Raw genomic sequence first — 72,089 nt, 5'->3', positions numbered from 1 at the left:
TTACACAACGGTGCATTTAAGATAACTCACAGATGCCAAATCTTTTTGGCTCTCTAGCATGCAAATATAATCCGTTGTTATAATCGTTTACCCCAATATAGAAGCAAACATAAGTACAAGTACTGCACACATAATTTGTTTAATAATTGTGTAAATGAGGTAATGGTATCTAATTTTGTATGACCAAGTACAAATTTAGCAAGCTAAAACACACAAATTGGAGCGGCATATATTAAATGCAATTATTTTGCGGGTTTATTATCACGGCACATTCAAGATGATTTGCAGCTGCCTAAGACTTACGGCTATCCGGTTTGCAATTATAACCCGGTGGTATTACTCTTAACCCCACACTGTGAGCAAACATAAGTGCAAGCGTTACACACACATTCTTGTTGGCAATTGTGCAACTGTGGTAACCGCATCCAATCTTTCTTGATAAAGCTTAAATTTAACAATTTAAAACACTGAATCTCAAGCGGCGGATACTACCAACAAAGATTTATTATATAACTTCAGCTATCCTAATGGGTCAAATTTACTGACCGTTGTTATTTTATACACAAGTGCTGGTATTACCGCGATAAGGCAGTTAGCCAATGGCAGCCGTGCTTGTAGTGTTACAGTAATTAGCTACAATAGCCATTTAAACATTGAGCAAATACAACTATAAATCACACGTATTATAAAACATCACAAGGTGTTTCATGCTATACTGGGACTTACAATCCAGTTTATTCATGTGACTTCTTATATACAAACTAACATCTATGGTGTAGTTATCGATTTGCTTATTTATATTGTCGCATATTGCGATACTAGCAATAGCATTAACACTCAGTCCTACTTAAATTGAGGTGAACATACAGGGAGTGCATAATTATTAGGCAAATGAGTATTTTGACCACATCATCCTCTTTATGCATGTTGTCTTACTCCAAGCTGTATAGGCTCGAAAGCCTGCTACCAATTAAGCATATTAGGTGATGTGCATCTCTGTAATGAGAAGGGGTGTGGTCTAATGACATCAACACCCTATATCAGGTGTGCATAATTATTAGGCAACTTCCTTTCCTTTGGCAAAATGGGTCAAAAGAAGGACTTAACAGGCTCAGAAAAGTAAAAAATAGTGAGATATCTTGCAGAGGGATGCAGCACTCTTAAAATTGCAAAGCTTCTGAAGCGTGATCATCGAACAATCAAGCGTTTCATTCAAAATAGTCAACAGGGTCGCAAGAAGCGTGTGGAAAAACCAAGGTGCAAAATAACTGCCCATGAACTGAGAAAAGTCAAGCGTGCAGCTGCCAAGATGCCACTTGCCACCAGTTTGGCCATATTTCAGAGCTGCAACATCACTGGAGTGCCCAAAAGCACAAGGTGTGCAATACTCAGAGACATGGCCAAGGTAAGAAAGGCTGAAAGACGACCACCACTGAACAAGACACACAAGCTGAAACGTCAAGACTGGGCCAAGAAATATCTCAAGACTGATTTTTCTAAGGTTTTATGGACTGATGAAATGAGAGTGAGTCTTGATGGGCCAGATGGATGGGCCCGTGGCGTGATTGGTAAAGGGCAGAGAGCTCCAGTCCGACTCAGACGCCAGCAAGGTGGAGGTGGAGTACTGGTTTGGGCTGGTATCATCAAAGATGAGCTTGTGGGGCCTTTTTGGGTTGAGGATGGAGTCAAGCTCAACTCCCAGTCCTACTGCCAGTTTCTGGAAGACACCTTCTTCAAGCAGTGGTACAGGAAGAAGTCTACATCCTTCAAGAAAAACATGATTTTCATGCAGGACAATGCTCCATCACACGCGTCCAAGTACTCCACAGCGTGGCTGGCAAGAAAGGGTATAAAAGAAGAAAATCTAATGACATGGCCTCCTTGTTCACCTGATCTGAACCCCATTGAGAACCTGTGGTCCATCATCAAATGTGAGATTTACAAGGAGGGAAAACAGTACACCTCTCTGAACAGTGTCTGGGAGGCTGTGGTTGCTGCTGCACGCAATGTTGATGGTGAACAGATCAAAACACTGACAGAATCCATGGATGGCAGGCTTTTGAGTGTCCTTGCAAAGAAAGGTGGCTATATTGGTCACTGATTTGTTTTTGTTTTGTTTTTGAATGTCAGAAATGTATATTTGTGAATGTTGAGATGTTATATTGGTTTCACTGGTAAAAATAAATAATTGAAATGGGTATATATTTGTTTTTGTTAAGTTGCCTAATAATTATGCACAGTAATAGTCACCTGCACACACGGATATCCCCCTAAAATAGCTATAACTAAAAACAAACTAAAAACTACTTCCAAAACTATTCAGCTTTGATATTAATGAGTTTTTTGGGTTAATTGAGAACATGGTTGTTGTTCAATAATAAAATTAATCCTCAAAAATACAACTTGCCTAATAATTCTGCACTCCCTGTATGCTCAATAGATTGCAGCTATTTACATTTATATAACCACATTGATACATTGTTACCATTACTGCAGCATCTTATGTATCAAATCGTTACCCACAAACACATTCCAAACTAGGCACTTAACATTAATGTGCAATCCACAACTTATATATTTGGAATGAGGGCTTTATAAACCTGCTACTCAAGTTGAGATAAGATAATATATGGAGGTCCTACGAATTCTATAGCGATTATCCAGTACATAATCTAAGCATTCAAAATGCAATCTACTTATGTCTAACACAAGTATAACGGATATATTCTTTATCCTCACTGTTGTTGAACTCAATAAAAGTAAATGAATATTTAAAACATTCTTCACAACTGGGGCTGAAGCAAATAACTGTGAGGATATAAGAGTAGGCACATAAGTACGCTAATTAGGTTGCCATACAGGTTATGTTAATCAGTAACCCTGACTTTAAGCACATATTTATTTTGCAAATTTATTGGCAACTCTACAAGCAACCCAATTTATGTCATCTCATCGTATATACTACTAATCATCACAACGGCTGTTGAACTAAATAAAAGTAAATGAATAGACCAACAATCTTCATAACAGTTGTTGAAAATAACTGTGTGGACATGATAGTACTAGGTGAATTACAATCTAACCTGGGTTTATATTACTTTTATTAATCCAGGTAGATACATTGATTCTTTGGATTCAATACCAGACATCATTGAATGTACTGGTACCTGGGCAATCCATTTACCTAATACAAGTTGACACTATTGATCAAATAGACCTAAGTATAATTATATAGATACCTGGTCAATCTATTTACCCACACAAGTGGACACTATTCACTTGATATACTCAGTTGCATTGTTTCTAAGTCCTGAGTGGTCTTGCATCAGTTACTAGTTACCTGAGACATAGGTTGTTATAGACCTGCACTGACCCTGTATTCAGCAATCTGACACACACGCTTTATTCTCTGAGTCAGTTGAAGAAGCAGGCTATCCATTTGACAGATAATCAACCTTAGACCTTCACTAGGAAGCATCTCTGCACATACTATATTGCCACATTGATTTATTTTGACTATAGTCGGAGCAATTTTTAATTGTATTTTTCCTATTTTTATTTGCAAACCCCAATAAAAGTTATATTTTAATTTTAGTTTAGTTTTTGCCTCCCCATATTCCATCACTGGATCACCTGATCTAAGTGAATATAATCTTACTATTCCAAAGCGACCTGGGAGTGCTAATTAAGTGTATTCTTTTTTCTTCCAGTACCAGTAATCAAGGATTTACACATAGCACCCATACTCAGCCTAAATATTTGGCTATTATAATACAAGGCCATATCAGCCAGTTAGATATCAAACGTGACAGGTCTCTCACACACTAGTAGTGCCATTGGTAATCCCCCTTTTTTTGTAAATCATGCATGATGTGCCACAGTCTAGGACATAAGGTCGCTGAGAAAAGCTTCACACCCTGGGTCTATTCATGTTCCTGGTTGGGGGGTCCCTCTGTGTCTCAATGATCGCTCAGTCAGCCAAAGCGTATTGGGTGGTTTAAGCACGGTGTGGTCCAGTTCCTTTTATCCTTATACCCCTCCCTACTCACCCTATCTTTACCCCTCTCTCTCCCCCTCTTTCATTACTCTCTACTATTTCTCTAAATTTACAGGATAAGAATTGTTATATCTTTATCAGATTGAGAAACCTTACCTGTAAAGTAGATATCTACAAAGGGATAGAACTGGTCAGGTCTTTATAGGTGATGTACTAATGATGTAAGTTGATGACTCAAAACACTGATACTGGTTATATCTGTTTATTTTTCTTTTTTGTAAAACTGTTGAAAAATGAATAAAAAACACTTTAACATAAAATGGTTTAGATACATTTCTGGTTAGAAACAGGATTCAGGGATATGATTGCTGGTGTTAAATGGGTCACTGTTTTAATGGGATTAAAGGGACACTAAACCAAATTTTGTTCTTTCAGGATTCAGATAGAGCATGCAATTTTAAGCAACTTTATAATTTACTCCAATTATCAATTTTTCTTCGTTCTATTGCTATCTTTATTTGAAAAAGAAGGCATCTAATCTAAGGACCCAGACAATTTTTGGTTCAGAACCGTGGACAGCACTTGTTTATTGGTGCTGTCCAATCAGCAAGGACAACCCAGGTTGTTCACCAAAAATGGTCCGGCATCTAAATTTACATTATTGCATTTCAAATAAATATACCAAAAGAATGAAGAAAATTCATAAAAGAAATAAATTGGGTTCAGTGTTCCTTTAATTTAAGATCAACTGAAGTTTTTATTGCAGATAAATTAATATTTGTATAGGTTTAACTTGATGGACTGCTGTCTTTTTTCAACCTTTATTTACTATGTTACTATGTTTCAGCTTCTCTAGGCTTCATCAATGGCCTGATGTTGCAGCTCTCTAGGGCATGTGAGCAAGGATTCTACATCTGCTTTCCCCTTCTGGATCTTAGAGAGACCAAAGTATAATTTGCATACAAAAAAAGAAAAGAGAGAGATGCACTCAACTAAGAATGAACATGGACTAAATAAACCTGCTTGCTTGTTTATTAGGCCAGTGTCAACTGCTTGCTCACATTCCCTAAAGATATACAACTGCACCTCACTGACGAGTCCCAAAAAGGCCAAAGTGTATGTCTGAGTTTGTTGCTTTCCTTGTTAAGAGGAGCTGGACTGTCTTTTTAGCAGGATCAGACTAATATGCTACAGGATATTTCTCCTCTGTGCAAGACATAGTGAGCTATTATTATTATCGGTTATTTGTACAGCGCCAACAGATTCTGCAGCACTTAAAGAGACTACACCCTGAGCGCCGCTGGAAGTTTTTTTTCCAGCTTTTTCACATTCTCAATCAAATGCAATTATCTTTTCTTTTTTTTCTTTCTTTTTTTTGTTAATAAAGAATATTTGATCAGTTGAACAATTTTTATAGAAGAATTTAAACCTATTGTAGCGTGGAGAGAGAAAGGGTGTATATAACAAATATATAAATTCACAAATGTAACTTTTTTTCATAGTAGAAAATAATAAACCCAATAGAAACCACATTTTTTAATAAAAAAGAATGTTAAACTACAGACAGTGGAAATCAAAGACACCAAAAACCACTGTGAAGTTTCCCTTAGGCAGCTGCCTGACATATGAATTGAAACTAATCACTACCATAATCATGCAGCAGTTATGTTTAGAGATGAACTCTATGTAAACAGAACTTCAACCCAAGTTTCCATCTCATCCCACTGCAGGGGGCATTCAGACGCATAGGTGTGATTTTTGCAAGAGAGGGAGGGATGGAATTCTCATATGTTGTAAGAACAAAGGGGTCATTTAAGTATCACTGGGCAGTTGCAGCCAAACAGATCAAGGCTTTAATAGAAAGCCAAAAATATGTATGTTTTTTTAATCTATGTTTTGCAGCTGAGAGTCATTTAATGTTGGGACAGTAAACAACAGCGACTAATAAACCTTTAAAGTTCACAGTCTTGCAATATTATTTTCTCTGATATAAAATTCACAAAGAAAGTTAATAAAAGCATAAAAACATTATTTTTAAGATTTGGTCAGTTTATACAAAGAAGATAAAAAAATATTTATTTAATTGAGTAGGACAGTCTAGCCAAAATAAACTTTTATGACTCCTAGTTAGGCTCATATGCTAATCTCTAAGTCCTTGAATGACGCCTCTTATCTCAGTACATTTTGACAGTTTTTTACTGCAAGACAGCACTAGCTCATGTGTGCCATATAGATAACATTGTGCTCACTCCCGTGGAGTTACCTATGAGTCAGCACTGATTGGCTAAAATGCAAGTCTGTCAAAAGAACTAAAATAAGGTAATCACAGAGGTAACAAGTATATAAATATAACTGTGTTGCTTATGCAAAACTTGTGAATGGGTAATAAAGGGATTATCTATCTTTTTAAACAATAAAAAATCTGTAGTAGACTGTCCCTTAAAGTGCCATAAAACATGTTGAGATCTGTGCATATCCTAAAAGGCTTTTATTTTAGTAAAAATAGTTTGCATAAAAAGTAGTTTAAAAATTGCTGGCAAGTATTTTAAAATAATTTTCAAAAATAAGAAAAATTACATACATAGCCATGCTGTCTGGAGTAGTTTGATCCACTCCCCTTATTAGTGTTTAGCATCAGAAACACATACAATGGGGCCCATTTAACAAGCTCCGTAGGGAAGACTCGCCAGAAACACAAGTTATGGAGCTGCGGTCTAAAGACCGCTGCCCCATAACCCTGTCCGCCTGCTCTGAGCAGGCGGACAGGAATTGCCAGAGATCAACCCGATCGAGTACGATCGGGTTGATTGACACCCCCTGCTGGCGGCTGATTGGCCGTGAGTATGCAGGGGGCGGAGTTGCACCAGCAGCTCTTGTAAGCTGCTGGTGCAATGCTGAATATGGAGAGCGTATTGCTCTCCGCATTCAGCGAGGTCTTGCGGACCTGATCCGCAGTGTCGGATCAGGTCCGCAAGACCTTTCTTAAATAGGGGCCATTGTATTTCAACTGAGTTCACAGCAGCTTATTTGCTTCTAGACATGCTCCAGCAGATAATGAGTGTTAAAGTCTTGCATTCTACCAAATCAAAGGTGGATATAGATACAGAGGCCTATCTATCAAGCCGTTAACTTTCTTGCATTCAACGGCACCAATACAATCGCCTAACATCGCCTAACATTGTGGCCGCGGACCTGAATACGATCTACATATTTATAAAAAAAGCCAACAAAAAGCCGCGCACCAAGTACGGGGCGATGAGCAGCGGACAGTTGTTAACTAGCAGTCATCGATCTTGCTGCTATTCGGCTTTTTACCAACTTTATTTATACCCTGTCACTAAACACCCGCACTATACTAAAATGTTTAACCCCTATCCCGCTGATCCCGGACCCCACCGCAACTAAATAAAATGTATTAACCCCTAAACCCCTGGCCTCCCACATCAGTACCACTAACTAAACCTATTAACCCCTAAACCGCCAGCCCCCCACATCGACATAAACTAAATTAAGCTATTAACCCCTTAACCTAACAACCCGCTAACTTTACATTAAAATTACAACATCCCTATATTATAATAAATTTAAACTTACCTTTAGAATTAAAATAAACTATATTAAACTATTAATTAACCTACCCAAACTATTATCCTACAATTAAATTAAACTATATTAAACTATTAATTAACCTACCCTAACTATTATACTAAAAATACATTAAACTACCAATTAAATTAACTATATTACATATTTAAAAACCTAACCCTACTCAAATTATTTAAATCTACAGTTAAAAATGTCTAAATTACAAAAAAAATAAACACTAAGTTACAAAAAATAAAAAACACTAAATTACAAAAAATAATAAACACTAAGTTACAAAAAATAAAAAACTACAATATCAAAAATAAAAAAGAATTACACCTAATCTAATAGCCCTATCAAAATAAAAAAGCCCCCCCCCCAAAAAAAAAAACCCCTAGCCTACAATAAACTACCAATGGCCCTTAAAAGGGCCTTTTGCCGGGCATTGCCACAAAGAAATCAGCTCTTTTATCTGTAAAAAAAATACAAACACCCCCCAACAGTAAAAGCTACCACCCACACAACCAAACCCCCCCCCAAAAAAAAACCCTATTTAAAAAACCTAAGCTCCCCATTGCCCTGAAAAGGGCATTTGTATGGGCATTGAACTCTTTTACTGCCCAGACCCTACTCTAAAAATAAAACCCACCCAAAAAAACTTAAAAAAACACTAACCTCCGATGATCCACTTACAGTTTTTGAAGTTCCGCTTGAAGGATCCATCCAGCCGGCAAGAAGTCTTCATCCGGGTGGGCTCTTCCATGTTCATCCAGCCGGTGAAGTCTTCATCCATGTGGCCTCTTCTTTCTTCATCCATCCGGCGAGGAGCGGGTCCATCCTGAAGACATCCGACGAGGAGCTCTTCTTCAATACAGTCTCCGCCAAAACTGCTGACGTCATCTAAAATGGCATCCCTTGCATTCTTATTGGCTGAAAGGTTCCAATCAGCTAATAGGATTAGAGTCTCTAAAATCCTATTGGCTGTTCCAATCAGCCAATAGGATTTGAGCAGCTCTCATCCTATTGGGTGTTCTAATCAGCTAATAGGATGAGAGCTTAATCCTATTATCTGATTGGAACAGCCAACAGGATGAGAGCTCAATCCTATTGGCTGATTAGAACAGCCAATAGGATTTTAGCGGCTCTAATCCTGTTGGCTGATTGGAACCTTTCAGCCATTAGGAATGCAAGGGACGCCATCTTTGATGACGCCACTTGCTTTCAAGATCCAGTTTACCGCGGAGACCGTATTGAAGAGGAGCTCCTCATCAGATGTCTTCAGGATGGACCAGCTCCACGCCGGATGTCTTCAGGATGGACCCGCTCCTCGCCGGATGGATGAAGATAGAAGAGGCCGCATGGATGAAGACTTTGCCGGCTAGATGAAAATGGAAGAGGCCGCCCGGATGAAGACTTTTTGCCGACTGGATGGATTTTTCAAGCAAAACTTCAAAAACTGTAAGTGGATCGTCAGGGGTTAGTGTTAGGTTTTTTTAAGCTTTTTTGGGTGGGTTTTATTTTTAAAGTAGGGTCTGGGCAGTAAAAGAGCTAAATGCCCATACAAATGCCCTTTTCAGGGCAATGGGGAGCTTAGGTTTTTTAGATAGGGTTTTTATTTGGGGGGGTTGGTTGTGTGAGTGGTGGGTTTTACTGTTGGGGGGGGTGTTTGTATTTTTTTTTAAAGGTAAAAGAGCTGATTTCTTTGGGGCAATGCTCCGCAAAAGGCCCTTTTAAGGGACATTGGTAGTTTATTGTAGGCAAGGGTTTTTTTTTTATTTTGGGGGTGGCTTTTTTATTTTGATAGGGCTATTAGATTAGGTGTAATTCTTTTTTATTTTTGATACTGTGGTTTTTATTTTTTGTAACTTAGTGTTTTTTTTGTTTGTTTGTAACTTAGTATTTATTTTTTTGTAATTTAGAAATGTTTAATTGTAGATTTAAATAATTTGAGTAGGGTTGGGTTTTTAAATATGTAATATAGTTAATTTAATTGGTAGTTTAATGTATTTTTAGTATAATAGTTAGGGTAGGTTAATTAATAGTTTAATATAGTTTATTTTAATTATAAAGGTAAGTTTAAATTTATTATAAGATAGGGATGTTGTAATTTTAATGTAAAGATAGCGGGTTGTTAGGTTAAGGGGCTAATAGCTTAATTTAGTTTATGGTGATGTGGGGGCTGGCGGTTTAGGGGTTAATAGGTTTAGTTAGTGGTAGTGATGTGGGAGGCCAGGGGTTTGGGGGTTAATACTTTTATTTAGTTGCGGTGGGGTCGGGGAGTGGCGGGATAGGGGTTAATACATTTAATTTAGTGGTGGCGATGTCGGGGCGGCAGATTAGAGGTGTTTAGACTCGGGATTTATGTTAGGGTGTTAGGTGTAAACGTTACTGGTTTTCTATCATAGAAATCAATGGGATATCTGGCAGCAGTGAACATAAGCTTTCACTGCTTTCAGACTCCCATTGATTCCTATGGCATCCGCGGCCTCCAGGGTGACGGATTGAAAACCAGGTACGCTGGGCCGGAATAGCTGCGAGCGTTCCGGTTAACTATTTGATAATCTTTTAAAAAGTGTCAAATAGTGCCGAATGTCACAGATTTCAAATTTTGCCGGTGTGTAGGCTTTGATAACTAGGTCCAATCAAGTGCGCCACAATTACGCTGCAAAATTCCAGCGTATTTCAGGTTGACGGCTTTAATCCCCCACAGTCATAAAAGGAATTGTGTATAGGGAGTTAGAGCTGTATAATTCGGAAACTTAAACGAAAGAGTTAATGGCGAGGCACTGCAGTATAAATTTGCAGGTAAAAAGTAATTATTTATAAGGAGCCATAAAGTCAATTAATTTAAACAACATATAACAAAACAGTATTTAGCGCTTCAGAATTTGGAAACAGTTTACAAATAATGGATAATAATATTAATAATTATTGCTGGTTTTGTTTTTAAAGGGACATTTCAGACATATTTTAAAGATTTATCAGTGCATTAAAATGCAGTCAGAATTAGAGAAAGGCAAATTATTCAGCACATTTTGTAAAATTATGAATGCCCAGTTTGCTTGTCCTAAATAAATGTTGGCCTTTTCCTAAATAACACTGCAGGAACCTGGAACCTCTCAGAGTAGGAGGAGGATATTAAAGGGACACTGAACCCAAATGTTTTCTTTCATGATTCAGATAGAGCATGCAATTTTAAGCAACTTTCTAATTTACTCCTATTATCAATTTTTCTTTGTTCTCTTGCTATCTTTATTTGAAAAAGAAGACATCTAAGCAAAGGGGCCAGCCAATTTTTGGTTCAGCACCATGGACAGCACTTGTTTATTGGTGGGTGAATTTATCCACCAATCAGCAAGAACAATCCAGATTATTCATCAAAAATGTTTTTCAAATAAAGATGCCAAGAGAATGAAGAAAATGTGATAATAGGAGTAAATTAGAAAGTTGCTTAAAATTGCATGCTCTATCTGAATCATGAAATAAAAAATTTGGGCTTAGTGTCCCTTTAAGGGGATGCTAAACCATTAAAAATGCTAGATATGATGCTGTATTAAAGGAAATATAATTATGAGAATTATATGCAGTTATATGTTTAAAAAATTATCTTTGTATAAATATTTAAGAAATAAGGGCTAGTTTACATTAAGGTGGTAAAGTTTGGAATCTATGAGCAGGATCAGTGTCGTTTAATTGGTGGGAAAATGGCCAGGGAAGTCTGTGGTTTAGATATTGGCCCCTAATTATCAAAGTCTGGCTATACGATCTCTGTATTCAGCATTGCACCAGCAGATCACAAGAGCTGCTGGTGCAACGCCGCCCCCTGCAGACTTGTGGCCAATCGGCCGCCAGCAGGGGGGGTGTCAATCAACCCGATAGTACTCGATCGGGTTGATTTCCGGCGATGTCTGTCCGCCTGCTCTCAGCAGGCGGACAGGTTATGGAGCAGCGGTCTTTGTGACCGCTGCTTTATAACTGCTGTTTCTGGCGAGTCTGAAGACTCGCCAGAAACACGGGCCGTCAAGCTCCTTTCGGAGCTTGATAGATAGCCCCATTGGGCTCAGTCAGTAATTACTGGTACCCTGTCAATAGTTATTATTGTTTGCTAAGTGTGAATGCTAATTTATGACTTTTTTTGTGTGTAAAATCATGTGAATAGTGAAACAAATACCAAGTTAACTATCCCAACTGTGACCTTACAGAGTATGGGGAGGGAAGAGACGCATGGAAGCAATGGCAATGTGTGTGGTTCAGACAGGGCAGCACTAAACGCTTATCAGCCCTGACAAAAGGAGAGGAAAATAGCTGGAGAGGGACAAGCTCTACTTGCAACATCTCAGGAGTGATAAGGAGAAGCAATCAGGGTGCCAGGGAAAATGTCTATCTAGATCGGTAAGTTAAACCTCTTAGATGTCCTTCTTTCGGAGAGATGATTTCCATTTTGGGACAAAGTCCCCTATACATCTCATCAGATCTATTCTCTCTTGCCTCTGCACTTTATAAGCTTATGGAGATTCCAGCAAATGACAACTACCAGTACATCATTTAAATTGTGTGTAAGGAAATAATACTATTAACTTCACTTGTGTATAAATGTCCCTTTTTGGCCACTTGTGAAGTTGGCAAGTTACTGGAGGAATAAGGATTTGATGGGGTTATGGTATAGCTCTGGGGGCTCTGCAAATACATTATGTACTCTGTGAACAAATTAGGTATATGATCATGTGAAGTTCTTTACTCTGGTGAAATTATCCAATAAGTTTCGTCAGTACTTAAGGTCCCGTCAAAGAATTTGCGAAAGGCAAATTTTAGTTTTAAAACAGTTTATCTCTCCAAATCGGGCTCTGAATATAAAGAAAAGACACATAAATAAATATAAGGTCTAGAAAAAAATCCTAAGGATTTATTATTTTCATGCCGGCAAGTTTTTGATCATCGAGCCATTGATGGGGTAACAAGCCAGTGATGGGGTAAAAGGCCAGTGAGGAGGTAAATGGCCAGTGATTAGGTAAATGGCTAGTAATCAGGTAAAAGACCAGTGATGAGGTTAAAGGCCAGTAATGAGGTAAAAGGCCAGTGATGGAGTAAAAGGCTAATGATTGGGTAAAAAGCCAGTTATGGGGTAAATGGCCAGTGATGGGGTAAAATGCCAGTGATAGGGTAAATGGCCAGTGATGAGGTAAAAGGCCAGTGATGGGGTAAATGGTCAGTGATGGGGTAAAAGGCCAGTGATGGGGTAAAAGGCCAGTGATGGGGTAAAAAGCCAGTAATGAGGTAAATGGCCAGTAATTATGGAAAAGGCCAATGATTGGGTTAAAGGCCAGTGATGGGGTAGAAGGCCAGTGATGGAGTAAAAATCCAGTGATGGGTTAAAAGGCCTGTAATGGGTTAAAAGGCCTGTGATGGGGTAAAAAGCCAGTGATGGGGTAAATGGTCAATGATGGAGTAAAAGGCCAGTGATGGGGTAAATTGTTAATAATCAGGTAAAAGGCCAGTAATGGGGTAAATTGTTAATAATCAGGTAAAAGGCCAGTAATGGGGTAAATTGTTAATAATCAGGTAAAAGGCCAGTAATGGGGTAAAAGGCCAGTGATGGGGTAAAAAGTCAGTGATGGAGTAAATGGTCAATGATGGAGTAAAAGGCCAGTGATGGGGTATATGACTAGTAATCAGGTAAAAGGCCAGTGATGGGGTATATGCCTAGTAATCAGGTAAAAGGCCAGTGATGGGGTATATGACTAGTAATCAGGTAAAAGGCCAGTGATGGGGTATATGACTAGTAATCAGGTAAAAGGCCAGTGATGGGGTATATGACTAGTAATCAGGTAAAAGGCCAGTAATGGGGTAAAAGGCCAGTGATGGGGGAATGTGCCTGAAGAACACGTAATTCTGAGGATGAGTTTGCGCCTTACTTATATACAATAACTTATTGTGTATGTGCACAGGAAATATCACTGATTGCTGAGTTTGTAATTCTAGCTGTAAGTGTTGAGTTTATGACCTCCTATGTCTCTAAGAGCCCTGTATGTGCTGATAACCTCTTATTACTGTGTGTTGTGTGAAGGCTTCTAGTAACTCTGCCACTGTTCAGCCAGAGGATAAGGGAGGGCTGTTGGAATAAAGCTTAAACTGACTTGGACAGAATTTGATGTATGAAAGGAATTCAGGGGTAGGAGAAAAGCAGTTGTGACAGAAGAGAAGGAGAGATATGGTCAGGGAGGCAAACATGGGAGTTGGTGAAGGTGATAAGAAAAACTGACAGCAAGACAACGATAATGAGGGAGGGATAGTGAGAAGGAGAAAGTGGGACCACAAGCTGAGAGGAAAAGGCAGACAGCCTGAGGCACACACAGGGAGGGGCACTGAGAGGACGGATAAAGGGGAGGGAAGGGGAGGGAAAGTGTAAACAGAATGTGTGTCCTAATGCCCAGGGACAGACTGACGGACAGAGAACACAGGATACACACATAGGCACCCTCTCACGCCCACCACAGCCTGGAGCCACCTCACAGACTGGCTGTTGTTCACAGCTTTGGTAAGAAACCATTTTTGGTGGAATCCTGTTGCGTATGTTGTGTATGTGCTCGACCGTTAGTTATGGAATTAGTGTCTGAGTAGTAACTGGGCTTTATAAGCTATTATTGTGCAGACCAACATGTAGCTGTGCGTATGCTGGAATAGAAACAGAATCTAACAGATGTGATGGTCTCTCAAGGCAGAAAAGTACAGAGCAAAAGCAAAATAGATTATTGTGTGTGTCTGAGGAATGTGCTAGTGCTCTACAAATAATAATAATAATAATAATAATAATAATAATAATGTGTGTTTGTGTCTGAGGAATCTGCTAGTGCTCTACAAATAATAATAATAATAATAATAATAATAATAATAATAATGTGTGTTTGTGTCTGAGGAATCTGCTAATGCTCTACAAATAACTAATAATAATAATAATAATAATAATAGTAGTGTATCTGTAAGTGTGTATGTTTATATGTGATTGTGTGATTATGTGTGTGTATACATGTGTAGGTGTGTGAGTATATGTGTATGTATATATGTGTGTGTGTTATGTATGTATGTATGTATGTATGTATGTATGTATGTATGTATGTATGTATGTGTGTTATGTATGTGTGAATGTATGTGTGTGTTATGTACATAAGTGTGTATGTGTGTATATGTGTGTATGTTATGTATGAATTTTAAGTATGTATGTGTGTGTTATGTATGTGTGTGTGTCTTATGTATGTGTGTGTGTATGTTATGTATGTAAGTGTGTGTGTGTGTTATGTATGTGTGAATGTATGTGTGTGTTATGTACATAAGTGTGTATGTGTGTATATGTGTGTATGTTATGTATGTGTGTGTATGTTATGTATGTGTGTATATGTATGTATGCATGTGTATGTTATGTATGTGTGTATGTATTTGTGTGTGTATGTATATATGTAAGTGTGTGTGTGTGTATCTGTATGTGTTTGTGTGTGTCTATGTGTGTGTATATATGTGAGTGTGTGTTATGTATGTGTGCGTGTATGTTATGTATGTATGTATGTATGTATGTATGTATGTATGTATGTAAATATGTATGTATGTAAGTATGTATGCAGGGGTCAAGTCGGGTGGAAACGCATGGGAAAGGAATTCCTGCACTATTTTTACAGAAGTTCCCTCTGGACAGAGAACAGAAACACTTCAGTAAACACTGCTGCTGTTGGTGGGAGGAGTTGGACCACAGTCTGGTTAGAGGGATAGTGAGATCCTCTAGTAATGGACAGTAACACTTCCCACAATAAACTAAATGTAAGACTGTCAGCAGTCCTGGGGTTATTTAGCTCCCCTTAGCAGAAGTAGAACTATTGCACCTTAAGTGGGTGAGACCCTGTGATAGAGGAGTCGTCTCAGGCCCAAAGGCTATATATATATATATATATATATATATATATATATATATATATATATATATATATATATATATATGAAACTGTGTGTAAGTGTGTGTGTATGTTATGTATTTATGTGTGTGTATGTGAGTGTGTGTTATGTATGTGTGTATGTGTGTGTGTATGTTATGTATCTATGTGTGTGTATGTATGTGAGTGTGTGTTATGTATGTGTGTATGTGTGTGTGTATGTTATGTATCTATGTGTGTATGTATGTGAGTGTGTGTTATGTATGTGTGTATGTGTGTGTGTATGTTATATATCTATGTGTGTGTATGTATGTGAGTGTGTGTTATGTATGTGTATATGTGTGGGTGGGTGTTATGTATGTATCTGTGTGTGTATGTTATGTAATGTGTATGTTATGTATATGTGTGTGAACAAACTGAAACTGGGCTTTAGAAGCCACTATTGTGCAAGCTAGTATAGCAAATTAACACATGGGGGTAGATTTAATAAGCAGCGGACGCTGCTTTCTACCCATGAAGTTTCCGGGTTGCTGGAAACATAATTTAAGAAGCAGAGGTATAAAGACCACTGTTCCTTAACTTGTCCTCTACTTTTTAGGTGGCAGTCTGCAGTCACCCCGATCCGATCGGGATGATGAACACCCCCTGCTAGTGGCCGATTGGCTGCGAATGTGCAGGGGGCAGCATTGCATAAGCATTTTACAAGAAATGCTTGTGCAATGATAAATGCCAACAGCATATGCTGTCGGCATTTAGTGATGCCGGGTGGAATTGATTCACTGCAGCGAATCATGTCCACCCGGCATTTGTTGCATTTGTTTTGTACATCAGCATTTCTCATGCATCTTTTTTTCAATGTGTGTTTGTATGTGAGAATGTGCTTTTATGTGTTTGTATGTGAGAATGTGCTTTTATGTGTTTGTATGTGAGAATGTGCTTTTATGTGTTTGTATGTGAGAATGTGTTTTTATGTGTTTGTATGTGAGAATGTGCTTTTATGTGTTTGTATGTGAGAATGTGCTTTTATGTGTTTGTATGTGAGAATGTGTTTTTATGTGTTTGTATGTGAGAATGTGTTTTTATGTGCTTGTATGTGAGAATGTGTTTCTATGTGTTTGTATGTGAGAATGTGCTTTTATGTGTTTGCATGTGAGAATGTGCTTTTATGTGTTTGTATGTGAGAATGTGTTTCTATGTGTTTGTATGTGAGAATGTGCTTTTATGTGTTTGTATGTGAGAATGTGTTTTTATGTGTTTGTATGTGAGAATGTGCTTTTATGTGTTTGCATGTGAGAATGTGCTTTTATGTGTTTGTATGTGAGAATGTGTTTTTATGTGTTTGTATGTGAGAATGTGTTTTTATGTGTTTGTATGTGAGAATGTGTTTCTATGTGTTTGTATGTGAGAATGTGCTTTTATGTGTTTGCATGTGAGAATGTGCTTTTATGTGTTTGTATGTGAGAATGTGTTTTTATGTGTTTGTATGTGAGAATGTGTTTCTATGTGTTTGTATGTGAGAATGTGCTTTTATGTGTTTGTATGTGAGAATGTGTTTTTATGTGTTTGTATGTGAGAATGTGTTTCTATGTGTTTGTATGTGAGAATGTGCTTTTATGTGTTTGCATGTGAGAATGTGCTTTTATGTGTTTGTATGTGAGAATGTGATTTTATGTGTTTGTATGTGAGAATGTGTTTTTATGTGTTTGTATGTGAGAATGTGTTTTTATGTGCTTGTATGTGAGAATGTGTTTCTATGTGTTTGTATGTGAGAATGTGCTTTTATGTGTTTGCATGTGAGAATGTGCTTTTATGTGTTTGTATGTGAGAATGTGTTTCTATGTGTTTGTATGTGAGAATGTGCTTTTATGTGTTTGTATGTGAGAATGTGCTTTTATGTGTTTGTATGTGAGAATGTGTTTTTATGTGTTTGTATGTGAGAATGTGTTTTTATGTGCTTGTATGTGAGAATGTGTTTCTATGTGTTTGTATGTGAGAATGTGCTTTTATGTGTTTGCATGTGAGAATGTGCTTTTATGTGTTTGTATGTGAGAATGTGTTTTTATGTGTTTGTATGTGAGAATGTGTTTCTATGTGTTTGTATGTGAGAATGTGCTTTTATGTGTTTGCATGTGAGAATGTGCTTTTATGTGTTTGTATGTGAGAATGTGTTTTTATGTGTTTGTATGTGAGAATGTGTTTCTATGTGTTTGTATGTGAGAATGTGCTTTTATGTGTTTGCATGTGAGAATGTGCTTTTATGTGTTTGTATGTGAGAATGTGTTTTTATGTGTTTGTATGTGAGAATGTGCTTTTATGTGTTTGCATGTGAGAATGTGCTTTTATGTGTTTGTATGTGAGAATGTGTTTTTATGTGTTTGTATGTGAGAATGTGCTTTTATGTGTTTGCATGTGAGAATGTGCTTTTATGTGTTTGTATGTGAGAATGTGTTTCTATGTGTTTGTATGTGAGAATGTGCTTTTATGTGTTTGTATGTGAGAATGTGCTTTTATGTGTTTGTATGTGAGAATGTGTTTTTATGTGTTTGTATGTGAGAATGTGTTTTTATGTGCTTGTATGTGAGAATGTGTTTCTATGTGTTTGTATGTGAGAATGTGCTTTTATGTGTTTGCATGTGAGAATGTGCTTTTATGTGTTTGTATGTGAGAATGTGTTTTTATGTGTTTGTATGTGAGAATGTGTTTCTATGTGTTTGTATGTGAGAATGTGCTTTTATGTGTTTGTATGTGAGAATGTGCTTTTATGTGTTTGTATGTGAGAATGTGTTTTTATGTGTTTGTATGTGAGAATGTGTTTCTATGTGTTTGTATGTGAGAATGTGCTTTTATGTGTTTGCATGTGAGAATGTGCTTTTATGTGTTTGTATGTGAGAATGTGTTTTTATGTGTTTGTATGTGAGAATGTGTTTCTATGTGTTTGTATGTGAGAATGTGCTTTTATGTGTTTGTATGTGAGAATGTGTTTTTATGTGTTTGTATGTGAGAATGTGTTTCTATGTGTTTGTATGTGAGAATGTGCTTTTATGTGTTTGCATGTGATAATGTGCTTTTATGTGTTTGTATGTGAGAATGTGCTTTTATGTGTTTGTATGTGAGAATGTGTTTTTATGTGTTTGTATGTGAGAATGTGTTTTTATGTGCTTGTATGTGAGAATGTGTTTCTATGTGTTTGTATGTGAGAATGTGCTTTTATGTGTTTGCATGTGAGAATGTGCTTTTATGTGTTTGTATGTGAGAATGTGTTTCTATGTGTTTGTATGTGAGAATGTGCTTTTATGTGTTTGTATGTGAGAATGTGCTTTTATGTGTTTGTATGTGAGAATGTGTTTTTATGTGTTTGTATGTGAGAATGTGTTTTTATGTGCTTGTATGTGAGAATGTGTTTCTATGTGTTTGTATGTGAGAATGTGCTTTTATGTGTTTGCATGTGAGAATGTGCTTTTATGTGTTTGTATGTGAGAATGTGTTTTTATGTGTTTGTATGTGAGAATGTGTTTCTATGTGTTTGTATGTGAGAATGTGCTTTTATGTGTTTGCATGTGAGAATGTGCTTTTATGTGTTTGTATGTGAGAATGTGTTTTTATGTGTTTGTATGTGAGAATGTGTTTCTATGTGTTTGTATGTGAGAATGGGCTTTTATGTGTTTGTATGTGAGAATGTGCTTTTATGTGTTTGTATGTGAGAATGTGTTTCTATGTGTTTGTATGTGAGAATGTGTTTTTATGTGTTTGTATGTGAGAATGTGTTTCTATGTGTTTGTATGTGAGAATGTGCTTTTATGTGTTTGCATGTGAGAATGTGCTTTTATGTGTTTGTATGTGAGAATGTGTTTTTATGTGTTTGTATGTGAGAATGTGTTTTTATGTGTTTGTATGTGAGAATGTGTTTCTATGTGTTTGTATGTGAGAATGTGCTTTTATGTGTTTGCATGTGAGAATGTGCTTTTATGTGTTTGTATGTGAGAATGTGTTTTTATGTGTTTGTATGTGAGAATGTGTTTCTATGTGTTTGTATGTGAGAATGTGCTTTTATGTGTTTGTATGTGAGAATGTGTTTTTATGTGTTTGTATGTGAGAATGTGTTTCTATGTGTTTGTATGTGAGAATGTGCTTTTATGTGTTTGCATGTGAGAATGTGCTTTTATGTGTTTGTATGTGAGAATGTGCTTTTATGTGTTTGTATGTGAGAATGTGTTTTTATGTGTTTGTATGTGAGAATGTGTTTTTATGTGCTTGTATGTGAGAATGTGTTTCTATGTGTTTGTATGTGAGAATGTGCTTTTATGTGTTTGCATGTGAGAATGTGCTTTTATGTGTTTGTATGTGAGAATGTGCTTTTATGTGTTTGTATGTGAGAATGTGCTTTTATGTGTTTGTATGTGAGAATGTGTTTTTATGTGTTTGTATGTGAGAATGTGTTTTTATGTGCTTGTATGTGAGAATGTGTTTCTATGTGTTTGTATGTGAGAATGTGCTTTTATGTGTTTGCATGTGAGAATGTGCTTTTATGTGTTTGTATGTGAGAATGTGTTTTTATGTGTTTGTATGTGAGAATGTGTTTCTATGTGTTTGTATGTGAGAATGTGCTTTTATGTGTTTGCATGTGAGAATGTGCTTTTATGTGTTTGTATGTGAGAATGTGTTTTTATGTGTTTGTATGTGAGAATGTGTTTCTATGTGTTTGTATGTGAGAATGGGCTTTTATGTGTTTGTATGTGAGAATGTGCTTTTATGTGTTTGTATGTGAGAATGTGTTTTTATGTGTTTGTATGTGAGAATGTGTTTTTATGTGTTTGTATGTGAGAATGAGCTTTTATGTGTTTGTATGTGAGAATGTGTTTTTATGTGTTTGTATATGAGAATGTGCTTTTATGTGTTTGAATGTACATTGTGTGTACCTGTGTGTGCGTGCATGTGTATATTCTTGGACCTGTGCACAGGAGCATTTGTGTATGTATGTATCTGCTGCATGTGTGAATCTTTGTGTGTGTGTGTGTGTATGGGTGCGCTTGTGTGTGTATGTGTTTATGTTTCTGTATTTATGTGTGTGTGTAGTGTGTATGTATGCTTGTGTATCTTTCTGTGTATGTGTGTGTCTACAATGTGTGTACACCTATGTGTGTAGTTTGTGGGTGTGCTTGTGTGTGCATGTGCATGTATATGTATATGTAGATTGTTTGCACATGTTTTTTGTGTATTGTTTGTGCCTTTGTGTATTTGTATGTATGTGTGCCACTGTTTGTGTGTGTGCGTGCCTGTGTGTGGGTGAACTTGTGTGTGTATTTATATACGTGTAGTGTGTGCATGTATGCGTTTTTGTGTGTGCCTTTGTGTATGTGTAATGTGTGTATTTCTTTGCAAAGGATAGTGTGTGTGTGCATGTGTAGTGTGTATGCGTGTAAATTTGGCTTGCTAAAAAACATTAATCATGGTTCATGACACATTTATATACATTAAAAACATCTCTGTATGATATTCACACACTGACACACCTGTGTTTGCCCTGTTTGCCCTACGTCATGTAGTTTTATATATAAAGAAAGATAAGGGGGGGTCTCTGACCTTTGAACACAATGACACTATCATGGGTGTCCAACACATTTGAGTGAATGTTCTTATATTTTATTGTAGATGTAAGTACTGTATCCATCTTTATGTGCAGAATTCTGTATAATTTACGTTCCCATCAAGAAGGGTATCAAATAAATGTGGATATTTCTGCACAATACTAAGCTATTAACCAATGCTAGCAGATTTTTATTAGGAGTTAAAGTGTTAACGTTTTGAAAGTTCTAATATAATCGTTACATGGTCCTGCCCAAATATTTAAATATAAACACTTGTTTAACCACTTGGGTGCCAGAGAGAACTGCCTCACCAAGAAATGAAATCATTTTACATTCTGCTAGTTTTATAGGGAGGAAAATACTTTCCGTGAGGCTGGATAGTCACAGATTTGTTGCTTAGAGCTGTAGATAAATATAAAGAGCTGAACCTTTGCCAGTGTCTATATATATATATATGTCTGGCACAGGGCTGTAGGAACACTCGCGCAACTATCTTCACTCTGCCATGGGACTGGCATATACAAGTATGTTTAAACCCTCTTCAACAACAATGTAATTGTAGAAAATTGTAAATTATATAAATAAAAATAACAGAGAATTTAAAGTGGCCTTAAACTCAAAACTGATTTCCCTGTAAAATGCTTAAATGATCATAAAGCAAATATTTGCAACTTTTGCAATATAATATTTCATTATTTGTGTTGCTTGCCTTTCATATAATTTACAATTTGTGTTTTTTTCTGCTGACCCCAGAGAGGCACCCTGCAGAATCCAGAACTATGACCCTGCAACAAGCTTCAGCAGAGATTGCTTGATTAGTGAAGGAACTCATTTATACCTGCCCCATATCGAGCCAAAATAAAGAAGATAAAAAATATATATACTTTAGACAATTTTAAGGGGTATGTCCTTTTACTGCAAAACAATTAAGATTTTGCTAACAATAGTAACAGTTTTAAAAACTATAACAATATTTTGCAATCTGGTGATATACTGTACGTCTCTAAAACATAGTGTTTAGAATTTAAACTCTTATGCAAATGAAATCTCTCTCTAAACTATTAAGGTCATTAGCTTGCAGATTCAGGGCAGCTAGTATGTGTAGGGCTCTGGGGTCTTCAGTGAATGGGGGTGAATTGCACCCCTAGATCTGCCACTGAGGTTATAGGTAAAAGACTCTTGTACATTTGCTACAGGAGAAAATGACATATACAGGGGTTGAAAAGTAGCTGGTCAGGTGGGGAAAAAATGTGCTATTTTGCTTATTACTATATAAATGTTCCACTAGCTGTATACGACTTCTCAGCTAATTTGTCATTAAACTCAGCTCTTGCAAAGGCTGGCACTGGACTCACAAAAACCCAAGACATAGAAATGCAATTTATGAATGGAAACTTCCAACCTGATTAAGTTCTGCAAATTAAAAAAGGCATTTCATTTTATAATAGAATGCTCAGAGTATTATATTATTAAAGGGACAGCTTACTGCAGATTTTGTATTGTTTAAAAAGATAGATAATCCCTTTTTTACCTATTCCCCAGTTTTGCATAACCAACACAGTTATATTAATATACTTTGTACCTTTATGATTTCCTTGTATCTAAGCCTCTGCAGACTGCCCCCTTATCTCAGTTCTTTTGACAGATGTGCATTGTAGCCAATCAGTGCTGACTTCCAGGTAACTACAAGGGAGTGAGCACAATGTTATCAATTTGGCAGACATGAACTAGCAGTGTCTAGCTGTAAATTGTCAAAATGCACTGAGATAGGAGGCAGCCTTTAAGGACTTAATTTGCATTTGAGCCTACATAGGTTTAGCTTTTAACAAAGAATACCAAGAGAACAAAGAAAATTTGATGATAAAAGTGAATTGAAATTTACATGGCCTGTCCGAATCATGGACGTTTAATTTTAACTAGGTTGTCCCTATAAACAAGCACTCACTGGTTACTATGGGGTCGATTCCAAACGATTAGTATCCCCTGTTTGTTTTTTTGTTTTTTTTGTGTGCAATTCAAGCTAATTCCAAATCTCTTGAAAACTTTGCAATAACCAATTTATCTTACGTTTCTCAAACAAATGTGTGTCTTGAAAACCCCATTATACTGTTCAGGACAATTAAACACCACTAATTTGACAATATAAAAAAGAAAAGTCCTGGCAGCTTTTCAGATGAGTTTTTCAAATTAAACATTTGCACACACAAAAAAAAACAGAACAAAAAACCCCAAAACAAAATAAAAGCTTCAAAGTTGTTCAAAATTCCTTTGTTAACCCATCTTTAGGTTAATAGTTCTAACAGCACAAATAAATCAATCATTTTTTTCACATGCATTTTTTTGTTGATTGACTTGTAAAGTGAGCTGCTCAGTTATCAAAAATTAGTAAAAAAATTACTTAATTTTATCATTCGTCAAAAATCAAGTGCTGCAAATCCTTGTAAAACCTATGTGAAATGACTTCAAAGTGCATGTTTCTTATAAGTCTTAATTTGTTTGTGATATTGTTTGTTATTTTGTTTTCTAATAAATATTTTTTTTTCTGGTGGTTTTACTTATTGATTGGATTAATTGGAAAAAGAAGATAGAGTAAATTCAAAATTAAACTTAAATGGATTGTAAGAAGCATAGCATTTGAAATAACTTTTCAATTTATTTACATTATATTTTTTTCTTAGTTCTTTTTTATCCTTTGTTAAAAAGTAATCCTAGTTGAGCTCAAGAGTGTACACATGTATTTAGACATTTGGCAGCAGTGTTTACAACAATGTTTATAAAAATGTTATACACTGCTGCAAATACTAATACCATAGATCCCTAGAGACACATGCACAATCCTGAATTAATGTCAGCCTACCTAGATTAACTCTTCAACAAAGGATACAAAAAGAAAAAAGAAAATTTGATAATACAAGTAAATCGGAAACTTTAATTTGACTTTACTGTCTCTTTAAACTATTCTGCAAATTGTTTATAATACCTTATCACAGCTTTGGAACATAAAGTACCTTGATAGACATGTCCAAATAAATAACTAAATAAATAAATTTAATAGAAACAAACAAACAAAATGCAAGTGGAGATGAGCGTGAATGGAAAAGTAAATAAATCATATAAATATACAACACAAAAAACTGTGTAAAAGGTCATATTGCAATTAAGAAAACTTAATTAATAAGATATTATGTGTTACTGGAGTGAAGTACCAGCTCTGGTTTCCAAGAGTACTTAAACTTCCTATATATTTTCTTAACAAGTTTCAATGCACATCATCTATATATCTCCCACTTTGGCAGTTGTTTTACTCTAAGGCAAAATGTTATCACATGACCAGTCTGTCAGGTGACACTAAGGGTGATGCAGAGACTGCAGTGCATTCTGTAGCAATTAGCTGCTGCAAAATGCTACACGAAGATGCTCATTTATAACCGGGAACAACAGAGTAGATTAGATAAACAAACTATGCAGATATTTATGCAACAATTACTTTCTTGTAACTCTGCACTTTGAATGTTATATAGACTACATGTGCCTATTGCTTTTTACCTACTGTAAAATCTGTTCCTGTGTATCTGGCTGCAAATTTAATATATATATATACAGTATCCCACATAAGTGACTACACCCCTCACATTTTTGTAAATATTTTATTATATCTTTGCATGTGACAACACTGAAGAAATGACACTTTGCTACAATGTAAAGTAGTGAGTGTACAGCCTGTATAACAGTGTAAATTTGCTGTCCCCTCAAAATAACTCAACACACAGCCATTAATGTCTAAACCGTTGGCAATAAAAGTGAGGGGTGTACTCACTTTTGTGAGATACTATATATATATATATATATATGACAATGTATATTTTCATCTAACTGGCACCATTTTCCACTCTCTCTCTCCACAGCCCAGCCATGGAGGTTCCTGTGATGCTCTTCTGCTCATTTATAATGACTGCGGCTCTTGGTATGTCACATACTTACAACACATGTGCATGCAGAGCGGCCAATCACACTATAAGACATTGTGACATATTATCTGATGTCTGTTTTTCAGATTTCACTATGGTTTAGGAAAATCACACAAGAAAATAAAAAAATCATCATCGCCTAGGCTTAAAATCTTGTAATAATTTGACATATTTCATATCTAACACCTAATATGGCCATGAATCAGATCTTTCTTGGGTAAACAAAAGCTAAAAGGGGGCTGCAGGGGGGTGTGTCTGGTAAGTTAACATGGTCACAATATTCTAAGTACAACTCTTTGCAGCCATCAGGTTTTCACTCAAATCCAAACCTTTTACTTTCAACTCCTAATACAAGTGCATCTCTGTGTACACAGGGTCTCTCTAGCTCTATATGGGCAGGGTTTGAGCAGTGGATGTATATGGCTTATACAGAGTATGGGAGAGTGGTTTGGGAATTGCATGGCAGCTGTATGGGCAGCATAATATGGGTATTAGTGATCTGGTTGATGAGCTCAAAAAAACAAGAAGACTGAGAATGTTTAAGATTCTCACTTGAACTGTGTGAATGGAGGGGTAGAAAGGTGGGAGATGGAAAAAAACACCAATTGGAAACTGTCCCACAGAATTCAGAGGAATTGGAATTCTGCTTCACACACAGTGCATGCTCACTGGCTAACAGGGACAAACCCCAGTACTGTGTTGTAAGACTGTGCATGCTCACTTTCTAACAGGGACAAACCCCAGTACTGTGATGTAAGACTGTGCATGCTCACTGGCTAACAGGGACAAACCCCAGTACTGTGTTGTAAGACTGTGCATGCTCACTGGCTAACAGGGACAAACCCCAGTACTGTGTTGTAAGACTGTGCATGCTTACTGGCTAACAGGGACAAACCCCAGTACTGTGTTGTAAGACTGTGCATGCTCACTGGCTAACAGGGACAAACCCCAGTACTGTGTTGTAAGACTGTGCATGCTCACTGTTAAACAGGGACAAACCCCAGTACTGTGTTGTAAGACTGTGCATGCTCACTGGCTAACAGGGACAAACCCCATTACTGTGTTGTAAGACTGTGCATGCTCACTGGCTAGCAGGGACAAACCCCAGTACAGTGTTGTAAGACTGTGCATGCTCACTGGCTAACAGGGACAAACCCCATTACTGTGTTGTAAGACTGTGCCTGCTCACTGGCTAGCATGGACAGACCCCAATACTGTGTTGTAAACTGTGCATGCTCACTGGCTAACAGGGACAATCCCCAGCACAGTGTTGTAAGGCAGTGCATGCTCACTGGCTAACAGGGACAAACCCCATTACTGTGTTGTAAGACTGTGCATGCTCACTGGCTAACAGGGACAAACCCCAGTACTGTGTTGTAAGACTGTGCATGCTCACTGGCTAACAGGGACAAACCCCAGTACTGTGTTGTAAGACTGTGCATGCTCACTGGCTAACAGGGACAAACCCCAGTAATGTGTTGTAAAACAGTGCATGCTCACTGGCTAACAGGGACAAACCCCATTACTGTGTTGTAAGACAGTGCATGCTCACTGGATAACAGGGACAAACCCCAGTACTGTGTTGTAAGACTGTGCATGCTCACTGGCTAACAGGGACAAACCCCAGTACTGTGTTGTAAGACTGTGCATGCTCACTGGCTAACAGGGACAAACCCCATTACTGTGTTGTAAGACAGTGCATGCTCACTGGATAACAGGGACAAACCCCAGTACTGTGTTGTAAGACTGTGCATGCTCACTGGCTAACAGGGACAAACCCCAGTACTGTGTTGTAAGACTGTGCATGCTCACTGGCTAACAGGGACAAACCCCAGTACTGTGTTGTAAGACTGTGCATGCTTACTGGCTAACAGGGACAAACCCCAGTACTGTGTTGTAAGACAGAGCATGCTCACTGGCTAACAAGGACAAACCCCAGTACTGTGTCGTAAGACAGAGTATGCTCAATGGCTAACAGGGACAAACCCCAGTACTGTGTTGTAAGACTGTGCATGCTCACTGGCTAACAGGGACAAACCCCAGTACTGTGCTGTAAGACTGTGCATGCTCACTGGCTAACAGGGACAAACCCCAGTAATGTGTTGTAAAAGAGTGCATGCTCACTGGCTAACAGGGACAAACCCCATTACTGTGATGTAAGACTGTGCATGCTCACTGGATAACAGGGACAAACCCCAGTACTGTGATGTAAGACTGTGCATGCTCACTTTCTAACAGGGACAAACCCCAGTACTGTGATGTAAGACTGTGCATGCTCACTGGATAACAGGGACAAACCCCAGTACTGTGTTGCAAGACTGTGCATGCTCACTGGCTAATAGGGACAAACCCCAGTACTGTGTTGTAAGACTGTGCATGCTCACTGGCTAACAGGGACAAACCCCAGTACTGTGTTGTAAACAGTGCATGCTCACTGGCTAACAGGGACAAACCCCAGTACTGTGTTGTAAGACTGTGCATGCTCACTGGCTAACAGGGACAAACCCCAGTACTGTGTTGTAAGACTGTGCATGCTTACTGGCTAACAGGGTCAAACCCCAGTACTGTGTTGTAAGACAGAGCATGCTCACTGGCTAACAGGGACAAACCCCAGTACTGTGTTGTAAGACTGTGCATGCTCACTGGCTAACAGGGACAAACCCCAGTACTGTGTCGTAAGACTGTGCATGCTCACTGGATAACAGGGACAAACCCCAGTACTGTGTTGTAAGACTGTGCATGCTCACTGGCTAACAGGGACAAACCCCAGTACTGTGTTGTAAGACTATGCATGCTCACTGGCTAACAGGGACAAACCCCAGTACTGTGTTGTAAGACTGTGCATGCTCACTGGCTAACAGGGACAAACCCCATTACTGTGTTGTAAGACTGTGCATGCTCACTGGCTAACAGGGACAACCCCCAGTACTGTGTTGTAAGACTGTGCATGCTCACTGGCTAACAGGGACAAACCCCAGTACTGTGTTGTAAGACTGTGCATGCTCACTGGCTAACAGGGACAAACCCCAGTACTGTGTTGTAAGACTGTGCATGCTCACTGGATAACAGGGACAAACCCCAGTACTGTGTTGTAAGACTGTGCATGCTCACTGGCTAACAGGGACAAACCCCAGTACTGTGTTGTAAGACTGTGCATGCTCACTGGATAACAGGGATAAACCCCAGTACTGTGTTTTAAGACTGTGCATGCTCACTGGCTAACAGGGACAAACCCCATTACTGTGTTGTAAGACTGTGCATGCTCACTGGCTAACAGGGACAAACCCCATTACTGTGTGGTAAGACAGTGCATGCTCACTAGATAACAGGGACAACCCCCGTACTGTGTTGTAAGACTGTGCATGCTCACTGGCTAACAGGGACAAACCCCAGTACTGTGTTTTAAGACTGTGCATGCTCACTGGCTAACAGGGACAAACCCCATTACTGTGTTGTAAGACTGTGCATGCTCACTGGCTAACAGGGACAAACCCCAGTACTGTGTTGTAAGACTGTGCATGCTCACTGGCTTACAGGGACAAACCCCAGTACTGTGTTGTAAGACTGTGCATGCTCACTGGATAACAGGGACAAATCCCAGTACTGTGTTGTAAGACTGTGCATGCTCACTGGATAACAGGGACAAACCCCATTACTGTGTTTTAAGACTGTGCATGCTCACTGGATAATAGGGACAAACCCCAGTACTGTGTTGTAAGACTGTGCATGCTCACTGGCTAACAGGGACAAACCCCAGTACTGTGTTGTAAGACTGTGCATGCTCACTGGATAACAGGGACAAACCCCAGTACTGTGTTGTAAGACTATGCATGCTCACTGGATAACAGGGACAAACTCCAGTACTGTGTTGTAAGACTGTGCATGCTCACTGGCTAACAGGGACAAACCCCAGTACTGTGTTGTAAGACTGTGCATGCTCACTGGCTAACAGGGACAAACCCCAGTACTGTGTTGTAAGACTGTGCATGCTCACTGGCTAACAGGGACAAACCCCATTACTGTGTGGTAAGACAGTGCATGCTCACTAGATAACAGGGACAAACCCCAGTACTGTGTTGTAAGACTGTGCATGCTCACTGGCTAACAGGGACAAACCCCAGTACTGTGTTGTAAGACTGTGCATGCTCACTGGCTAACAGGGACAAACCCCAGTACTGTGTTGTAAGACTGTGCATGCTCACTGGCTAACAGGGACAAACCCCAGTACTGTGATGTAAGACTGTGCATGCTCACTGGATAACAGGGACAAACCCCAGTACTGTGTTGTAAGACTGTGCATGCTCACTGGATAACAGGGACAAACCCCAGTACTGTGTTGTAAGACTGTGCATGCTCACTGGATAACAGGGACAAACCCCAGTACTGTGTTGTAAGACTGTGCATGCTCACTGGATAACAGGGACAAACCCCAGTACTGTGTTGTAAGACTGTGCATGCTCACTGGCTAACAGGGACAAACCCCAGTACTGTGTTGTAAGACTGTGCATGCTCACTGGATAACAGGGACAAACCCCAGTACTGTGATGTAAGACTGTGCATGCTCACTGGCTAACAGGGACAAACCCCGGTACAGTGATGTAAGACTGTGCATGCTCACTGGCTAACAGGGACAAAACCCAGTACTGTGTTGTAAGACTGTGCATGCTCACTAGATAACAGGGACAAACCCCAGTACTGTGTTGTAAGACTGTGCATGCTCACTGGCTAACAGGGACAAACCCCAGTACTGTGTTGTAAGACTGTGCATGCTCACTGGCTAACAGGGACAAACCCCAGTACAGTGATGTAAGACAGAGCATGCTCACTGGCTAACAGGGACAAACCCCAGTACAGTGATGTAAGACTGTGCATGCTCACTGGCTAACAGGGACAAACCCCAGTACAGTGATGTAAGACTGTGCATGCTCACTGGCTAACAGGGACAAACCCCAGTACAGTGATGTAAGACTTTGCATGCTCACTGGCTAACAGGGACAAACCCCAGTACAGTGATGTAAGACTGTGCATGCTCACTGGCTAACAGGGACAAACCCCAGTACTGTGTTGTAAGACAGAGCATGCTCACTGGCTAACAGGGACAAACCCCAGTACTGTGTTGTAAGACTGTGCATGCTCACTGGCTAACAGGGACAAACCCCAGTACTGTGTCGTAAGACTGTGCATGCTCACTGGATAACAGGGACAAACCCCAGTACTGTGTTGTAAGACTGTGCATGCTCACTGGCTAACAGGGACAAACCCCAGTATAGTGTTGTAAGACTATGCATGCTCACTGGCTAACAGGGACAAACCCCAGTACTGTGTTGTAAGACTGTGCATGGTCACTGGCTAACAGGGACAAACCCCATTACTGTGTTGTAAGACTGTGCATGCTCACTGGCTAACAGGGACAACCCCCAGTACTGTGTTGTAAGACTGTGCATGCTCACTGGCTAACAGGGACAAACCCCAGTACTGTGTTGTAAGACTGTGCATGCTCACTGGCTAACAGGGACAAACCCCAGTACTGTGTTGTAAGACTGTGCATGCTCACTGGCTAACAGGGACAAACCCCAGTACTGTGTTGTAAGACTGTGCATGCTCACTGGCTAACAGGGACAAACCCCAGTACAGTGATGTAAGACAGAGCATGCTCACTGGCTAACAGGGACAACCCCCAGTACTGTGTTGTAAGACTGTGCATGCTCACTGGCTAACTGGGACAAACCCCAGTACAGTGATGTAAGACTGTGCATGCTCACTGCTAACAGGGACAAACCCCAGTACAGTGATGTAAGACTGTGCATGCTCACTGGCTAACAGGGACAAACCCCAGTACAGTGATGTAAGACTGTGCATGCTCACTGGCTAACTGGGACAAACCCCAGTACAGTGATGTAAGACTGTGCATGCTCACTGCTAACAGGGACAAACCCCAGTACTGTGTTGTAAGACTGTGCATGCTCACTGGCTAACAGGGACAAACCCCAGTACAGTGATGTAAGACTGTGCATGCTCACTGGCTAACAGGGACAAACCCCAGTACAGTGATGTAAGACTGTGTATGCTCACTGGATAACAGGGACAAACCCCAGTACTGTGTTGTAAGACTGTGCATGCTCACTGGCTAACAGGGACAAACCCCAGTACAGTGATGTAAGACTGTGCAAGCTCACTGGCTAACAGGGACAAACCCCAGTACAGTGATGTAAGACTGTGCATGCTCACTGGCTAACAGGGACAAACCCCAGTACAGTGATGTAAGACTGTGCAAGCTCACTGGCTAACAGGGACAAACCCCAGTACAGTGATGTAAGACTGTGCATGCTCACTGGCTAACAGGGACAAACCCCAGTACAGTGATGTAAGACTGTGCATGCTCACTGGCTAACAGGGACAAACCCCAGTACTGTGTTGTAAGACTGTGCATGCTCACTGGCTAACAGGGACAAACCCCAGTACTGTGTTGTAAGACTGTGCATGCTCACTGGCTAACAGGGACAAACCCCAGTACAGTGATGTAAGACAGAGCATGCTCACTGGCTAACAGGGACAAACCCCAGTACTGTGTTGTAAGACTGTGCATGCTCACTGGCTAACTGGGACAAACCCCAGTACAGTGATGTAAGACTGTGCATGCTCACTGCTAACAGGGACAAACCCCAGTACAGTGATGTAAGACTGTGCATGCTCACTGGCTAACAGGGACAAACCCCAGTACAGTGATGTAAGACTGTGCATGCTCACTGGCTAACTGGGACAAACCCCAGTACAGTGATGTAAGACTGTGCATGCTCACTGCTAACAGGGACAAACCCCAGTACTGTGTTGTAAGACTGTGCATGCTCACTGGCTAACAGGGACAAACCCCAGTACAGTGATGTAAGACTGTGCATGCTCACTGGCTAACAGGGACAAACCCCAGTACAGTGATATAAGACTGTGTATGCTCACTGGATAACAGGGACAAACCCCAGTACTGTGTTGTAAGACTGTGCATGCTCACTGGCTAACAGGGACAAACCCCAGTACAGCGATGTAAGACTGTGCAAGCTCACTGGCTAACAGGGACAAACCCCAGTACAGTGATGTAAGACTGTGCATGCTCACTGGCTAACAGGGACAAACCCCAGTACAGTGATGTAAGACTGTGCATGCTCACTGGCTAACAGGGACAAACCCCAGTACAGTGATGTAAGACTGTGCAAGCTCACTGGCTAACAGGGACAAACCCCAGTACAGTGATGTAAGACTGTGCATGCTCACTGGCTAACAGGGACAAACCCCAGTACAGTGATGTAAGACTGTGCATGCTCACTGGCTAACAGGGACAAACCCCAGTACAGTGATGTAAGACAGAGCATGCTCACTGGCTAACAGGGACAAACCCCAGTACTGTGTTGTAAGACTGTGCATGCTCACTGGCTAACAGGGACAAACCCCAGTACTGTGATGTAAGACTGTGCATGCTCACTGGCTAACAGGGACAAACCCCAGTACTGTGTTGTAAGACAGTGCATGCTCACTGGCTAACAGGGACAAACCCCAGTACTGTGTTGTAAGACTGTGCATGCTCACTGGCTAACAGGGACAAACCCCAGTACTGTGTTGTAAGACTGTGCATGCTCACTGGCTAACAGGGACAAACCCCAGTACTGTGTTGTAAGACTGTGCATGCTCACTGGCTAACAGGGACAAACCCCAGTACTGTGATGTAAGACTGTGCATGCTCACTGGCTAACAGGGACAAACCCCAGTACTGTGTTGTAAGACTGTGCATGCTCACTGGCTAACAGGGACAAACCCCAGTACTGTGATGTAAGACGGTGCATGCTCACTGGCTAACAGGGACAAACCCCAGTACTGTGTTGTAAGACTGTGCATGCTCACTGGCTAACAGGGACAAACCCCAGTACTGTGTTGTAAGACTGTGCATGCTCACTGGCTAACAGGGACAAACCCCAGTACTGTGATGTAAGACTGTGCATGCTCACTGGCTAACAGGGACAAACCCCAGTACTGTGTTGTAAGACTGTGCATGCTCACTGGCTAACAGGGACAAACCCCATTACTGTGATGTAAGACTGTGCATGCTCACTGGCTAACAGGGACAAACCCCAGTACTGTGTTGTAAGACTGTGCATGCTCACTGGCTAACAGGGACAAACCCCAATACTGTGTTGTAAGACTGTGCATGCTCACTGGCTAACAGGGACAAACCCCAGTACTGTGTTGTAAGACTGTGCATGCTCACTGGCTAACAGGAACAAACCCCAGTACTGTGTTGTAAGACTGTGCATGCTCACTGGCTAACAGGAACAAACCCCAGTACTGTGTTGTAAGACTGTGCATGCTCACTGGCTAACAGGGACAAACCCCAGTACAGTGATGTAAGACTGTGCAAGCGTGAAAATAAAAAAAGTTATTCAGGGCATAAAAAAAATATTTTTGTACCTATTAGTACACAATAAATAACTATCAGGTAGATTACAAGTTGTGCGTTCATCCTTTAACGATGAAAAAATGGTCATTTCAGCGTAAAAACAGCAACACAGCCATTACAAGTCTTGTTGGTATAGCTGTACTGCAAGCCTTTTAGCCTGCAACACAATGTCAGTCCCACACTTGTAAAAATTACGTTTTTTTATGGGACTACCAAAGTGCAGCCATTACGAGTTTTGCGTTGAGGTTAAAAAGCTTGCGTTACACCCTATAATGACAAGTTCCGTAACGCCATATGAGAGCAGTAGTTATGAGTGTTACGCAACAAAACTGTTACATAAAACTCATAACTAAACTGTTACAAAGTACACTAAACACCCATAAACTACCTATTAACGCCTAAACCAAGGCCCTCCAGCATCGCAAACACTATATTAAAGTTATTAACCCCTAATCTTTTGCTCCCGATATCGCTGCCACTATTAAAATTTATTAAAACCCTATTCCGCCACTCCCCGACATCGTCACCACTATAATAAAGTTATTAACCCCTAAACCGCCACCCTCCCACATCGCAAACACTTTTTAAATATTATTAACCCCTAATCTCCTGTCCGCCCACATCGCCCCCACTATACTAAAGTTATTTACCCCTATTCCGCCGCTCCCCGCCACTGCCGCCACTATAATAAACCTATTAACCCCTAAACCGCAAGCCATTACAACGAAATATACTAAATTAAACAATTAACCCCTAAACCGAAAGCCCCCCACATCGCAAATAAACTAATTTTAACTAGTAACCCCTAAACCTAACGTCCCCTAACCTTATATTAAAATTACAATTCCCCTATCTTAAATTAAATTAAAACTTACCTGTCAAGTTTAAAAAAAACTAAGTTTAAACTAACAATTAAACTAATATAACTATTAAACTAAAATTAAACTAACTACTAATTAAAGAAAACTAAAATACACATTAAAAAAATCCTAACGCTACTATAAAAATTGCAAAGTATCTAACTACTAAAAATAAAAAATACTAAATTACAAAAAATAACAAACACTAAAGTACGAAAAATAACAAACAAAATTATCAAAAATAAAAAACAATTACACCTAATCTAATAGCCCTATAAAAATAAAAAAGTCCACCCAAAATAAAAACACCCTCTAACCTACAATAAATTACCAATAGCCCTTAAAAGGGCCTTTTGTAGGGCATTGCCCTAAGTTAAGCAGCTCTTTTACCTGTAAAAAAAATACAAAGACCCCCAACAGTAAAACCCACCACCCAACCAACCCCCCAAAATAAAAAAACCTAACTCTAACAAAAACCTAAGCTACCCATTGCCCTGAAAATGGCATTTGTATGGGCATTGCCCTTAAAATTGCATTTAACTCTTTTGCATTGCCCTGAAAAGGGCATTTAGTTCTTTTAAGAAAAGCCCAAACCCTAAACTAAAATAAAAACCAAACCCAAAAAAGTTTAAAAAATTCTAAAACTAACCACCAAAGATCCACTTACAGTTTCTGAAGTCCGGACATTCAGGCGGCGAGAAGTCTTCATCCAGGCGGCGAGGTCTTCATCTATCCAGACGGCGTCTTCTATCTTCATCCAGGTGGCATCTTTTATCTTCATCCCGGCGGCATCCTCTATCTTTATCCCGGCGGCGCGGAGCGGGTCCATCCTGAAGACATCTGGTGCGGAGCATCCTCTTCATACGGTCGCCACCGTACACTGAATCTTCAATGCGTCCCTTGCATTCCTATTGGTTGATTTGATTTTGGAAATTCAAATCAGCCAATAGGATGAGAGCTACTGAAATCCTATTGGCTGATTTGAACAGCCAATAGATTTTCAGAAGCTCTCATCCTATTGGCTGATTTGATATTCCAAAATCAAATCAGTCAATGTACTTGTGATGGGTTTTGTGCAACTTTTCTGTTTTGCTAAACAGTTAACTAGAGCTCTGAAGTCACGGTAATCATTCTAACGTATATCGCAATTTCGCTCAAGCGTTTACTTTCAACTCGCAAACGTTTGTGCTCCACTCGTAATCTGGCCCAATGTATTTCCATCTCTCTCTAGCTATTATCTAGATGGACAGATTTTGAAACAAAGAGTCATCTTTTCTATAATGTTCCTTTTTATAGCAGCGCTATATCTGTAGCATTGGGTAACAATGCAGAGCCGATGGTTACTGGGCTCACTGTGCTTTTGTCAATGCCCCTTTGTACAGATTGTAGCAAACAGAGCCCTGTTTTAGTGCAGGACATACAATGTTTTCTTCTTTACTGTGACCTGAGGTGCCGTTTGGTTTATGATTGATTTTTAAAGGGACATTGCAGTGATTCATAATCTTAACCCCTTACAGACCTACTATTTTTTCTTTTGATACATATTTATTGTTTAATGTCTCTTTAAGTTTGCAGCTCTAATCTTGATACCCCAATCTGGGGGCTTTCTGGTTTACTTTAGAGGCTTCAGATGCTTCACATATCCCAGCCCCTGTAGCTCCCTTTATGCATCTATATACCCAAGAAATACCTCAGATCTGATACACACTCCTGCAGCTCCCTTCATGCTGCTATATACCCATGAAATACCTCAGATCAGATACACATGCCCCTGCAGCTCCTTTTATGCATCTATATACGCAATAAATACCTCCGATCCAATACACACCCCTGCAGCTCCCTTTATGCTGCTATATACCAATGAAATACCTCAGATCCGATAAACACTCCTGCAGCTCCCTTTATACTGCTATATACCCATGAAATACCTCAGATCAGATACACATGCCCCGGAAGCTCCTTTTATGTATCTATAAGCACAATAAATACCTCAGATCCAATACACACCCCTGCAGCTCCCTTTATGCTGCTATATGCCAATGAAATACCTCAGATCTGATACACACTCCTGCAGATCCCTTTATGGTGCTTTATACCAATGAAAAACCTCAGATCAGATACACACCCCTGCAGCTCCCTTTTTGCTGCTATATACCTAAGAAATACTTCAGATCATATCCATGCCCTTGCAGCTCCCTTTATGCATCTATATACCCAATAAATACCTCAGATCAGATACACACCCCTGCAGCTCCCTTTATGCATCTATATACCCAATAAATACCTCAGGTCAGATACACACCCCTGAAGCTCCCTTTATGGTGCTATATACCCAATAAAGATCTCAAATCAGATACATACATGCCCCTACAGCTCCCTTTACGCTGCTCTATTCACAATAAAGATCTCAGATCAGATACATGCCCCTGCAGCTTCCTTTATTGTGCTATATACCCATGCAAAAACCTCACATTGGATGCATGCCCCTGCAGCTGCCTTTAAGCTGCTATATACCTAAGAAAGATCTCAGATCACATACATACCCCTGCAGCTCCCTTTATCTTCTATATACCCAAATAAAGATCTGAGATCAGATGCATACCCCTTGCAGCTCCTTTTATGCTGTTATATACCCAAGAAAGACCTCAGATCAGATACATACCCCTGCAGCTCCCTTTATGCTGCTATATAACCAAAGAAAAATCTCAGATCAGATGCATACCCCTTGCAGCTCCTTTTATGCTGTTATATACCCAAGAAAGATCTCAGATCAGATACATGCCCCATGCAGCTCTCTTTTTGCATCTATATACCCAAGATAGACCTCAGATCAGATACATACCCCTGCAGCTCCTTGTATGCTGCTATATACCCAAGAAAGATCTCAGATCAGATACATACCCCTGCTGCTCCCTTTATGCATCTATATACACAAGAAATACCTCAGAATACATACATACCCCTGCAGCTCCTTGTATGCTGCTATATACCGAAGAAAGATTGCAGATCAGATACATGGCCCTGCAGCTCCCATTATGCTGCTCTATACCCAAGAAAGACCATAGATCAGATACATGCTCTTTCAGCTTCCTTTATCCATCTATATAACCAATAAAGATCTCAGATCAGATATATGCCCTACAGCTCCCTTTATGCAGTTATATACCCAAGAAAGACCTCAGATAAAATACACATGCCCCTGCAGCTCCATTTATGCATATATATATATATATATACCCAAGAAAGAACTCAGATCAGATACTTACCCCTGGAGCTCCCTTTATGCTGCTACATACCCGAGAAAGACCTCAGATCAAAAACATGCCCATGCAGTTTCCTTTATGCTGCTCTATACCCAAGAAAGGCCTCAGTTCAGATACACACACCCCTGCAGCTCCAATAAAAAATTTTCAGAGGTGGCGGACGAGTTAAGGAGCAGCGGTCTTAGGACCGCGGCTTCTTAACTTCCGCTTCAGGCGGAACTGAAGCGGAGTGGGTCGGAAGCCGTATCCGCTGCTTCATAAATCGAACTCTATGTCTGAACTTCAAATGAGTAGTAGATTTTGTTCTGACAAATTTCAAATGTATTTCTTTCTCCATCAGCCTATCACAAATGCATATACATATATTCTGTAAATTCTTGCACATGCTCAGTAGGAGCTTGTGACTCAAAGAGTGTAAATATAAAAAGACTGTGCACATTTTGTTAAAGGAAGTAAATTGGAAAGTTGTTAAAAATTGCTGCTCTATCTGAATCATGAAGGTTTAATTTTTGATTGAGTGTCCCTTTAAAGGTTCTTTAAGTGTTTTTTAATACATTTTATTGGAGACACTCTAGGCCCTGAATACCCCTTTATACCAGTTATACGGACAAATAAGAAATCAGGTCAGACATATATGTTACACTAACCAATGCATTTCTAGTGTTATCTGATTTTATGGAAATTGCATCATTTTAGTTTCCTAGCAACCTTTTCTTTTTTTTTTAAGGGTCATAAAATGTCCCCATCCATTTCCAAGCCCACAGAGCTGCTCATTTCTACCATCTGTAGAGCCATAAAGGAACCAACATCACTCATTAGAAAAACCTTACAGTGCTCATAAACAGACGTTTATTACTAGTGACTCTGTCTATTGTCTACTGCTTATCAGTCTATTCTGCAATGACTTTCAGGGTTTAAAGGGACAGTAAATTTAAACGTAATCCCTTATACATTCATTTTAATAAAGGGACATGTCTAGCGTGTGTACTTAAAGGGTCATCAGACACTGTGTAATTACCATACATTTCTATTATCTTGCTAAATAATAACATATCAGCCAAAGAGGCCTATTTATCAAATGTCTGTCGGACCTGATCTGACAGTGCGGCTCAGGTCCGACAGACCTCTCTGAATGCGGAGGGCAATACGCTCTCTGTATTCAGAATTGCACCAGCAGCTCTTGTGAGCTGCTGGTGCAACGCCGCAGACTTGCGGCCAATCAGCCGCCAGCAGGGGGGTGTCAATCAACCCGATTGTACTCGATCGGGTTGAATTGTGGCGATCTCTGTCCACCTCATCAGTTCGCTGCTTCATAACTGCTGTTTCTGGCGAGTCTGAAGACTCGCCAGAAACACGGACCTTCAAACTCCATTCAGAGCTTGATAAATGGGCCTCAAATTAACATCTTGTTTGCTGTAAATATTTGTCAATAACCAAGTTTTTAAATATGTATTTTATATGCAGGTCTTGTGCAATGAAATCTATACTGAACATGCACAAAACTATATTGTATTGCTCCTTTAAGTCTGTATTTTCATAGGAAAAGTTAAGATTTCTGCATGGAAGGTAAACAAATGTGCATCATTAAGCTTTGTATTCATATCGCTCTCCCTGAGCCTATTTTCTGGATGAGCATAGGGAGGTAATCCTGCAAGAATGAAATGAAAAAGCAAATGTATTCATAATACAAAAATAAACCACATACTGCACACTAGGACAATATATACAGGGTGTAGACATTTGCACAAACAGCCAACAACAGGAGCTGGGGTCATAAATATTGACTGAAATCTCAGATACTGAATGTAACTCACACCACACAATGTGAGGTCCCTCTTCTATAAAGCATGTTATATGTGCAGGAAGCGCAGTGAGATAAAAATATCCGTTCCAGGCAAACAGGGCAGCGAATGCAGACACCATTCATCTGAATGGCAAAAACAGAGATTGGATCTGCATTTATATCACATTTAAAGGGATATCAGCAATTAAATAATGCATTACAAAAAAACATACAAGCATACAAAATGAATGTTTAACAAACATGCAATACTGGAACTTGATTAGCAAAATGTGTTTTATTTTGCATTTTAGAGAAACACTTTTGATAACCCTCTTGTGTATGTTTAACACCTCCTTTGTCTGTGGCAGATATATGAACTACTGCCAGACCATCGTCATTATTATTATCAGTTATTTGTAGACCACCAACAGATTTCGCTATAAACATAGGTCTAATATGCAAGGTCGCATTTATAGGAGACAAATGGGTAGAGGGCCCTGCCAAGAGTTGCTCTGTTGTAAATCAGTTCTCATGAAGGTGATCTACTAACAGCTGGGCTCATAGGCTTACATGCTACGGGGGCTCAAGAGGGTATGAAAAGGTTAACGTGTATTGTATTCACCCCTGAACAGTAGAGTCGTTAAGGAGTGCTTGAAACATTCAAACATTGGGGAGAGTCTTGTGGAGCAAGGCGGAGTGTTCCAAAAAATAGGGGGAAATCTGGAGAAGTCCTGTAGACAAGGTGACGAGGTAACAAGAGAGGATGAGGTCATGAGCAGAGTGAAGGGGACAGGAGGGAGAGTATCTGACTGGAGATGAGGCCTGAGATATGGGGAACAGTGTTATTGGGACCTTGTATTTCAGAGTCAGGATGTTGTGTTTAATTCTGGAGGTTGGAGGAAGCCAGTGAAGGGATTGGCAGAGAGGTGCAGCAGAGCAAGAGCGACGCGTAAGGAAGATCAGCCTGGCAGAGGCATTCATTATGGATTGTAAGGGAGATAGATGGCAGCTAGGGAGACCAGAGAAGATGGAGTTGCAATAGTCAAGGCAGGAGATGATGAGAGAGTGGATTACAATTTTAGTTGTGTCTTGTGTGAGGAAGTGTCAAATTTTAGAGATTATTTTAAGGTGGAAATGGCAGGAACTGGCCAAAGAATGGATATGAGGGTGAAAGAAAGATCTGAGTAAAGTGTGACCCTAAGACATAGGGAATTAAGGTTTGGGGTAATGATGTTATTATCCATAGTCAATCAATATAGGATTAAAATTCACATTCCTTTAATGTATAAAATACACATAGATATGTGGAATTTGTTAGCAATAAAGTGTTATATACTAATATATATATAAAATATGGTGGAGATAAAAGCATGAAATTAAAATCCTCCATTTCATAAAAGTAAACCAACAGAATGATTACATATATCTGCTTTTGTCTGTTTTGACCATAAACACATTGAGGCCCATTTATCAAGCTCCGGAGCTTGAGGGCCCATGTTTCTGGCAAGCCTGCAGGCTCGCCAGAAACAGCAGTTATTAAGCAGCGGGCTAAAGACCGCTGCTCCATAACCTGTCCGCCTGCTCTGAGCAGACGGACAGACATCACCACAATTCAACCCGATCGAGTATGATTGGGTTGATTGACACCCCCCTGCTAGTGGCCGATTGGCCGCGAATCTGCAGGGGGCGGCGTTGCATCAGCAGCTCACAAGAGCTGCTGGTGCAATGCTGAATATAGAGAGCGCATTCAGCGAGGTCTGTCGGACCTGATCCACACTGTCGGATCAGGTCCGACAGACCTTTAATAAATATGCCTTAATGGAATGGATAATTAGAATTATTTTGTTCTTTATTAATTACCTGTGTTTTCTTTGACCAGATGCTGATGAGAATAAGCCACATGATCCTTTTCATTATGGTAAGAATAGAACTAAATACTTGTTTCATTCATATAAAGCATTTGTATATTTTGTATCTATCAGTCCATCCAAATCTGTCTTTGAATCTAATCTATCTGCCTGTCGTCTGTCTATCTTTCCATCCATCCTTCTGTGCCTCTGTCTGTCTCTATCTATCTATCTATCTATCTATCTATCTATCTATCTATCTATCTATCTATATCTCTCTCTCTCTCTCTCTCTCTCTCTCTCTCTATCTATCTATCTATCTATCTATCTATCTATCTATCATCTATCTCTCTATCTATGTATCTCTATCTATCTTTCTGTCTTTTTATGAATATCTCTATATCTATCTCTATTTAGAGGCTTTGTACTGCTTAAACACCACCAATACTATGCACTTACAGAATACAATAGCTGTTTCCAGTACATGAAACTTGCACAAAACTGAAATATTAGAAGATTTAAAAAAAATTAAGTTATAAAATGTCACAAGATGATATGTAATGGTTAAAGGGATATGAAACCAAACTATTCTATTTCATGATTTAGATAGAGCAGCAATTTAAATGAACTTTCTAATTTACTCCTATTATCAATTTTCTTATTTCTCCTGGTATCTTTATTTGAAAAAGCAGAAATGTAACCTTAGGAACCAGTCATTTTTGGTACCGGACCCTGGGTAGCACTTGCTGATTGGTGGCTAAAAATTAGCCAGCTGCTGAACCTAAAATGGTCCAGATCCTAAGCTTACATTCTTGCTTTTCAAATAAAGATACCAAGAGAACGAACAAAAAATGATAATAGTATTAAGTTAGAAAGTTGCTTCAAATTGCTGCTCTATCTGAATCATAAAAGAACAAATATTGGGTTTCATATCCCTTTAACTACTGTACACTTTATTTTGGGGGCAATTGGGGCACATTTTTTTCATTAACCAGATGTCTGACCTCTGCTTAATTGCACTATTTGGCCTGGTTATTTAACGTGGCCGGTAAATGGGCAAATTTGCCCCTTAATGGGTGCACATTAAAATCGCACCCCACTTGCAGTCTAGCCCTTAATTACATTTAGTAAAATATAGGTCCCCCGAAACGATGCTCTTGTTTTTGCTAATAAACTTCTACACTTAGGAAAGTGCAGCTTCATCTGCTTTTATGTGTAGTGAAAAATAAAAAACTACTTTACAATATACTTTTTTATGTATTTTGACCCCTATTTACTGTAATTGAACCCAGTATGTGTTTTGCAACTGAGAAATACAACGAGAAATACAACCAATAAAGCAAGTGGAAGATGTTATTTGGCTTAAAAAAAAAACAAAACAAGTTCAGTAAACAAAATGTTAATTTATTTGGAAACCTTTCACACTTGGGGAATATTTATCAAGCTCCATAAAGACCGCTGCTCCATAACTTGCTGTGAGGCAGCGGACAGAAATCAACCCGATCGAATACAATCAGGTTGATTGACACCCCCTACTAGCGGCCGCAAATCTGCAGAGGGCAGCAATGCACCAGCAGTTCACAAGCGTATGCTGTCGACATTTATCAATGTGCAGCTATGTGCAGCTATGTGCAGCGGACATGATACGCTACTTCGAATCATGTCCGCTCGCACATTGTTAAATATGCCGCTTGGGGGCCCATTTACCAAGCTCCGAACGGAGCTTGTGGACCCCTGTTTCTGGCGAGTCTTCAGAGTTTCTGAGCAGGCGGACAGGAATCGGCGGAAATCAACCTGATCGAGTATGATCGGGTTGATTGACACCTCCCTGCTGGCGGCCGATTGGCTGCGAGTCAGCAGGGGGCGGCGTTGCACCAGCAGCTCTTGTGAGCTGCTGGTGCAATGTTAAATGCGGAGAGCGTATTGCTCGCCGTATTCAGCGATATCTTGCGGACCTGATCTGCACTGTCGGATCCGGTCCACAAGACCTTTAATAAATAGGCCCCACAGTATTCATGTTAATTTATTGTTTTATGTCCCTTTAACCTCTGTAATTCTAACCCATTCCTCACCCCAGCCTATCCCTAAAGTAACTCTAAACTAAACATAACCTTTAGATCTATCCACTAAGCAGATGACATATTGATATGTAGCTTAAATAATGTTTGCATTTCTAAATCGACCACCATATGGATACACACCGTCTCTGCAGCTAGTAAATAAATAGCACACGCTGGCTAAAAAAGACCATTTTCACAGCCCTGTTGTTGGAATTGGATATGCTTCAGAAGCCTTTTTATGCATTAACACATAACTATATATGTATATAAGCATATACATATATATGAAAAGTTTCCCATAGACTGCAATGTAAAAGCACTTTTCAGTGCAGTTTTTTTTATCTAACACCCACATCCCCTCAATTTAACCCCATATAACTACTTTGTGCAGTTATATTTAAAAAAAAATTAAAAAAAATGCTGATGTATTTTATTTTTTAAAAAGGAACTATACTGTATATTTTGAGGGGCAATTCAGGGACATTTTTTCAATTAACCAGAGGTCTGACCTCTGGTTAATTTCATTGAGCGCAAAGTGCTACTTGCGAGCTTGCCAGAGCAGTAACCAGCCACTCATAATTTGCCCGTTTATAAGGCGCACGTTGAATTAGCTTGCCACCAGTAATCTAGCCCAATATAGCTACACTGGAAAGCTGTTTAAAATGCACAAACTGTAAGAATAATGAAAGGCATTTTATGACTTGAGTGTCCCTTTAACCACTGGACTTCCTGCAGTAGAGTAATAGCTGTATTTTCATTTATCATCATCCTTTAAAAAAATGATCTAATTATCTAAAAAAAAAGTCCCCATAAAATGTAATAGTAAATTTTGTAGAAAAATCATTTGATAAATGTTTCTAAAACATCAATCCTAAAATTATTTATAAATAAAACAAATAAATATATAAAAAATTGCAGACATTAAAGTGAAGGTAAAGTTTTAATATGCTGAATTCAGTAATGAATTTGACGTGACTTAAATAAAGTAATCGCTAACTTTTTTTCCACCATTTGTTATTTATTTATGATATAAATCTTTTTTTAGAATTCCTTACCCTTCCGATTTTGACTCCTCCTAACTTCTATTTCCTAATTTTCTATTCAGTGACGTATAGAGCGGTCCCACCCGCTCTATACGTGTCTCCAAAGCGCATTCTTGAACAGCGCATGCGCAAAGCGGCGATATCTCTCACTACTGCGCATGCCTTCTGTAGGAAGCCTATTACGTATTATGGGAAATCCATAATAACACCAATAGGCATAGGCGAAACAGGAGCGCGCGTGAAGTCCGAGATCAATACATTAACTTTAGCGCATGCGCAGATCATCCGGGAGGCGGATGACGTCGATTGCCGGGCACCTAACGGCCATATTTTCAATTGGTTGGTAAAAAAACGTGACGAACCTAGGAAAAAAAAAACATATCAACGGGTGGAAATTGCGGACCAACACAAAGGGAATAAAAACAGCAAAAACGTACTTTAGACTCATAATCTAAAAAAATCATGAATGAAAGTCATATTCATTTTGGGGGACTAATAGTATTACTGTTTCACATAAAGGTAAGTTTACCTTCACTTTAAGTAAAGAAAAGTAATTTTTTTCTGTGTTACTTTTAAAACACTATTTCCTTCTTAATATAAGGAGAGTCCACAGCTTTATTCCTTACTGTTGGGAAATACTGAACCTGGTCACCAGGAGGAGGCAAAGGCACCCCAACCAAAGGCTTAAATACCTCTCCCACTTCCCCCATCCTCCAGTCATTCTTTGCCTTTCGTCACAGGAGGATGGCAGAGAAGTGTCAGAAGATTTCTGAGTTGTTCCTCAGGAGGGATTTATGCCTTTCGATATGGAACTGGAGTTTTAAGTAGTCTTGTCAGCCTCTCAGTGAGAGCATTGACGAAAGTTGCAGGGAGAGTCTTTCTGCAAACCCATCCAAACTGCCTGCCAACAGCTCCTTAAGCAACCAGTTTTGACGAGTTTCACTGTCTGCTTTCTTCACTCAAGTCCATGTCAGGAGCGATGCTACAAGACTCACACTTGAGAGGCTGTGTTTCTGTTCCACAGCACAGATTCTGGTAAGATCGTTTCAATTGTTACTTATGTTGAAATTGCTGAAGACAGGGTCAAAGTGTGACTCCTTTTATGTTTATAGAATCATGGGTTAATATCTCCTGAGGGAGGTTATTGAACAGTGGGGATTAATGAAAAGTGTTACTTTGATTTTATGCTGCTGTGAGATAAATTTTTTGGCTCATAGACTGTTGTTATGCGGTAACGGAACATACAGGTGTTTACTTTCACTTTGAACGCAGCGCAGCTTGTAGCTTGTTGTGCTTTACCTCGTAGCAGGGGCAGTTCTGCCTTGCGCACCACATGACCGGGTGTGGTCACACTTTTGTTTTCTGTTTCCTGACCAAGCTAGCTGTTGGAGAGGTCACTTCTTCTCTGGTTGCCTGGGTCTAGGAGGTGGTGAGTGCCCCAGTCATTAAGGGTATAAAGGTGCCGTTTTTGTGAGAAATAAAAAGTTCATTTATTTGTATAGTACTGTTGTTAGCGCAAGCTATGGAGGATTCCGATATGCTTGAGGGTACTCCCTCTATTCCTAATAGTAATACCTGTCTCTATTGTGAGGAGGCCTTAGTGTGCCCGCCCTCTCAACTATGTTCCGTATGCATCAACAAGGTTATTATGTCTAAGAAGGTTAACCCCTTTAGTACTACTGAGCCGTCCACCTCTGAGGACTCGCCGTCCCGTGAGCTGCATACCCATCAGTCATCTCCATTGTCACATGTAGCTTTCCATAGCACGCCTGATCCTCTGTCTGGAGGGAGCCTTTTCCCATCAGACTTTACCAAAAGTTAAAGACGGCGGTGTCTGAGGCCCTTAGTGCTTTACCTAGCCCTGCTAAGCGCAAGCGAAAGGTTAAACATAGCTCTCCGGTCCAGGAGACATCCAGTGATTTACTTGATTTGTCTGCCTTTCAAGTATCCCAGGATGGGTCACATTCTGAGTCTATATTTATTTCAACCAGCAGCAGCTGTTGCTTCGGTTGCTGGAGCTGGAGCTGCAGCCTACTGGTGCGACTCCTTAGCAGATTTGATTGAGGTGGAGGGTCCCCTTGATTTTATCCAAGAAAGAATTAAGGCTTTGAGAATTGCTAATTATTTTATCTATGATGCAAATATGCAGATTATTCGCCTGAATGCTAAGATCTCTGGTTTTTCAGTGCAGACACGTCAGGCGTTCTGGCTGAAGTCCTGATCTGCGGACATGACTTCTAAGTCTAGACTACTTTCCCTCCCCTTTAAGGGAAACATTTTATTTGGTCCATGCCTGGACTCCATTATTTCCACAGTTACAGGGGGCAAGGGTGCCTTCCTACCGCAGGATAAAAGAACAAATCTAAGGGATTTGAGTTCTGAAAAGTCCCATCGTCAGCAGTCCTCCTCTAAGCCCGAGCAATCCATAAACACTGGAAGCCGGCTCAATCCTGGAATAAATCCTAGCAGAACAAGAAGCCCGCCGATGGGCGGCCCCCTAAATTATGTTTTTCTTCTGGCACCTTTTATACCCTGATATTTCTCCTACTGTTCCTTGTTCCCTCGGCAGAATAACTGGGGGATGGGGGAAGTGGGTGGGGTGTCTTTGCCTCCTCCTTATGGCTAGGTTCAGTATTTCCCAACAGTAAGGAATGAAGCCGTGGACTCTCCTTATACAGAAGGAAATGAAATTATCTGGTAAGCATAATTTATGTTTTATAATGAATACATTTTATGATTTTGTTGCTGTAAAATTCTTCAGTGATGTGTGTATTCTTTTTCAGATTACACGTCTCTCCGGGTTGGTGGTCTTGTCTTTGCCGGAGTCCTCTTTATTCTTGGAATACTCATCATCTTGAGTAAGTCCATATTGAGCATTAGAAATATTACAAATTCTGGAGTCTCGTGTCTCAATTCCTATAGCAAAATTAACTCCTTATTGTTAGAGATCCATCTCATATTTAAAAATATTTAGGGTTCACAGGACAGGTTTGCAAGCAGTTAAAGGGACAGTCTACACTTTAGTCTTCTTAAAGTCTTACCTTACATTAAGCTGCAAATAGTCTCCTGCACCCTTTCTTTATCATATAGCAGGAATGGTAAAAAAGTTATTTTAAAATAAATATTGTTTCTAGACACTTGGAAATGGCTGCCAAGTTCTACCCACTTATGACATCACGATCTGGGCTGCATCTAGGCACTCTACTGAATAGCATTGACAGTTTGTTGAATGCAATTAGTGAACCTTTTGTAATTGGATGCCATATGCAGCCCGATTGTGATTTCATTAGTGGGTAGAGCTTGGCAGCTATTTCAAAGTGGCCAGAAACAATATAAATTTGAAAATAACTTTTTTACTATTCCTGCTGCGTGATATTGAAAAGGTGCAAGAGGCTGTTTGCAGCTTAATCTAAGGTAAGACTTTAAGATAAGATGGCTAAGGTGTAGACTTTCCCTTTAACTTATCTACCTGTGATCGCCACTTGTTATGTTACATTACAAGGCAAAATGTATCATTGTTTGGGTGATTGATCTCGTCGACACTTCTAAAGTGGTGGAGAGAAAAAAAAAAGCAGTTTTTGCTTCTTAAATATGTGGAGAAAGTTTGCTTATGTAAACCTGCTCCACATAGCAGGGAATTCACCCCTTAGAGTGCCGAGAATAATAAAACCAGATCCAAATTGTTGTTTTCAGTGACACATTATCCTATATATGTAATAACAAAGACATAATATCATACAATGTATTATTATTATTATCAGGTATTTGTGGAGCGCCAACAGATTCCGCAGCACTATGAACATAGGCGGTATGCAAGATAACATTTATAGGGATCAAATGGGTAGAGGGCCCTGCTGAGAGTTGCACTGTTGTAGTGGACTCTTATGAAGGTGATCTACAAACAGCTGGGCTCATAGGCTTACATTCTAAGGGGTTCAAGGGGATAGCAGTGGAGTTAGGATAGGTTAGAGTAGGTTGTATGCATCCCTGAATAGAAGAGTCAATTTATAAGTGATTCAGTTTAGAAAAGATGACTGATATATAGCTGGTTTAAAGATTTTAAAATTAAATTGTATGTGTTTCTGATGTTCCATTAAAAGGATAATAAACCCACATTTTTTTTTCATGATTTAGATAGAGCATTTAATTTGAAGCAACTTTCTAATTTACTCCTATTATCAATTTTTCTTCATTCTCTTCCGGAGGAGACAGCGAGGAGAGCTGAGAAACGCGTTGTGCAACTGTTTTATTTACATAGGGTCCATGTTATGCCCTCTGTTTTTATATATTTTTATAATTAAAACATTTAATTCTTGAGACATTTGGGAGTCTGAGCTTTCATTATCCAAGCTTACAGCAGAAGGGGCGGTCCATGATGAATCCCTGCCCTGGTGATCAGTTAGCTGGGACACTGTGAGTTCCCAGAATGTTCTACTTAGCACAATTGGGTGCTGCGATACTTGTGAGTATAAATATTTAGTGTGCATATCATTTAAAAATATTAACAGTATCACATGAAGAAGCACCCTTATTTGTGATTTTTTGTCACATAAATGTATTGGAATTTAAGCTTAGGAGCCGGACCATTTTTTGGTTCAGTACCCTGCGTACATTTAACCACCAATTTGCAAGTGCTACCCAGGTGCTAAACCAAAAATGGGCTGGCTCCTAAGTTTACATTCCTGATTTTCGACTAAAAATACCAAGAGAGCAAAGAAAATTTGATAATAGGAGTAAATTGGAAAGTAAAAAATATTGGGTTCATATTCCCTTTAATCATGGGATGCCACCTTCAAGTGTACATCTGCATCTCATGGGGTTCATATATCGCCAGACATGATTCCGATTACGTATTTATACACAATAAAGAGACCTAGGGACCGAATTATCAATGTCTGTCCGACATGATACACTGTAGCGTATCATGTCCGACAGACATTGATGAATGCCGACAGTATACACTGTCGGCATTTAACATTGCACAAGCAGTTCTGGTAAACTGCTTGTGCAATGCCGCCCCCTGCAGATTCACATAGCGGGGGGGTAATCAACCCGATCGTATAGGATCGGGCGGATTGATGTCCACAGCTTCAGAGCAGGCGTACCAGTTAAGACCAGTTAAGACCGCTGCTTCATATCTGCTGTTTCCGGCGAGGCTTCAGGCTCGCACGGAAACAGGGGCATCAAGGGCCATTCGGCCCTTGATAAATCGCCCCCCTAAAGCCTGTGCTGTTTGTTTATAGTCTGACAAACCATTAATCTTTAAACCTGTTGCATTTTTAGGCAGGAAATGTCGATGCAAATTCAATCAACAGCACAGGTAAGTTATATCTTCTCCACACTCATCTGTCTTCTCTCAGTATATCTCAAGAAGATTTATTAATAATTTTCATTCTGGTGTCAGTGCCATAATTGTCTATAAATAAACTGACATATATATATAGTCCCTGTCTAGTAGACCAGCAATGTCACCATCAACATTTACAACAACCAGGGTGCACTACCAAACCTGAGGTAGTGTGCACAAAAGTGGCCACTCTCATCCATTTTATCTTGTAAATAATATATATATACGTTGATTGTAGTAGCCGTGTTAGTCCATAGATTTAGATTTAAAAATAACAAGAGTATTGCATTGAGCAATAATACTTTTTTTTATTTGACTAACTATACATTTATAAATTGACAAGCTTTCGGAAGAGTTCCTTCCTTTTTTTAACTCTGAAGCAATACTGACCAGTATTGCTTCAGACTTGAGAAAGGAAGGAACTCTTCCAAAAGCTTGTCAATTTATAAATGTATAGTTAGTCAAATAAAAAAGTATTATTGCTCAATGCAATTCTCTTGTTATTTTGATATATAGATTTATATTAAATAAAAAGATGCTTCAGGGACTTCTCCCCTTCTTCGGACAAAGGAGAAGGCCTAAAGAAGGGGAGAAGTCCCCAAAACATCTATATCATTTATTAAATGTATACAATTGGCTTGAAAAATACAACTTGCATATATGTTATTTATATAATGGGGCATATTTATCAAGCTCCGTGTGGAGGTTGATGCCCCGTGTTTCTATAGACCGCTGCTCCATAACCTGTTCGCCTGCTCTGAGGCGGCGGACAGAAATTGACAGAAATCAACCCGATCAAATACGATCGGGTTGATTGACACCCCCTGCATTCACAAGAACTGCTGGTGCAATGATAAATGCCGACAGCGTATGCTGTTGGCATTTATCGATGTGCAGCGGACATGATCCGATATATCGGATCATGTCCGCTCGCACCATAATAAATAGGCCCCAATGTCTGTGCCCTGGTTGTTGACTGGATTAAGTGTGAGTACAGATTCTTTTGGAATTATATAGCTATATAATCAGAAATGTGCACAGACAAACAATGGCCTAGATTTGGAGTTTGGCGGTAGCCGTGAAAACCAGCGTTAGAGGCTCCTAACGCTGGTTTTAGGCTACCTCCGGTATTTGGAGTCACTCAAAAAAGGGTCTAACGCTCACTTTTCAGCCGCGACTTTTCCATACCACAGATCCCCTTACGTCATTTGCGTATCCTATCTTTTCAATGGGATCTTTCTAACTCCGGTATTTAGAGTCGTGTCTGAAGTGAGCGTTAGAAATCTAACGACAAAACTCCAGCCGCAGAAAAAAGTCAGTAGTTAAGAGCTTTCTGGGCTAACGCCGGTTCATAAAGCTCTTAACTACTGTACTCTAAAGTACACTAACACCCATAAACTACCTATGTACCCCTAAACCGAGGTCCCCCCACATCGCCGCCACTCGATTAATTTTTTTTAACCCCTAATCTGCCGACCGCCACCTACGTTATACTTATGTACCCCTAATCTGCTGCCCCTAACACCGCCGACCCCTGTATTATATTTATTAACCCCTAACCTGCCCCCCACAACGTCGCCGCCAGCTACCTACAATAATTAACCCCTAATCTGCCGACCGCAAAGTGCCGCCACCTACATTATAGCTATGTACCCCTAATCTGCTGCCCCTAACACCGACGACCCCTATATTATATTTATTAACCCCTAATCTGCCGCCCTCAACGTCGCCTCCACCTGCCTACACTTATTAACCCCTAATCTGCCGAGCGGACCGCACCGCTATTATTATAAAGTTATTAACCCCTAATCCGCCTCACTAACCCTATAATAAATAGTATTAACCCCTAATCTGCCCTCCCTAACATCGCCGACACCTAACTTCAATTATTAACCCCTAATCTGCCGACCGGAGCTCACCGCTATTCTAATAAATGTATTAACCCCTAAAGCTAAGTCTAACCCTAACACTAACACCCCCCCTAAATTAAATATAATTTTAATCTAACAAAATTAATTAACTCTTATTAAATAAATTATTCCTATTTAAAGCTAAATACTTACCTGTAAAATAAATCCTAATATAGCTACAATATAAATTATAATTACATTGTAGCTATTTTAGGATTAATATTTATTTTACAGGCAACTTTGTAATTATTTTAACCATGTACAATAGCTATTAAATAGTTAAGAACTATTTAATAGTTACCTAGTTAAAATAATAACAAAATTACCTGTAAAATAAATCCTAACCTAAGTTATAATTAAACCTAACACTACACTATCATTAAATTAATTAAATAAACTACCTACAATTATCTACAATTAAACCTAACACTACACTATCAATAAATTATTTAAATACAATTCCTACAAATAACTACAATGAAATAAACTAACTAAAGTACAAAAAATAAAAAAGAACTAAGTTACAAAAAATAAAAAAATATTTACAAACATAAGAAAAATCTTACAACAATTTTAAACTAATTACACCTACTCTAAGCCCCCTAATAAAATAACAAAGCCCCCGAAAAATAACAAAATGCCCTACCCTATTCTAAATTACTAAAGTTCAAAGCTCTTTTACCTTACCAGCCCTGAACAGGGCCCTTTGCGGGGCATGCCCCAAGAAGTTCAGCTCTTTTGCCTGTAAAAAAAAACATACAATACCCCCCCCCCAACATTACAACCCACCACCCACATACCCCTAATCTAACCCAAACCCCCCTTAAATAAACCTAACACTAAGCCCCTGAAGATCTTCCTACCTTATCTTCACCATACCAGGTTCACCGATCCGTCCTGAAGAGCTCCTCCGATGTCCTGATCCAAGCCCAAGCGGGGGGGCTGAAGAGGTCCATGATCCGGCTGAAGTCTTCATCCAAGCGGGAGCTGAAGAGGTCCATGATCCGGATGAAGTCTTCTATCAACGGCATCTTCAATCTTCTTTCTTCGGGAGCCATCATCTTCCATCCGACGCGGAACATCCTCTTCTCCCGACGCCTTCTAGCCGAATGACGGTTCCTTTAAGGGACGTCATCCAAGATGGCGTCCCTCGAATTCCGATTGGCTGATAGGATTCTATCAGCCAATCGGAATTAAGGTAGGAATATTCTGATTGGCTGATGGAATCAGCCAATCAGAATCAAGTTCAATCCGATTGGCTGATCCAATCAGCCAATCAGATTGAGCTCGCATTCTATTGGCTGTTCCGATCAGCCAATAGAATGCGAGCTCAATCTGATTGGCTGATTGGATCAGCCAATCGGATTGATCTTGATTCTGATTGGCTGATGGAATCAGCCAATCAGAATATTCCTACCTTAATTCCGATTGGCTGATAGAATCCTATCAGCCAATCGGAATTAGAGGGACGCCATCTTGGGTGACGTCCCTTAAAGGAACCGTCATTCGGCTAGTAGGCGTCGGGAGAAGAGGATGTTCCGCGTCGGATGGAAGATGATGGCTCCCGAAGAAAGAAGATTGAAGATGCCGTTGATAGAAGACTTCATCCGGATCATGGACCTCTTCAGCTCCCGCTTGGATGAAGACTTCATCCAGATCATGGACCTCTTCAGCTCCCGCTTGGATGAAGACTTCAGCCGGATCATGGACCTCTTCAGCCCCCCCGCTTGGGCTTGGATCAGGACATCGGAGGAGCTCTTCAGGACGGATCGGTGAACCTGGTATGGTGAAGATAAGGTAGGAAGATCTTCAGGGGCTTAGTGTTAGGTTTATTTAAGGGGGGTTTGGGTTAGATTAGGGGTATGTGGGTGGTGGGTTGTAATGTTGGGGGGGGGGGTATTGTATGTTTTTTTTTACAGGCAAAAGAGCTGAACTTCTTGGGGCATGCCACGCAAAGGGCCCTGTTCAGGGCTGGTAAGGTAAAAGAGCTTTGAACTTTAGTAATTTAGAATAGGGTAGGGCATTTTGTTATTTTGGGGGGCTTTGTTATTTTATTAGGGGGCTTAGAGTAGGTGTAATTAGTTTAAAATTGTTGTAATATTTTTCTTATGTTTGTAAATATTTTTTTATTTTTTGTAACTTAGTTCTTTTTTATTTTTTGTACTTTAGTTAGTTTATTTCATTGTAGTTATTTGTAGGAATTGTATTTAATTAATTTATTGATAGTGTAGTGTTAGGTTTAATTGTAGGTAATTGTAGGTATTTTATTTAATTAATTTAATGATAGTGTAGTGTTAGGTTTAATTGTAACTTAGGTTAGGATTTATTTTACAGGTAATTTTGTAATTATTTTAACTAGGTAACTATTAAATAGTTCTTAACTATTTAATAGCTATTGTACATGGTTAAAATAATTACAAAGTTGCCTGTAAAATAAATATTAATCCTAAAATAGCTACAATGTAATTATAATTTATATTGTAGCTATATTAGGATTTATTTTACAGGTAAGTATTTAGCTTTAAATAGGAATAATTTATTTAATAAGAGTTAATTAATTTCGTTAGATTAAAATTATATTTAACTTAGGGGGGTGTTAGTGTTAGGGTTAGACTTAGCTTTAGGGGTTAATACATTTATTAGAATAGCGGTGAGCTCCGGTCGGCAGATTAGGGGTTAATAATTGAAGTTAGGTGTCGGCGATGTTAGGGAGGGCAGATTAGGGGTTAATACTATTTATTATAGGGTTAGTGAGGCGGATTAGGGGTTAATAACTTTATTATAGTAGCGGTGCGGTCCGCTCGGCAGATTAGGGGTTAATAAGTGTAGGCAGGTGGAGGCGACGTTGTGGGGGGCAGATTAGGGGTTAATAAATATAATATAGGGGTCGGCGGTGTGAGGGGGCAGCAGATTAGGGGTACATAGGGATAATGTAAGTAGCGGCGGTTTACGGAGCGGCATATTAGGGGTTAAAAATAATATGCAGGGGTCAGCGATAGCGGGGGCGGCAGATTAGGGGTTAATAAGTGTAAGGTTAGGGGTGTTTAGACTCGGGGTACATGTTAGGGTGTTAGGTGCAGACGTAGGAAGTGTTTCCCCATAGCAAACAATGGGGCCGCGTTAGGAGCTGAACGCGGCTTTTTTGCAGGTGTTAGGTTTTTTTCAGCTCAAACAGCCCCATTGTTTTCTATGGGGGAATCGTGCACAAGCACGTTTTTGAGGCTGGCCGTGTCCGTAAGCAACTCTGGTATCGAGAGTTGCAGTTGCGTTAAAAATGCTCTACGCTCCTTTTTTGGAGCCTAACGCAGCGATTCTGTGGACTCTCAATACCAGAGTTATTTTAAAGGTGCGGCCAGAAAAAAGCCGGCGTTAGCTACGCGGGTCCTTACCGACAAAACTCTAAATCTAGCCGAATGTGTTTAGATGAATCATTCAACATGAAAAAAAAATGTTGTTGTTGCTTTTATCATGATTAGCTCCTGGGGCTGTTTGGTTCAGCCTAATTTTGACAACATTGTTTGTTATTCATTCACCAATATTACATTAGTTAACCCCTTATTTCCTATGGAGAATGTTTTTAGAGCAGCAGAGGAATATCTGGACACAGCTTATACTTAAAGGGACATTGCAGTCCACATGGATGCATTTCAGTTTTGAATACAAGCATTTTTGTAATATACATGTATTAGCAAAAATGCTTCTAAAAGTGTATGTAAGTATGCACCAGCATTTTAAACACAGCACTTACTCAGAGAGACTAAGGTGCTTGTACCATCTGGTAATGACTCAATTTATTAATTGCTGACATGTTACAAGCCCCACTGGTGCTCTGAGCAGCTGCAGTATTTAAAATGCTGGTGCACTGAGAATATCTAGCTATGCCTCACATGCACGTGCAGAGAAAAATGCTAACACTAAAATATTGATAAATTTTATTTGAAGCATGTGTGCCAATAAATGTATATTGCAAATATGTCTCTATTCAAAGGTGTAATTCATCTATGTGCATTCAAACTGGAATGTCTCTTTAAATAAAGTTAAGGTAGTAGCTAGTTTTACTGCTACAAGCCAGCAGCAGCACACTTTACTACATGTAATACTCATATGGCACTGATTTGCTGTGCGATATTTAATTGTTTAAAGGGACCTTTAATTTTTTTGCTTGTTTCATCTAAAAGAGAGCATGTGAAAATGTATAATAGTATTTATTTATTTTTTAATACATGTTCACTGAATAAAAGTATATTTTTCTAATCAGGCTTGCAGTGCATGTCATCCAATAAGGCACTATCAGGAAGTAAACAGCAGGGCCAACCTTAGCATTTGCGGGGGCCCTGGGCAAGATACATTTGTGGCCCAGTGCCTTTATTCCCCTCCCCTGTATACCCTGCCCATTGTATGATGCACCTCTGTGCAAACATTCAGTGATATCTATATAATTAATAACATAAAATATTAACCCTCCTGATACCATAAGCACTTCTTATAAACTAAATACAACATATACATTGTATCATCTCATAACCTCACTAGTCACTACTGACATTGCGGGCCCCAAAAAGAGCAGTACCATGGGCGGGTGCCAAATGGCAGGCCTGGTAAACAGCCAATAAGGTACTTACAGGAAGTAAACAGCTAATAAGGTACTTACAGGAAGTAAACAGCCAATAAGGCTCTAACAGGAAGTAAACAGCCAATAAGGTACTTACAGGAAGTAAACAGCCAATAAGGCTCTAACAGGAAGTAAACAGCTAATAAGGTACTTACAGGAAGTAAACAGCTAATAAGGCTCTAACAGGAAGTAAACAGCTAATAAGGTACTTACAGGAAGTAAACAGCTATTAAGGTACTTACAGGAAGTAAACAGCTAATAAGGTACTTACAGGAAGTAAACAGCTATTAAGGTACTTACAGGAAGTAAACAGCTATTAAGGTACTTACAGGAAGTAAACAGCTAATAAGGTACTCACAGGAAGTAAACAGCTAATAAGGTACTTACAGGAAGTAAACAGCTAATAATGTACTTACATGAAGTAAACAGCTATTAAGGTACTTACAGGAAGTAAACAGCTAATAAGGTACTTACAGGAAGTAAACAGCTAATAAGGTACTTACAGGAAGTAAACAGCTATTAAGGTACTTACAGGAAGTAAACAGCTAATAAGGTACTTACAGGAAGTAAACAGCTATTAAGGTACTTACAGGAAGTAAACAGCTATTAAGGTACTTACAGGAAGTATAGGTACAAAAAAGAGAGAGAAGTTTGACAGTACCCAGCACGCACAAAACACTAGGCATTGTCTGTGTGCTTGAGACTTGCTAATTTGTGTTTACCTGGGACCTTTCTAAGCTCATATTGATGTGGCAATTGCCTTCCTTAATCAGTCATTTATTAACCGTTTCCTCTCCTGCTCTTGATACCAGTATTGCTCAGATTAGGTAATGTTGTTGGGGTCAATCCCCTTTTTAGATTAGCTTTAGAGCAATCCGTGTATTCTCTGAGCCCTGAGGGTTACGGTGTATTTGAACTATTACCCAGGGAAGTAATTCTGTTTTTGAAATCTCACACACACAGTCCTGATCTGTTTCTTAATCTAAGTTTTAAATGTATGTCTCACATATTTATGTTATACATTTGGTACTATTTACCACCTTTTTATTCTATCATTAGTAAAAGTTACGTTTTAATAACCAGTTCTTGACACAATCCGGTTTTCAATGCATACTGTTAATATATAGTGTTTTGTGAGTGCTGGGTACTGTCAAACTTCTCTCTCTTTTTTGTACCTATATATCTATCTATCAGACAGTCAGCACCCCCTTCTCCTACACTTCACCAGTGATACTAACTGGTATATAATGAATACTGAATAGATTATATATCTACTATTATTTCAGCATACTATATTATGAAGGGGTTGATATTTGCTTAAACTAACACCGTTGCCACTATTTCTACTACTTACAGGAAGTAAACAGCTATTAAGGTACTTACAGGAAGTAAACAGCTAATAAGGTACTTACAGGAAGTTAACAGCTAATAAGGTACTTACAGGAAGTAAACAGCTATTAAGGTACTTACAGGAAGTAAACAGCTAATAAGGTACTTACAGGAAGTAAACAGCTAATAAGGTACTTACAGGAAGTAAACAGCCAATAAGGCTCTAGCAGGAAGTAAACAACTTGTACTGCAATATTCATTTTAATTGTAAACAATCTTATCCTTTCATATGTATGCATGATGTGATGTATACTCTTTCTTTCTTGTCAGGACTGGGGAGCCTATTGAAGAAGAGGGATCCTTACGTGCATCCATACGACGTATGTATAGCATAATTAATCATTGATTCAAATAGATATTGGGTTTAATAAAAAGAAAAAGTATATTTTGCTGCAATAAATGTAACATTTTATAGAGGAAAACATTTAAAATAGGAAAATATCTCACTTTGTTGTTGATTCTCCTATACTTTAATGGAAGCCTGTGATAGTTTATCTATTAACTAACACATAGATTGCAAGTTTTGCGCTATAGAGGATGCAAAACGAACGCAACAAGAGTTGCATTATTTCACTTTCCATAGCGCTGCCATTACAAGTTTTGAAAAAGCCGCCTTGTGCATGCGATATGGTTGCGATGAGCTCCATACTGCACAAAATACACTTGTGCACGCTTTCCCCATAAACATCCATGGGGAGAAAGTGTTAGAGAAAAAAATCACCTGCGATCGTGCAATGAAAAGCTCTGTAACGCAACCTCATGGATGTCTATGGGGGAAAAAAAGTTACGTTTAAACCTAACATCCTAACATAAACCCTACGTCTAAACACCCCTAATCTGCCGCCCCCAACATCGCTGACACCTACATAATGTTATTAACCCCTAATCTGCCACTTTTCCGACATCGCCACCACTGAAATAAATCTATTAACCCTAATCTGCCACTCCCGACATCGCCACCACCAAAATAAATCTATTAACCTTAATCTGCCACTCCCGACATCGCCACCACCGAAATAAATCTATTAACCCTAATCTGCCGCCCCCAACATCGCCGACACCTACATAATGTTATTGACCCCTAATCTGCCACTCCCGACATCGCCACCACCGAAATAAATCTATTAACCCTAATCTGCTGCTCCCGACATCGTCGTCACTATACTAAAGTTATTAACCATATTCCCCTGCACCCCAACATCGCCCACACTATAATAAAATTATTAACCCCTAAACTTCTGGCCTCCCACATCACTGCCACTAAATAAACCCATTAACCCCTAAAACGCCAGCCCCCCACATTGCAAAAAACTAAAATAAACTATTAACCCCTAAGCCTAACCACCCCCTAACTTACAAGATCCCTATTTTAAAATAAATAAAAACTTACCTGGGAAATTTAAAAAAACAAAATTTAAACTATACATTAAACAAACATTACTATTATAGTAAAATTAAAATAACTACAAATTAAAATAATTAAATTACACATTAAAAAAACTAGCACAACTAAAAAAATTAAATCTACAATTACAAAAAATAAAAAATACTAAATTACAAAAAAATAAAAAAATACTAAATTACAAAAAATAAAAAAACACTAAAGTACAAAAAATAACAAACACTAAATTACGAAAAATAACAAACGAAATTATCCAAAATAAAAATAATTACACCTAATCTAATAGCCCTATCAAACCCTAGCCTACAATAAACTACCAATAGCCCTTAAAAGGGCCTTTTATAGGGCATTGCCCTAAAGAAATAAGCTCTTTTCCCTGTAAAAAAAATGCCCCCAAAAGTAAAACCCACCACCCAACCAACACCCCAAAATAAAAACCCTAACTCTAAAAAAAAACTAAGCTACCCATTGCCCTGAAAAGACCAGTGAGCCTAACTGGTACGACAGTTGTTAACAATAATAATAACTCACAATTTATCTTACACATACAGCTAGATTACAAGTGTTGCGGTACGGCGTTTAACGCTTAAAAAATGGCCATTCCAGCGTAATGACCAGGAATGCATATTAGGAGTTGTGTCGGTATAGCAGTAACGCAAGCATTTCAGCCTGTAACGCAACGTCCATTGCGCACTCAAAAAATTAACTTTTTGTGTGGGATTTTCATAGCGACGGTATTACAGGTTGTGCGTTCAGGCTAAAAAGCTTGCATTACAGCTTATACCGACACGATCCATACCGCCATCTGAGAGCAGTAGTTATGGATTTTGTGTAACAAAAATGTTTCACAAAACTCATAACTAAAGTGTTACAAAGTACACTAACACCCATAAACTACCTATTAACCCCTAAACCGCCATCCTCCCAAATTGCAAACACTATATTAAACCTATTAACCGCTAATCTGCCACCCACCCACATCCTGACTATTAAATAAAGTTATTAACCCCTAATCTGCTGCCTACTAACATCACCAACACTGGTTAAATATATTAACCCCTAAACCAGCTCTCCCCGACATCGCCAACACTAATACAAGTTATTAACCCCTAATCCGCCGTTTCCCGACATTGCCGCCACTAAATAAACCTATTAACCCCTAAACCTCTGGCCTCCCACATCGCCGCCACTAAATAAACCTTTTAAACCCTAAACCTCTGGACCCCACATCGCCGCTACTAAATCAACCTATTAACCCCTAAACCTCCGGCCCCCCGACATCGCGGCCACTAAATAAACCTTTTAAACCCTAAACATCTGGACCCCACATCTCCACTACTAAATAAACCTATTAACCCCTAAACCTCCGGCCCCCCACATCGCCACCACTAAATAAACCTATTAACCCCTAAACCACCAGACCCCCCATAGCCGCCACTAAATAAACCTATAAACCCCTAAACCGCCAGCCCCCCACATCGCAAAACACTAAATTAAACTATTAACCCCTAAGCCTAACACCCCCTAACTTTAAATTAAAATTGCAATATAACTATATTACAATAAATAAAAACTTACCTGTGAAATAAAAATAAGCCTAACATTAAACTATAAATTAACCTAACCTTAGTATTCTAATAAAATATACAAATGCTACCAATTAAAAACCTAAATTACAAATTTTAAAAAAACTAACACTACGAAAAAAAATAAAAAAATCTGAAAATACAAAAAATAATAAGCACTAATTTACAAAAAATAAAAAACACTAAGCTTACAAAAAATAATAAACAAAATGATCAAAAATAAAAACAATTACACCTAATCTAATAGCCCTATAAAAATTAAAAAGCCCTCCCAAAATAACTACTCCCCCTAACCTACAATAAACTACCAATAGCCCTTAAAAGGGCCCTTTGTAGGGCATTGCCCTAAATTAAAAATATTAAAAAAAATACAAAGTCCCCCCAACAGTAAAACCCACCACCCAACCAACCCCCCAAAATAAAAAACCTAACTGTAAAAAATCCTAAACTACCCATAGTGGCGGCGATGTGGGGGCCCGGAGGTTTAGAGGTTAATAGGTTTTTTAGTGGTGGCGATATGGGAGGCCGGAGGTTTAGGGGTTAATCATTTAATTTAGTGTCGGCGATGTCGGAAGTGGCAGATTAGGGGTTAATAACTTTTATTAGTGTCGGCGATGTTGGGGAGCAGCGGAATAGGGGTTAATAACTTTTATTAGTGTCAGCGATGTCGGGGAGCTGCGGAATAGGGGTTAATAACTTTTATTAGTGTCGACGATGTCGGGGGCAGCGAATAAGGGGTGTTTAGACTAGCGGTTTATGGTAGGGTGTTAGGTTTAAAAGTAACTTTTTTTTCCCTATAGACATCAATGGGGGTTGTATTACGGAGATTTTTCATTCCGCACTTCAGGTGTTTTTTTCTAACACTCTCTCCCTATTGATGTCTATGGGGGAGAGCGTGCACGAGCACGACAAATCAGCCCTTGGCTTTTGTGCGGTATACAGCTTAACGCCACCATATCACACACACAAGGTGGCTTTTGAGTAAATCGTAACGGCAGCGCTATGGAAAGGGAAATAACGTAACTTTTGTTGGCGTTAGTTTTGCATCCTGTTTAGCGCAAAACTCATAATCTAGGTGATAGTTATCAAAGACCAGAAATACAGACATTACAGACATTACATGCTCACATGATTTAGAACATCATTTTTGCAGATTGTGTTTATCTTTTTTATAAAAATACTTTTTTTGTTTTCTAGGTTTGTCAAGCAGAAGGTTATAATTCTATGGTACTGAGTGAAAGGTGAGTACATAGCATAATCTCTAAGACACAGGGGTGTGCAGATGTTTATACACTCATTTATATAGGGGGCGATTTATCAAGCCTATGGCGGGCTGAATTCACCTGGCGGAATTCACCATTGCACACAAGCGCTTGCGTGCAATCCCGTCCCCTGCCCGTGCACAGCCAATCACACGCGGGCAGAAGCAGTCAATCTCCCCGTTTGGACTAGAAAAGATGGTGAAAGATTAGAGAAGCAGCAGTCTGATGACCGCTGCTTGTTAAATACGGCATGCAGCCATAGTGGGTCAAAAGGCTTGCAAAGCCTTTGATAAATTGACCCCATAGTCAGTAAATCCTTGGCTGAGATGGGAATCCTGAGAATAATACTGGAAGTAATGAATTGCTTATGTCATGTAGCACATACCAGAGTAATGTATGGGCTGATGTATTTACATTGTGTGACGGCTACGCGGCCTGTGGGTTGGAGTGTGAGTGTTATGTGATGCTTGGAGAATAAGAGCTGTCACTGATAAAAAACGTATCATTCACACTAAGGGCCAGATTACAAGTGGAGCACTATTTAATGCATATTTACAGTAAATACACACTATAACACTTTATTAAAAAAGAATATTGCATAAATGTTTTTACATGTTCATTTACTTAACTGCAAAGGGCTTCGATGCACTTATATAAATGTCTATAAATGTGTACATATGTATTTATGTGTATATATGTCTGTAAGTACATATACACATAAATACATATGTACACATACATATACATATATTTATACAGATAAACATCTTTAGACATGTATATGTATGTATCTTAATGTTAAAGTTCTTTGCCTGCATTTATGAGATCTCATCTCTTTGAACCCTTATAACATTTGTGTTCAATATATTTTTTTAGCATTTTTATTAGAGTGTATTATGAGTGTAACTGTACTGTGTAATGTATGTTTATTAGATGGTGTTATTATAAGTGTAACTGTACTATGTAATGTATATTTATTAGACAGTGTTATTATGAGTGTAACTGTACTGTGTAATGTATATTTATTAGATAGTGTTATTATAAGTGTAACTGTACTATGTAATGTATATTTATTAGACAGTGTTATTATGAGTGTAACTGTACTGTGTAATGTATATTTATTAGATAGTGTTATTATAAGTGTAACTGTACTATGTAATGTATATTTATTAGACAGTGTTATTATGAGTGTAACTGTACTGTGTAATGTATATTTATTAGATAGTGTTATTATAAGTGTAACTGTACTGTGTAAGGCATATTTATTAGATAGTGTTATTATGAGTGTGACTGTACTGTGTAATGTATATTTATTAGATAGTGTTATTATGAGTGTAACTGTACTTTGTAATATATATATATTAGATAGTGTTATTATAAGTGTAACTGTACTGTGTAAGGTATATTTATTAGAGAGTGTTATTATAAGTGTAACTGTACTATGTAATGTATATTTATTAGATAGTGTTATTATAAGTGTAACTGTACTGTGTAATGTATATTTATTAGATAGTGTTATTATAAGTGTAACTGTACTGTGTAATGTATATGTATTAGATAGTGTTATTATAAGTGTAACTGTACTATGTAAGGTATATTTATTAGACAGTGTTATTATGTGTGTAACTGCACTGTGTAATGTATGCTTATTAGACAGTGTTAATATGAGTGTAACTGTACTGTGTAATGTATATTTATTAGATAGTGTTATTATGTGTGTAATTGTACTGTGTAATGTATATTTATTAGATAGTGTTATTATAAGTGTAACTGTACTATGTAAGGTATATTTATTAGACAGTGTTATTATGTGTGTAACTGCACTGTGTAATGTATATTTATTAGATAGTGTTATTATAAGTGTAACAGTACTGTGTAATGTATATTTATTAGACAGTGTTATTATGAATGTAACTGTACTATGTAAGGTATATTTATTAGACAGTGTTATTATGTGTGTAACAGTACTGTGTAATGTATATTTATTAGACAGTGTTATTATGAGTGTAACTGTACTGAGTAATGTATATTTATTAGATAGTGTTATTATGAGTGTAACTGTACTGTGTAATGTATATTTATTAGACAGTGTTATTATGAGTGTAACTGTACTGTGTAGTGTATATTTATTAGACAGTGTTATTATGAGTGTAACTGTACTGTGTAATGTATATTTATTAGATAGTGTTATTATGAGTGTAACTGTACTGTGTAATGTATATTTATTAGATAGTGATATTATAAGTGTAACTGTACTGTGTAATATATATTTATTAGATAGTGTTATTATAAGTGTAACTGTACTGTGTAATGTATATTTATTAGATAGTGTTATTATGAGTGTAACTGTACTGTGTAATGTATATTTATTAGACAGTGTTATTATGAGTGTAACTGTACTGTGTAATGTATATTTATTAGACAGTGTTATTATGAGTGTAACTGTACTGTGTAATGTATATTTATTACATGGTGTTATTATGAGTGTAACTGTACTGTGTAATGTATATTTATTAGACAGTGTTATTATGAGTGTAACTGTACTGTGTAGTGTATATTTATTAGACAGTGTTATTATGAGTGTAACTGTACTGTGTAATGTATATTTATTAGATACTGTTATTATGAGGGTAACTGTACTATGTAATGTATATTTATTAGACAGTGTTATTATGAGTGTAACTGTACCGTGTAATGTATATTTATTAGACAGTGTTATTATGAGTGTAACTGTACTGTGTAATGTATATTTATTAGACAGTGTTATTATGAGTGTAACTGTACTGTGTAATGTATATTTATTAGACAGTGTTATTATGAGTGTAACTGTACTGTGTAATGTATATTTATTAGACAGTGTTATTGTAAGTGTAACTGTACTGTGTAATGTATATTTATTAGACAGTGTTAATATGAGTGTAACTGTACTGTGTAATGTATATTTATTAGACAATAGACAGTGTTAATATGAGTGTAACTGTACTGTGAATGTATTTTTATTAGATGGTGTAATTATAAGTGTAACTGTGCTGTGCAATGTATGTTTATTAGACAGTGTTAATATGAGTGTAACTGTACTGTGTAATGTATATTTATTAGATAGTGTTATTATGAGTGTAACTGTACTGTGTAATGTATATTTATTAGATGGTGTTATGAGTGTAACTGTATTGTGTAATGTATATTTATTAGACAGTGTTATTATGTGTGTAACTGTACTGTGTAATGTATATTTGTTAGATGGTGTTATTATGAGTGTAACTGTATTGTGTAATGTATATTTATTAGACAGTGTTATTATAAGTGTAAATATACTTTGTAATGTATTTTTGATGTGTTTTGTGTTCAGCTTTTTTGTTTTGCGAAACAGTCAACCATAGCTCTGAAGTCTCCTTATCGCTCGGGTACAAACATTAGCGCTTCACTCATAATCTGGGCCTAAATTGTTTAAATTGATTTGCAGCATGTGTCTGGGGGGCCACATATGGCCCTTAGTATTTTGCTTAAGCCCCAACCTCGGTGCAGAGGAAAATAATATTCTATTTTACCCTAGAAAGAACATTTAGGGCTAGATTACAAGTGGAGCGCAAACGATTTTTCAAGGGTTTTCGCGATAGTTTGCGCTCCTTTTTAATTGCGCTGAGTTTACAAGTTTAACGAAATCGCGATTTCTCTAGCACAATCTTGATTCACACTAGAACCCTTACCGCAATCTCAGAGCTGTCGTTAACTGTTTTGCAAAATTAAAAAGTTGCACAAAACACTTAACAAATGCATTACAAAGTACAGTTAAACTCATATTAACACTGTCTAATAAAAAAAAAATTCTCAAAAAAAATTGCACACAAATGTTATAAGGGCTCAAAGACATGAGATCTTGGGTGTTAGGGAAAAAAATTTAGATACATACATATACGTGTCGAGAGAGAGAGAGAGAGAGAGAGAGAGAGAGAGGGGTGTGGAGTAGTTCCTCCTCTTCAAGTATGGTAGTGCTTTCTCCTGATGTATATTTGCAAGTTCACCCCGTTTCCTCTTATGCAGGGTCACGTTAATATGTGAAAAAAACACATTGATAAAAAATAGTGTAATCCAGTTTTATTAACCCTTTCGTGACAGGGTTAAAGTGTCTACATCGGAACACCTGTTCCGATGTAGACAAATTGAAACTACGCGATCGTGCATACGATCGCGAGATTTCAATTATTGGATCGCATCTGGGGGGCGTCCCTACAACCCTAGGAACGCCCTCCAGACCGCGATCAAGTACTTGAAGCACAGAAGGCTTCAGGACAGCCGTTTGTTATGACGTTCTATTCCGTCATAACGGCTTTTAAGCCCAGTGTAAATATGACGGAATAGAACGGCATAACGGCGTTAAAAGGTTAAAGATTAAAACACGGTATTTTGAGAGATGTTTTTCTCAGATATTGCACCCTCAAACATATGAGGTCTACTTAAAGGGACAGTAAAGTCATACTTAGACATTCATGCTTTAGGTAGAACATACAATGTTAAACAACTTTCCAGTTTACTTCTATTGTTTAATTTGCTTCCTTCTCTTGTTATCCTTTGCTGAAAGGTTTATCTAGGTAAGCTCAGGAGCAGCAACAAACCTAGGTTCTAGCTGCTGATTGGTGGCTGCATATATATACTGATTGCCATTGGCTCGCCCATGTGTTCAGTTAGAAACCAGCAGTGCATTGCTGCTCCTTCAACAAATGATACCAAAAGAATGAAGCAAATTTGTTAATAGAAGTAAACTGGAAAGAAAAATGTAGGTTTCATGTCCCTTTAAGCCTGATAATAACATGCTCCTGAAGGTACTCTGATTGCTGATTCGTATGTTAGAGTAATAAAAGTCTTGTTATATAAAAGTTACACCTAGCACTGAAAAGTGCTTGGGTGCCACTCAGTTTTTCCCCCAATCAAATTGACACCCAAGCATGTACGCCGCCAGTAGCCAGAGGGTTAAAGAAAAGAGAGAGGGACAACAAAAGCTCACTTAGTAAACCCTCTGCAAAACTTAAAGGCAGATTCCGTAACCCTGCCAGGAAATCTGCTTTACTTTTGTTCAGTTCTACAACCAGAATGTCCAGAATTGGGTTTAGCTGCTCAAAAACAAAATACAGAAGTCTCTTTTCTTCTTCTTTGTCACGGGTTTTATAACCTAGTTAGTTCCTCACTTCCTGTTCATTTGTGAAACGAAGTGCATTAGAGCCTTTTGCCGTAAATGAAATGAAAACACGTAAAAGCATATTTATGCAATATTCATTTTTAATAAAGGTTATAACCATGGGGCATCTTTATCAATGTGCGAGCGGACATGATACGAAGTAGCGTATCATGTCCGCCGCACAACGATAAATGCATACGCTGTCGGCATTTATCATTGCACTAGCAGTTCTTGTGAACTGCTGGTGCAATGCCGTCCCCTGCAGATTTGCGGCCAATCGGCTGCTAGCAGGGGGTAAACTGCTGCTTCATAACTTCTGTTATGAATGTGATAAATATTTATAAATTTGCCCCTATGTATTTACTGTAAATATTTCACATTCCAATGTTCTGTACATAGCAGAATATGTTCTATGTATTTATAAATAGATATTCATATATATATATACAGTATATACTGTATGTATTTATGTATGTGTATATATCTATACCTATAAACAATCACCTATATATAGGTAGAAATATATATTTGTTTAAAAAAACATCAGATATATGTAGAAATATTTATTTATGAATAAACTAGTCCTAAAGCCCGTTGACACGGGCCGTGTTGTGTTATGTTATGTTTAATCTCTCTCTCTCTCTCTCTCTCTCTCTCTCTCTCTCTCTCAGCTGTTGAGCTTTTGATAATCCACGGCGAGGGTACATGAATATATAATAATTCTAAAAAGTGATGTGAATATAAGTAGCAGTTCAGGTTCTCCACCACTAGAGGGCCTAATTGTTTAACACAGTTTCTCTGTTTTTATATATATATAAAATACTTTCAACTTGTAATACATGCGATAACCCGCCTGTGTTAAATGTTTACTTTGAATGGCGTTTGTGTGTGAGTGAAAAAAAAATTAGCGTGAAACTGGCTCATAGTAAGGTTTGTAGTGAGAGATTTCTTCTTCTAAACGTCAAAAAGCAATAAACGTGATATATCTAGATAAGACAGATGGATTGATTGAGATAGATAGAAAGACAGACAGACAGACTGATTGATTGATCGATAGATGTTTGATAGATAGATAATAGGTTGAGTAGATAGATAATAGGTAGGTAGGTAGGTAGGTAGGTAGATAGATAGATAGATAGATAGAAAGAAAGAAAGACAGACAGACAGACAGACAGACAGACAGACAGATAGATAGATAGATAGATGCTAGATAGATATATGCTAAATAGATAGATAGATAAATAGATAGATGATAGATAGATAGATAGATAGATAGATAGATAGATAGATGATAGATAGATGATAGATAGATAGATAGATAGATAGATAGATAGATGGATATATAGATAGATGATAGATGGATATATAGATAGATAAATGATAGATAGATGATAGATAGATAGATAGATAGATAGATAGATGATAGATGGGTAGATATATGGATAGATAGATGATAGATTGATAGATGATAGATAGATAGATAGATAGATAGATAGATGATAGATAGATAGATAGATAGATAGATAGATAGATAGATAGATGATAGTAGATAATAGATAGATAGATGATAGATAGATAGATAGATAGATAGATGATAGATGGGTAGATATATGGATAGATAGATGATAGATTGATAGATGATAGATAGATAGATAGATAGATAGATAGATAGATAGATAGATGATAGATAGATAGATAGATAGATAGATGATAGATAGATAGATAATAGATAGATGATAGTAGATAATAGATAGATAGATAGATAGATAGATGATAGATAGATAGATAGATAGATAGATGATAGATGGGTAGATATATGGATAGATAGATGATAGATTGATAGATGATAGATAGATAGATAGATAGATAGATAGATAGATGATAGATAGATAGATGATAGTAGATAAAAGATAGATAGATAGATAGATAGATAGATGATAGATGGGTAGATATATGGATAGATAGATGATAGATTGATAGATGATAGATAGATAGATAGATAGATAGATAGATAGATAGATAGATAGATAGATAGATAGATGATAGATGATAGATAGATAGATGATAGTAGATAAAAGATAGATAGATGATAGATAGATTATAGACAGACAGACAGAATCTTAATTTTAGCTGGCAAATCACACACAACACTTGCCTAAAATGAGCCCTGGCTTATAATTATGCACCATACTTGCCATGCTCATGCACATACTTAAAAATCACACATAAAATAATTAGGTGAAGAAAACGTATCACGGTTTACACTATCGTCAACTGCTCATGTGAGTTTTTTACAGATTCATTGGAATTGATTGATTATAATATATTTGTGACATTTAATAACAAAACCATTGTTGACACTTGTCTGACAGGTCTGTGATCCCCATGCGCTTGGATTAATATTTTTGCACATACGGAGCAGTTGATGTTCTCAGTATATTAATGGTTTTGTCTATGCACTCCCACTCATCTTGTAAGCACCAGACAGCAGACTGACCTCCAGCTGACCTATCCTCTGGACTCACACCACAACCTTCTGAAAAGTCTTCAGTCAATCTATAAAAGCAACAAACCACTCAAGAGATAATATGCTCTGTACAGTGCCTTATCAGTTCTGTATATGTTGCCTTATTAGTTACATATATGTCCCTTATAAGATACACATATGGTACAAATATATTTACTTTTCTGCTCGGATGTTTTCTTTGATGTCACATGTGAAGGACATACCAGCATGTTCATCCAATTGCAGTTCCTAAAACAAAGACATTTTCAATTTGCCATTGGTTATCAGTAGGAAAGGGCCAATGTTTTTGGACATTCACTAAATATTAACATGTTGGGCACATTTCTTTGTTCTAGATGGTCATTGAACAACCATCAAACTTTGAAATACATTTTCTTTAAAACAGATGCAATCTATCCCTGAACCAAGTGTAACATTTGATTATTTGTATATGGAATGAACACTGTATTCCAAATGTGTTGCTGAAATGAAAGTGCAGCGGTACGTATTGGCCAATCAGCATTAATACGATGTACCTGTTAGCCAATCAGCATTAGTAGGAGGTTTATAACTGATACAGCTGTATTAGTTTCACTTTCATTTTAATTACTTTTACTTCAAATTTTTCAGGCAAGAAAAACATTTTTAAAAATAAACATATGGTTATTCATATGAGTGATATAAATTGTTTGAGTACAGTGTCCCTTCAAAGATGTCTATTGGAATCAACAAATATTAAAAGGTTACATTCAGTATTCAAGGGAATTGTTTAGTCATCCCTAGGTATCGTTGTCAGCCTTGCAATTTTGCCAAAAAAATTACTCACTGTGGTATCACGACAATCCTGCACTTTCGCTTTAAGAGAATTAAGCAATATAATACTTTATATACTTTATTAAGTGTTTTATATGTAAATATGCCATTCTATAAATTTTCAGCTCTTATTAATTTTAATTAATATATACATGTAATGATTTGCTGTAATGTAACATTATCAACAGATTAAATGTGTATTAATCCCAATAAAATGCACAGAACAATATTGTTTTAGTTTAAACGCTTGTGCAACCTAAACTTGTACCACCATTTAACAGCAAACATACCACAAAACTGTAGCATAATATTAAAATGATCTTTTAACCCTATTGTTTTATTTGTCTTTTTAATGTGATAATCATTTATTTATTGTTTATAGAAGATTAAAGGGTTGTGGGCAGCTATGAAAGACATGATTAACCATGGTAAAATATATTGCAGGAATAAAGAAAAAGATTGTGCAGAGGATGATATGGGCAGCTTAAATTTTCTTCATTCTCCTGGTATCCTTTGTTGAAGGAGCAGCAATGCATTACTGGGAGCTAGCTGAACACATTGGATGAGCCAATGTCAAGTTGCATGTGTATGTATCCACCTATTACCAACTAGCTCCTAGATGTTCATTACTTCTCCTGAGACTACCTGAGTCTAACCGCAAATACTCACCGCTCATGCGCTCCTCCTCATCATCGGATTCCAATCCTAGCACATCACAAATACAATATACCCATCTGATTCTTGGACACTTGTGCACTAAAAACATAGACATCAAATTGTTGGACACTTTTTAGAGCGCATGCGTTAAATACGAATACTAAATTAATTATATATATATATTAATTCCTTACATTTTATTTAATTTTAATGTGTTAAACTGTTTTAATGTGTTTAACTTTTAGAAGATATGTAATAAAGAGAGTCTTTTTCTTAATAAAGTTTATTCTCATTATTTATGCATGTGAAGTATGAATACACCACACAAAATGGTAGGAATATTTAAAAATACGTATAATTCACAGAAAGAGTGGGATTTACGTCACCTCCTGTTCATGTGATCGCTTATAGTTGGACTCAAATTAAACAAAAAGGAATTAAATAAATATATATATATAATTAATTTAATGTTCGTATTTCCCACATGCGCTCTAAAAAGTGTCCAACAATCTGATGGCTATGTTCTTAGTGCGCACGCCCACATGCGCATGCGTTTTAACAAGTGTCCAAGAATCTGATGGGTTAAATGGTCTTCCTGGTGTTATGCAGGAGAAAAGTCAGTTATAAACAGACAAAGCAGAGGCTGTTGAACTGCATCTGTTTGGGATGACCCCAGGATGGGAAAATATTTGGAGGAGTTTTGTGGTACTATTTACCTGATGCAACACTAAGGGGAGCAAAGTCCATACCCATGTGACAGCTTAACTCCTATACTGACCTGCTATAAGGGGGCTATGTCCTTAGTAACCCCTTGTTAAAAGACCTAGGTACTCTGCATAGTTTATTTTGTCTGTCTATTTCAATCTATCTATCTATCTTTGTATAATCTATGTATATACCAATCTATCTACCTATCTATCTACCTATCTATTATCTATCTATCTATCTATCTATCATCTATCAATTTATCCGTTTGTCTGTCTATCATCTATTATCTATCTATCTATCATCTATCTATCTATCTATCTATTTGTTTGTCTATCATTTATCATCTATCTATCATACATCTAATCTAATCAATC

At 38.3% G+C, this 72,089-nt stretch overlaps 1 protein-coding gene across 1 annotated transcript; it reads left to right on the top strand.

The window, feature by feature from the left end:
- Positions 1-13,958: 13,958 nt before the first annotated feature.
- FXYD1 (FXYD domain containing ion transport regulator 1) lies at positions 13,959-70,682 on the top strand. The gene is made up of 8 exons (XM_053690138.1): positions 13,959-14,117; positions 24,989-25,047; positions 41,280-41,318; positions 47,134-47,208; positions 49,634-49,670; positions 57,879-57,928; positions 61,794-61,837; positions 69,404-70,682. The coding sequence occupies exons 2-7, from the start codon at positions 24,996-24,998 to the stop codon at positions 61,814-61,816; spliced, it is 276 nt and encodes a 91-aa protein (XP_053546113.1). The 5' UTR covers positions 13,959-14,117; positions 24,989-24,995; the 3' UTR covers positions 61,817-61,837; positions 69,404-70,682.
- Positions 70,683-72,089: the final 1,407 nt, after the last annotated feature.

The sequence above is a fragment of the Bombina bombina genome, chromosome 8 (assembly GCF_027579735.1).
Source record: "Bombina bombina isolate aBomBom1 chromosome 8, aBomBom1.pri, whole genome shotgun sequence".
Taxonomy (NCBI): domain Eukaryota; kingdom Metazoa; phylum Chordata; class Amphibia; order Anura; family Bombinatoridae; genus Bombina; species Bombina bombina.
Note: the sequence above shows the minus strand (reverse complement) of the source record. Positions and strands in the feature narration are given on the sequence as shown.

Bases quoted from the DNA above. Each gene is read 5' to 3' on its own strand.
- FXYD1 (XM_053690138.1), top strand. From the start codon at position 24,996: ATGGAGGTTCCTGTGATGCTCTTCTGCTCATTTATAATGACTGCGGCT. The intron at 41,319-47,133 runs GTAAGAATAGAA...ATTCTTTTTCAG, and splicing joins ACATGATCCTTTTCATTATG to ATTACACGTCTCTCCGGGTT. The intron at 49,671-57,878 runs GTAAGTTATATC...CTTTCTTGTCAG, and splicing joins AAATTCAATCAACAGCACAG to GACTGGGGAGCCTATTGAAG.